This window comes from Borostomias antarcticus (assembly GCF_949987555.1).
Source record: "Borostomias antarcticus genome assembly, chromosome: 20".
In the NCBI taxonomy this organism is placed as follows: domain Eukaryota; kingdom Metazoa; phylum Chordata; class Actinopteri; order Stomiiformes; family Stomiidae; genus Borostomias; species Borostomias antarcticus.
Window position 1 is genome coordinate 7050714 of NC_140253.1, and position 72089 is coordinate 7122802.

The 72089-nt window shown below is 43.2% G+C and overlaps 5 protein-coding genes across 5 annotated transcripts in view; 3 read left to right on the forward strand and 2 right to left on the reverse strand.

Annotated features, from left to right (window-relative positions):
- LOC311322434 (putative E3 ubiquitin-protein ligase HERC3) overlaps positions 1–1018 on the reverse strand; it is a gene marked incomplete at both ends in the record, with an annotated part of 7101 nt that extends 6083 nt beyond the window's left edge. Inside the window, 4 exons of the mRNA XM_084454499.1 lie at positions 1–139; positions 245–321; positions 552–645; positions 793–1018. The exon at positions 1–139 is cut by the window's left edge and continues 83 nt beyond it. Coding sequence (XP_084310625.1) covers positions 1–139; positions 245–321; positions 552–645; positions 793–1018 — 536 coding nt within the window. The remainder of the gene's footprint in view (positions 140–244; positions 322–551; positions 646–792) is intronic.
- A 22187-nt stretch (positions 1019–23205) lies between these two features.
- LOC311322436 (ecto-ADP-ribosyltransferase 5-like) lies at positions 23206–24117 on the forward strand (the record flags this gene model as incomplete). Its single annotated transcript, XM_084454501.1, has 2 exons — positions 23206–23262; positions 23428–24117. The coding sequence occupies 2 exons, from the start codon at positions 23206–23208 to the stop codon at positions 24115–24117; spliced, it is 747 nt and encodes a 248-aa protein (XP_084310627.1).
- Positions 24118–39632: 15515 nt separating this feature from the next.
- LOC311322437 (ecto-ADP-ribosyltransferase 5-like) lies at positions 39633–40307 on the forward strand (the record flags this gene model as incomplete). Its single annotated transcript, XM_084454502.1, has 1 exon — positions 39633–40307. One exon carries the CDS (start codon positions 39633–39635, stop codon positions 40305–40307), a length of 675 nt encoding a protein of 224 aa, XP_084310628.1.
- Positions 40308–47768: 7461 nt separating this feature from the next.
- On the forward strand, positions 47769–48443 carry LOC311322438 (ecto-ADP-ribosyltransferase 5-like; the record flags this gene model as incomplete). Its single annotated transcript, XM_084454503.1, has 1 exon — positions 47769–48443. The coding sequence occupies one exon, from the start codon at positions 47769–47771 to the stop codon at positions 48441–48443; it is 675 nt and encodes a 224-aa protein (XP_084310629.1).
- A 21559-nt stretch (positions 48444–70002) lies between these two features.
- Positions 70003–72089, reverse strand: part of LOC311322439 (neuromedin-K receptor-like) — a gene marked incomplete at both ends in the record, with an annotated part of 11437 nt that continues 9350 nt past the window's right edge. Inside the window, 2 exons of the mRNA XM_084454504.1 lie at positions 70003–70297; positions 71152–71348. Coding sequence (XP_084310630.1) covers positions 70003–70297; positions 71152–71348 — 492 coding nt within the window. The remainder of the gene's footprint in view (positions 70298–71151; positions 71349–72089) is intronic.

Below are 72089 nucleotides of genomic sequence, written 5' to 3' on the forward strand. Positions count from 1 at the left end.
CGGTCCCCCCCGGCGCTGACCTGGACCAGGGGGAGTCCCGTCAGAGATCGGAGGGGCTGGGGGGGCAGGGATCCGCCCTCGCCTGGCCCCCAGCCCAGCTGGCCGCATGTATTCATGCCCCAGGTAAACACCTGGCCGTCTGCATGGGACAGAGAGGTCAGTGACTGTGGGCACACAACGCTGGGTATATATAGGCCATTGTAATTCTGTATTTTGGGTTTTTCATTGCATGTTGGCTATTTACCTTGTGTCAGAGCAATTGAATGCTGATCCCCACATGCAACCTGCGTTACTTGTCTGTTGCATAGTTGCTCCAGAGGTCTGAGGGAACAGCAGAGCTGAGCAGATGACCCCACAGACGAATTGACTGATTAAGAAAGACTAATTCACCACAATTAACTGTAGTCTACCATAGGGAACCCCCCCCCTCTCTCTCTCTCTGTCTCTGTCTCTCTCTCTCTCACACGCACACACACACACACACACACACACACACACACACACACACACACACACACACACACACACAAACAAACACATTGTTCGCCCACCTGGGAACATTAGATGTGTCCAAATAGAGAACCTTGCCGTCCTCTGACAGTAGATGAGTGACGTCATCACGACAGCTGACGCCCTGAATCTTCTCTTTACAGTTCACACACTCTTTGCGTAAATACAAACTTAGTTTTAACGTTTTTCAGTGCAACAGAATACATACTTTAGAAATAGGTAGGCATAGTTAGAATGGTGAGAATCACTTGATAACAGTCACAAGAGGGTAAAGGTCCTTACTCAGTTTCCCTGTGGACCTTTTCCCATGTTGATCTTCTCGCATGCGAACGACCGACACCTTTCCATCGCTCCTGGCGAACGCCACCACGCTGTGACCCGCAGAGACGTAACGGACGCTGGATCTCAGGTTTGTGAAATTAATGACATTATCCGGGTCGGTCGTATCTGAACCATCCAGCTTCCTTAAACCGAAGCCATGATTGGTGTCTTCTCCCCATGAAAACATCCTGGAGGTATCTCGAGGTAAGAAACTCATATGCAGGCGCACTGTCTAATTCTGAAGGCAGCTCGATTCCATCAACACTTATATAGGCAAGTCTAGCAACGCAAGAAACGAAAGTGAACCTGGTATGTTTACTCAGAACAGAAACTCGGGTGATGATAAGATATACACTTGTTTTATAAACCACAATTGATGCTATTTGAAGACAAGCTAATTAAAGGTGTGACAGAAACCCATAGGCTAAACCGTAGTCTTTTACACAGCTTGGGGCACAGCGTTTACAGTCATGGGTTAGGCTACTGTAGATGGGTAGATTATAAAGTGCCGTCGGAAAATGAAAGTGAAACCTACAGTTATGGGGTTAGATCTGTTTCAATACTTGTCAATACACCACATGTTTCACAAATGTCTTTTTTATGATTCACAAATACATTATTGTTTCACAAATTTTTTTTGGTGATTCACAAATAAATTCTTGTTTCACAAATGTATTTTTGTGGTTCACAAATATATTTCAAACTCACAAACATGTGCACCGCTTGATAGATACACCTGTGTAGACACTAGATGGTCTGGGACTACATTTTCCAGTTCTTTCTCTTTCCTGCCTGGGCAGGGCTCTGGTTGGTAGAGCTCTGTGTGATTTGGTTGTTCATTAGTTTGATGTGAAGCTTCTCTTTTGTTACTCTTTTGGTTAAAGTTATGTTAGTTGGTTAACAGCCTTAGTTATTTTCTGTGATTTAACCCTTTTTATGTTTTTGCAAACAGGGGCAGATGACTAGTTGAGATACAGTTTACATCTCCACACACACACATGACTACCTTCTGTCTAACACTCCAGTTTAGAGTGAGCACCACCCACTTTACTTTGAGGTGCCTGTCAAGGGGGGGGGGGGTATTATTTTGGATTATGCTTTTTATTTGGTGCCACTGTTAGTCCTCTCTGTTCCCTGTGTTGCTATTTTGTTATTAAATTCATTATTGCCTAGTTTGGTTGTCCTGGTTTTGTGTGACTGCACCCTCATCTGTCCAACCCTGTTGCTTTATGTTGCGCTCTGCTACCTATATTTCGCAAACTCCAAGGAACTTGTGTTAACAGAGGTTGTGAATAGGGCACTAGTGACAGGCATTAGCCAACATTTCAGCTTGTGGTTTGTCTTCTAGATGAGATACTTGCAGATAAGACATTCACAAAAAAAGAGTATTTGCCTGTGTGTGTGTGTGTGTGTGTGTGTGTGTGATGGCTTCATGTTATTTGGACAGGGGAAACCGCTGGTATATATTTTAAGTTTACAAAATCCCTGAATTTACCATTAACTCAAAACCTATCCCTATGTATGACCTGCATGAGCTGTACACCTACCTAGGGATTACAGAACACGGGTCTCCCGCTTGGGAGGTGGACACAATGACAGTTGTGCCAATATGGACGTCCCCCTTGGAGGGACTGTCAGCGCTCCTTTGAGGAGAGAGTTTCACCAGCTTCTCCACATTTTACTCAGTTACACCTGCTACACACATCAAAGGACCTGAGCCTCCTAAGGAAGAACAGTCTGCTCTGTCCTTTCCTGTAGAGGGCCTCACTGTTGTCCAACCTGTCCAGTTTGTTATTCTGGTGTACTCCCAGGAACTTGGATGAATCCAACAACTCAATTTCATACCCCCGGATGGTAATAGGGGTTGGGGGCCTCTTGTTTCTTCTTAAGTCCAGCTCCTTTGTCTTGCTGATGTTGAGTTGGAGCTAGTTCTCCTCAGACCATTCAACGAATGTCCTGACTACATCCCTGTACTCCTCCTCATCGTCTGCCCTGATGCAGCCCACAATAGAGGAGTTGTCTGAGAACTTCTGGAGGTGGCACACACCAGAGTGGTGGCTGAAGTCGGAGGTGTATAAGGTGCTTGGGGGGTGTCCATGTTGCTTATCACCACATCGGACAGGCAGAAATGCAGGCGGACATACTGTGGCCTGCTGGTGAGGTAGTCCGTATATGGAGGAGACGCTGGTTCCTGAAAACATGTTGAGATTCCCAAAGCTTGTGCATCTATTGTTTGTTCAAAAATATCTTGTCAAATGTGAACACAAGTAAAGATATTAGTGTGTGTGGGTGTGTGTGCGCGTGTATGTGTGTGTAATGGAGAAGTGGTACAGTAGGAGGAGCCTCCTGAGAATATATACATATGTACACTGTAAGGCCTTAGTCTATTTGTTTTTCAAGAAGGACGAGAGACTACTCAACAAGCTCCTCAGTGTAATTCAGAAAGTGAGTATTGAAATTGTAAGAAATTATCAAGTGCATAATGTTCTGACTTATTTACTCATATGTACTTACAGTACATTATGTAGTCCTGAAATTAGATCTTTGGGGTGGGCAATTTTTAAACAAGGGACTGCAAGATACTTGGAAAAAGTTGGATAATCATCTTCTCTAAAATTGTGTTATACAAACTGACATGTCATATGTAAACACAAATACCGATTTTCAATAGTTTTTAATGCTTCAATGCTTGCTTCTTGGTGCAGAAACATACATATTGGTTTCAAAAGCACTGCATTTTCTTTTCCTTTTTTACTGAGTGAGGTCCCTCATAATTTTTTATTTCTTTTTGCAAACTCTGTTAATAGAAGTTCCAAGGAACTTGTAATATCAAGCTGTGAATTTGTATTAACAGAGATTGCAAAAGGGGCATGAAGTGACAGAGGCAGTGTATCAATCATTAGCCAACATTTAGGCCTGTGGTTTGACTTCAAGATATAGACTGACACATAAGAAATTCATTTTTGACCTCTTCACTTCACAAAGAGTATTTACCTGTGTGTCATGGCTTCATGAGATTTGAACAGATCTAAGATACTGTCAACAAACATGCAGTATTTTTAGAGTTAAACCCCCATTAATAACTGAGAGCTATACATGTAACACCATGAACATGTCTGATTTACATATTGGTCTGCTTATTTTTCCCTGCAGAGTCAAACATGGGGACATTGTCCTTCCTGTTTCCTTGTCTGCTCTTCCTGTGGGGTGTCGGAGGGGAAGTGGCTGAAAACTTCGACAAGTGCAGAAACTCTTTCTTCATGGAGACTCCGGTGTCTGGTCTGAACATTGCTCTCCCTACTCCAAAGGATACTACAGATGGTTTGGTGAACTATGAGCAATGTCTCTCTGCTTATAATGCTGCTTCTCCAGCACATATCTGTCAGAAATATTTGGATACATACTACTTTGCTACACTGTACGACCGAGGCAGGAGAATCCCACTCTACTCTGCCTACCTGGTGGACATCAAAGGGGAACCTCATAGAGAAGGAGACATAGTGAATTATGAGCCCCAGGTTTGCATTTATTTCCATAAATTACCCTCAAGATTGTGTGACGTGTCATACAGTCATGATCTCAAAAGTAGGTCAAAGTCTTAAGGCAAGAGAGGGACAATTCAGTGCTACTGATCTCATCTTGAATCCTTTGTCTGTTCCAGCTTGTGCATCCTACTCTGCCACCTAAACAGGCAGACAAGCTCACCTCTCTGACAGAGATAAAGAACTACAACAACATCCACGGCTGCAAGGAACAAGTCCCACAATACAGACAGACGTACAAGCTGGCCTGGAGTCAGGCATTGAAGGACAACTTCGGCAAGTATGACCGCGGTCACCTGAACCCAGCAGGACACCACGCCGCAGGGGACCCCTCCAAAGCCACCATGACGCACACAAACGTAGCGCCGCAAGACCCGAAAATGAACCAGGTGGTGTGGAAGGACTATGAGAATAAGATGAAGAACGTTTTAAGTGCTGGCTGTTCTAAGATGTATGCCATTGTTGGGGTGGTCCCAAGTGAGCAGTGGGTAGACCAGAACAAGCGTGTAAATGTGCCCAGTCACTACTGGAGTGCTTATTGTTGCACCGACAACAATAACAAGCCTGTCAAGTCTGGGGGTGCGATCTGTCCCAATTTAGACATTCAGGAGGACACCAAGGTCACAGAGTATGGCAGTGTTGCAGAACTTGAGAGTGAGCTTAGAAAGTTGCTTAACGTGGGTGGAGACTTTCTTATCTTTAACGGTTGTTTGCCAAAAAGGGAAGCAAGTGTGTTTGTGGATTTGGAGGGCTCAGAAGACTTGATGTGATTACTATTTTCATTTTTCTTTTATAGAAAGCGCATCTGCAATGATTCAACTGAACACACATCTTTGAAACAATATAATGAAAAAAAAGATCTTTCACCTTTTGTTTTGATTTAGCATGCAGAATATGTATCGATTGAATGTTTGAAAAATGTATTGGATATCAAAATGATGTCTATAAGATTGACATATCTTGCTGTAGCTTGACAATAATGTTATTGAATTGATGTGTTTGCTTACATCCTTGTACATGTATGTACCTTTTTAATCTATACCCTATTAAAGCTCGCTTTGCAAAGCAAATTGACACAGTGGTTGGGTGTGATTATTCAAGACTTCCTGGTTTCATAATTCCCATTGATGATGTGTCACATTTCAGTTTTGTATGCAGTTTTGTATGATGTCACATTTCAGTTCTCTAAGCTCATATCAGTTGCACATTGTAACTTGATAAGGACAATCAAAGAGCGCATACCTCCAGCTATTGATGCAGTATCATACAGTATCATTGAGCACTCTGAAACTACTCTGAGGAAGGTGCAAGATCTTGATCCGAGATGGGAGTCATCAAGCCACTGCTACTCCAACATGTGAAATGTACACTATAGTAGACTGTATAATTACACCATTAAATGCATCAGAGATATTTCCTATCAAATCAATCAATTTAATGTTCATATATTTTATTTCCATCCATCAAGTTTGTCTGTTGTTTCCTCCAAACCATCTTTGTTAAATAATATTTTACTGCTTCTGTTATTGATGCTATTACTATTCCGAAATGCTTTGAGGTATTGATCTTGAAGATTGATCTGGGAATTAGTCATTTAATATATGTGATTGGTGTGTATCCTCCCTCTGCAGATGCCAGTTCCATTGACAGACTAGCAGAAATATTCTCACAGAATTCTGATAAGGAGCTGATCATATTGGGTGACTTTAACCTAGACTGGCTAAGTAGTGCTTCAAACTGGACTCTCAGGTGGTTAGTGAGCCTACTAGGCCTAACCCTAGAAATTATTCAAGGTCAACCCTTAATGATTTAATGTTTTCCAATAAGAGTGAAAAGACCTCTGCTTGTGGGGTTTTTCCTCAGAGTATTAGTCACCATTGCCCTACGAAATCTAAAGTGAAGTTTACGACTAACGTTAACGACGTTGGCGTTGACCGCTTCTAGCTATCGAATGGCCGACTGGTGTAAGATGGATAGCCTAACGTTAGAGAGATAAATGTAGGCTATGGTTATGTTAATAAAGCTAACAATGATGTTGTAACATGCATGCAGCACTGCCGATCTGATCTGAACGATTGATTCATTATTACCATGGATCGGTATTGGGATTGATCAAGGGCGAATGTGAAATAGCAGCCACGAACTCAGCGGGTTATCCGAGATGCGGTAGCAGCGGCCAAAGCTCCTGCTGGCGGGGAGTGAAGCTCTTCAACTCGCCGGTCACTGGCTCCCTGGAGGAATTTAGCCTGGCTGCAATAACGTTATCGCGAACGGAATGAATACCATCTACTAGCAAACAAAACATGTTCAGTTATATTTAACCTGTTAAAACTAAGATGCCTGGATGAAAAAATAATTTCTCCAATGGATATATTTAACAAAAACAGGTTAATATGCAAGCCGGTTTTCATTGCTAAATCAAAGCGGGGAGAGCCGAGAGAGCCAGGAACGTGCGTCTACATTTCACATAAACGTGAACTTTTTCGTGGACGCGCGTCGGACAGAAAAGCTCAACTGCGCAAGTACAAAAGTCACTGGAAGACCAGAAAAGCACAACTGCGCAAGTACAAAAGTCACCGGAAGACCAGAAAAGCACAACTGCGCAAGTACAAAAGTCACCGGAAATAGCCAAAAGACTACAAATCTAGCCAAGATGGCGCGGTTCAATAGGCCTTCACTTTAGATTTCGAATCCTGGGGGCTTGCAGTAGGCCTACTGTATGTCCCAGCCATGAATGTATTCATTGAACATCCTAGCTCGTCCCAGCTCGTTTGCTTGGTTGACTACAGTGGACTGAGGCAGGCTGGCTCAGGCTGTTTCTATGGTTTCTATCCCCCTAGTCGTTGCTGCCCTCTGGTGGTCAGTCGGAAGCATTCATGAAAAATAATTAGCGGATCCGCTCCGTGATTCGGATCTGCTCCAAAATGTAATCGGTTCTAAGTTGGGCCATGCTACAGCTACACCACTCCAAGTTTCTTGTAAATCGGTCAGGTATTTTTTGCGTAATCCTGCTAAGGAATGAACCAACACAAGCCACCAAAAATAATAGGCCTACTTCTTTCCCTAAACTGTCGCTGGGCTGGAGGTAACATCTCCAGAAAGAACATTGTTTGACTAGAGTGTCCTCTAGTGGTCATTTTAGAGAAGTGCAGTCCACAGAATCGGAGATAATAGTAGCAGTAGGCCTAGGCTACTGTAAGTCCAGGGGCGAGTTACCCCACAAAATGTTGCAAAATGTTTATTGAAATGGAAATGGTGGTGCTTTGAACACCCTGTGTGTTATGCAAGCATTGCACCAATGGCAGCTGGAAATATATCTGGTTAAGCATATCAGTCTGCTGATTGGATTGGATTAGCTCAATACTTGAGCGATCAGTGAAATTATGGTCTCTACTGTATGTGTCAGGTTCATATCATCTATCCCTTCAGCTCATTCTGTGCTACCTGCTCTTGTTTGGTGAGGCACTTTGCCTGTATGCTGATCGCAGAACTCCTTTGCATTGATGTGATACTTCAAGCTTGAATTACTCCGATGGTACGCAAATTCCTTCTTGCAGAGAATGCATATGACTGGTCTTATCAACAGTTCCATCTGGGCCTTTTTATACGTACATTTTCCACTAAGAAATGTGGTAAGAACAAGTCGTTTTGTTCAAAATTATATGATCTGTGGCATGACAAAGTTGGCACTTTACTGCAAGGCCCATTCAAAATGTGCACACAGGTTGAGGGAGGGAGATGGAGGAGAGATAGAGGGAGAGAGATGGAGGAGAGATAGAGGGAGAGAGATGGAGGAGAGATAGAGGGGAGGGAGGGAGATGCAGGGGAGGTGGAGGGAGGGAGATAGATGAGAGGTTGATGGAAGGAGATGGAGGAGAGGGGGAAATGGAGGAGAGGTGGAGATGGAGGAGAGGGGGAGATGGAGGAGAGGGGGAGATGTTGGAGAGGGGGAGATGGTGGAGAGGGGGAGATGGAGGAGAGGGGGAGATGGTGGAGAGGGGGAGATGGTGGAGAGGGGGAGATGGAGGAGAGGCGGAGATGGTGGAGAGGGGGAGATGGAGGAGAGGGGGGAGATGGTGGAGAGGGGGAGATGGAGGAGAGGTGGAGATGGTGGAGAGGGGGAGATGGTGGAGAGGGGGAGATGGTGGAGAGGGGGAGATGGAGGAGAGGGGGAGATTGAGGACAGGGGGAGATTGAGGAGAGGGGGATGGAAGGAGATGGAGAAGAAGGGGAGGGAGAGAGATGGAGGATTGTCGGTTCTCTCCAGTCTCGGGGCCGCAGAAGGATGCAAACCACATGGAAACCAACTCCTGGACTTAATGCAAACCGTATTGCTGCTGTAAACATACACAGGGTCATTCAGGGAGTGAACAAACAAATCTGACCTCTCTGAAGTAAATTTCATTTATATACCACCTTTCACAGAGCAAAGGTCACAAAATGCTTTACAAATTATCAAAAAATAAAAACAATGCTAGAAACACAATAACACAAAAAGTTAGGATATAAAGACAGAAAAAGACACAGGAGGCTAGACAATGGCCAGTCTGATAAGATGAGTCTTTAGCTGTTTTAAAAGAGTCAACAGAGGCGACAGACCATAACTCCAATAATCTATATTTTAATTTGTAATGCACTTGAAAACGCAAGGTCCCCGGTTCGATCCCGGCTTCCGGAGTGTGCCGAAGTGTCCTTGAGCGATACACTGGACCCCAGGATCGCTCATGTGCGGCACGGTGGCGCAGTACCTTCAGTAGTACTGTTGCCTCACAGCAAGAAGGTCTTGGGCTTTTCTGTGTGCATGTTCTCCCAGTGTTCGCAAGAGTTTCCCCCATAAAGAACCCAATATGAAAAGCTGTCCATCCCTGGCGCACTTGGTTGGCCCCCGGGCGTGTCCCAAGAACACTGCCTACTGGCTGCCCTTGAGGGAAGGATATCCGGATGGGTTAAGAGCAGAGAGAAGTTTCATCGTTGGATACTCCAGTCATTCGTACTGTATGTGTGTGTAGGGGCGGACTGGGGAAATAATTCAGGTCTGGCAACGTAGCCCAGTCGGCCATTGTTCGGGATTCGTCCCGATGGCCAGTCCGCCATTGTGTGTGTTGCCAGTGTTGCCACCTCCCTGCATGTGGTCCGTGACCTTGTTTACTACAGAGGTCAGGGCGATGGGCCTGTTGTCATTGAGGCTTTAGCAGTCTTCTACCTAATACATGACACACACGCAGGCACAAACATGCACACACACACACACACACACACACACACACACACACACACACACACACACACACACACACACACACACACACACACACACACATATACAATTTTCCTCACCATGACAAGATTTAAAGGAAACATTTTTTTTCCATGTTTGCATCAACAAGGAATTTGATTATTAAGTTAATTGAAGCCAAGTGCCCTGCCACCCAACACACACGCACACAGAAACACACACATGCAATTTTCCTCACCATTACAAGAAATACGCTTTAGCATTTACCATTTAGAACAAAGGGTGGAGTAACAACAACACATGTACTGTAAACAGTGTTTGTATTCCTTTGGGTGGTGCAGCAGGCGTGTTTTTGTGAGAGACATTTACAGTTCATTTGAATGCTGGCCCTGTTTGTCTGTCAGGGAAATTCACTGGGAATTAAGCGTTTCTTTAAGTATTTTGCATGTCACTCCTCTAAATATCCACTGCACAGGTAAGAGTGTCAGTGACCCTGACCCAGGCCAAACCAGACCAGAGACCGCTGGGAGAGGAGACCAAAGAGAGACCGGAGAGAGATCGGTCCAGCGGATCAGGTAAATAGTCCACTAAGACTTGGTGTTGTTGTTTCTAATAGTGGAGACATGTAATCTGGATCAGAGTATTGTTTTAGTTTTAGAGTCTCCCTGACATACAGTGTGGATTATATGATTTTATTCCTGTCAGTTTATCACTGGCTGCTTGTCTTATACACCATGAAGGGAAGAGGGCTTCTCTTACTGCTTCTAACAGGTTAGTGAGTGAATAGACTTGTGTTTGTGTGTGTGTGTGTGTGTGTGTGTGTGTGGTCCCAACATAAAAGTGAAAAAGGCTTGCACACTAACAACAGATGAGGCATGTGTGTGTGTGTGTGTGTGTGTGTGTGTGTGCATGTGTGTGCATGTGTGTGCGATGTCTTGTGTACTTAATCTAGTATATGTATAAAACTGTTCGTTACATGTAAAAGCACTTTAAGTATTGCCATTTAATTCCGTTGCTCATGTTTAATGACAATAAAGCAAACCTGAACTTCCTCCTCCTGTTGACACAGCCCTCCTCTCAGGCTCTCCTGGTGTCCCTGGTGTGTACCGCTTCATCAACCACCTAAACACCTGGTCTGAGGCCCAGAGATACTGCAGAGAGAGATACACCGACCTGGCCACCGTACACAACATGGACGACATGAAGGAGCTCCACGGCAGCATAGACAGCGGCTGGCTAGAGGGAGTGTGGATAGGGTTGAGGAGGAAGAGGAAGGGGCTGTTTAAGTGGAAGTGGTCAGATGGTGGCGGTGAGGATGGAGGGGCAGAGTTTAGGAAATGGGCTAACGGAGAGGGTGATACGGTGGGATCAAGCTGTGCCTTCATGAAAGGCAATGGACTCTGGTACGCCACCAAATGTGAGGATGTTAAATTCGTCTCCTGCTATAAAGGTGAGGCTGAGTATTTTCTCAAGCTATTTGTATATTATTAGTATTAATTAGTATTAGTAATTCCAGTTTGTGCAACTTCCCCCTTGGGACTATACTACTTATACTACTAGTACTATTACTAATATTACAGGAGTTGGGGGTTGGGTGTTGAGTTTTAGAACTAAGTTGCAGTCAATTGTTTGCATGTGGCTAAATAGACATTAGAAATATGTTTGTAAGAGTTATGAGAACACATTTGATGGAGAGACGTAACCGTTATCTATATAACTTATATATTCTTATTCTTATGATATATATGTTTGTACTCTATTCTCTATTTCCCTGTAATTTCTAGTAAATCCAGGGACAAAACTGAAAGAATACATGGCGATAAGACAAAAGGTGACTTGGCCAGACGCCCAGAGAATTTGCAGGGAGCGCTTCACAGACCTGGCCAGCGTGCGGAGTGAGGCCGAGAGTGCCAGACTCCTCTCGATCAAACCACCAGGAACGTTCTGGATTGGCCTGTTAAGAGACGCCTGGAGCTGGTCGGACGGGAGCAGCTCCTCCTTCAGATCCTGGGGGGCAGTCAACCTGAGCGGCGTGGGGCGTATGTGTGTGGAACACTCCAGAACCAGAGTCTGGAAGAGTCAGCGTTGCCTACTGAGGTTACCTTTTGTATGCAACGGTGGTAAGTGCCCCGCCCCCCAACCACCACTGCTGGTGTGTGTTCGTGTTCATACGCTTCCTCTATTATCATTTCAGTTGGTTCATGTATGTGTGTTTCAATCTGTTTGAGCTCAGGGTGCAGAGATGTGGTGTAACTTAATACGCAACGGGAAATGGTGTATGTATCAATGTTGTATGCCATGTCTGTGTGTCTGTATGTCATCACAAAAGGTACATTGATGATGTATTTGTGCTGTAGATAGGAGGTATTGAACAAATGAAAGCTTTCCATACTTTTTAAAATTCCTGTTCTGACCACATGAGATTAACAATGTGATTTCATCATAGACCAATTAATTATCTGGACCTGTTGATCATAAGAGAGGATGACACACTATATAGATCTCTACAAAAAACCTACAGATTGGAACAATGTCTTAAGAGCTGATAGCTGTCATCAACTGCCTTTGAAAAACAGTTCACCATATAGCCAGTTTTGTAGGGTAAAACGCATATGCAAAAAAACATCAGATATGGAAAGAAATATGATAGAAATGAAAAATAGGTTCACCGCTCGAGGATACATTAATTCCCAGATTAACAAGGCTGGTGAAAAGATAGCGAATAGGTCCAGACCTGACCTCCTTCAGGGAAGAGATCAAAAAAAGAAACACTTGGTTCTTACTACAGCATAGCCTATTCAAAGTGCTCAGAACAAATAGAGGGCATCCTCCACAGGCACTAGCACATTTTAAACCTGATACTAACCTGCAACATATCTTTACAGACCCTCCTTTAGTGGTCTTCAGACGTGGCACCGATTTGAGAGATCGTCTGGTGCGGTCTGACCTGGTACCACCGCCGCCCCCTGCTGCCCAGACGCTATTGGCCCTCTTCCCTCCTGGTAATTGTGATGCTTGTGCACAGTGCAGTTGCACACAAAAGTGCCATTCATTTAGACACTCCCAGATGGCCAAAAAAATACTTGTTCTACAAAATGTATTATATACTTGATTTTTTTCGTCCCTGCTCACAATACTATGTAGGAAAGACATTTAAGAATTAAAAGTGAGGATAGCTGAACATCGCAGCACTATAAGATGTAAAAATCTGACCTGTCCATTTGCTGCTCACTTCATTGAGGCTAACCACACTGTCTCCTCACTCCGCTAGGTATTGAAAAAGTCAAACGACACAGGAGAGATGGTGAGTTGTGATTTTGAGAGACTTTTGTTGGGAAGAGAGGCCTATTGGATTAATTATGTTCAGACTTTAGCACTTAGCAGCCTTACTGTAGGCTTTGACCCTATGACATTTCACTAAATGTCATCAGCTTTCTAAATATCTGTATTATGTCTTTTGTACTCTGCAATAATATGGGTTGATTGTTTCTGTAATGTAATAATGACTCTTAGCAAAATGTAATTGTCATTGTAAAATGCGTAGCCTATATTCTTCTGTTCTGATCCTTAGTTGAATATGTAATCAAAAGCTCTGTAATATTTAGAATCAGATTAATATATTTCTATATGTAGCCTAATAAAAAGTTGTTAATATATGTTATATTATACGTTATGCTATTTTTGTAATTAAATTTCTCTACTGTCCTGATTCACATTTTAATTAGTTGTGCTGATCAGATTGATTCTGTATGATAATTGCTATTGATTGACACAGGTGCAACACATCACCTAATTGAATGTATGCTTTTAAAATACTTCAGGTGCAGAGCCCTTCTGTGAAAACCCAGAGGAAGGCAGCAGTAATAAAATATACCATAGCCATGGAGTGTGTGACCCTCTCTTGTTAAATGTGTCTGTAGCCCCCAGCATGCAGAGGCAGGTGGTGAGACTGACGCTGATGAGGGACTCTGGTGTGAACTTAGAGGATCCTGCCGTGAGGGAGGCCATCTTACAGCAGGTGAGTCTCGCCTTCCTCAAACTGTCCCACAGCTATTCTGCAAGAAGAGGGTTTCACACAGCTGTATAGATCAGAGCTGACTGCACAGTAGAATACACAATACAATCCACTAGATAATTACTTGCTTTGCCCACCACCTGTTTGTTCTCCCTTGCTGTCTGTCTCTCCTCTCCCTCCTTTCTCTCTTCCCTCTCCTCCCCCCTCCTGTCTCCTCTTCCTCCTGTCTGTCCTCCCTCTCTCCTGTCTCTCATCATCCTCTCCTGTCTCCCCTCATCCTCTCCTGTTTCTCCTCTTTCTCCTGTCTCTCCCCCCACCCCCCTTCTCTGCTCTGAGGGAACAGAGTGGGGGGGGGGGGGGGGATTGATATTTGTTGATATTTATATTTGTAGTGTTGCTATTTGTATACTATTGTATGTTCACTTCTTATTTGTCAATATTAATTATTTTCTGTACTGCCTTGCCAACATAGGATTTTCTTCTGTCATGTCAATAAGGCTTATTTGAATTTGAGAGAAAGAGAGAAAGAGAGAGAGAGAGAGAGAGAGAGAGAGAGAGAGACTCAGGATAACTGTCTCTGTTCCTCAGTTCAAGGTCAAGTTGCTGGAAGGGGGGATCTCTCAGGACGTGGGAGTGAGCTGGAGGACACACCCGGATGGAAAGGTCTTCCACAAGCAGACGGAGAGATTTGAGGAGAAGAGGAGGATGAAGAGAAAGACGGAGCTTTAGTTGTGAGAGCTGTCGTGTGAGTGTAGACTCTGTTTTACCTCCTCTAGGCCTCTCTATAGATACTGTTGATTGTAAGTTTTCAGTAATCTTTTTAACCTTTTGTTTGTTAGAGCTCAATTTATGATCATTATGAGAAGTGTGATTCTATACGGTATACGACAATTCCATTTATATCACAAGTTTTAAATGTATATCCATATAATTAGCATTGTTTTGGTACTCTGAGGGCTTATACTAGCAGTTAAAAAATAAGGAATCTGTACATAACTCCTCCCTATTTTAATAACGCATTTTGATTTGTGTTCATTTGCAACGTCATAAAATCACAGAAATGAATTTACCAATATTACCATAGAGAAACTTTCTTGATTTCAATATTCATATTCAGAACTATGGGTGCCAGTCATAGCCAAATCAAAACAGGCTGTATGTGGAAAAGACATAAAGGCAGACTAATCTATGGAATAAAAATACTTTCAGACTTCTAATGTAAAAAATAATCAATAATCAAATCAAAAATATAAATAATACTGTATGTGTTCTATAGACACTTAGGAACAACACAAAAATACCTTAAGTGTAAAGGTTATGGGACCTTTAAAGTACTGTATTTAGCATATATATTTATATATATATATAGTTTTGAAAGTATATTCTGAATATGATTGGCAGCAACTTCAAACCACTTCCATTCACCTTGAGACGTGAGAAGGTAATGCTTGGTGATCAGCGGTTTAAATGCTGCTAGGGGTGGGTGGGCTAGGTACCAAGCTGTGCCATGAACAAGGATTAGTCAAAATCATACAGCTCTCAGATCAGTCTCTCAGTAGGCACTGCTATGGCAGTGCTGATGGCACCAGTGTGGAAAATCGAGAATAGTCTTCCAGTACATCCCTGCATACAACTCTGACATCACTAGAGTTAGGACTGAAAACGGTCACTGAACACTAATCAACCAGTCTCAGGCAGCAGTACTGGGTCACCACATGTGAGAGGGCCTCTTCACAGAGTCCTGGCGGTGGTCTGAGCGGAGGATGTCACATCTTCGAAACAATATCATGACAAAATCAGTCTCTCAGGGCAGCCTTTTGTTTTAATTTAGATACAGAATATATTGACTGAATTGTTTGATGTATATGTATTGGATATCAAAATTATGTCTGTGCTTGCTTAAATCCCATTTGTCCTTGTACATTTATGTATCTCTTTAATACTCTATTTGGTTGCTGGGAGCAATAAAACGATATTGTTTGACTACATTGTCCTCTAGTGGTCATTTTAGAGATGAGCAGTCCACAGAATCGGAGATAATGTGGTAGCAGGAGTCGCCAGTATGGCCAGAGCACAAAACCTTTCAGATGTCACTACAGTAATATTGAGTAATATTAATTCATGCTTATTTTGATCATTAATGTTTATTTTCATTTGAATGCTGTGTGATTACTGGTCAGGTAGCTACAGCCAAATGCAGCCTGGTTGGACCAGGAAACTGAGGCTCTGGATTTTCTGGACGGTTTCCATGTCCCTGGTCCCATGCAGCCTTATTGACCGCTATTCATGAAAGAGCGACATTAATAGTGGGTCTTCCATATTTACAATATAAACACAGTGTATATTTGGACAGATTATCATTCTTCTATACTGTTCATCTAAAATCTTCTGCATTGGTTCATATATGTGTGATGAAAGACATCACAGAAGGTCTTCAAACTAAAAGAGACTAGTACTGTATGCCAGAATAATCTATTGTCTGAGGGTTATCATACTGTCTTCATATTGTATGAGTTGTATAAGTTTTAATTTTCACTTCCTTTTCAGACTTCCTTGTCACTGAATATATCACTGCCACATATGAGGGAATGAGGAAACGTTAGGTGATACTTCATGTGGCATTCGATTACATTTTTGAACACTGTGACCTACTTGCTGAAAGAGAGGAAGGAGAAAATGAGATTTAAACCCTGCCTACAGCTACACGGACAGTAGGTCAAGAACGTGCTAATGAGCTGAACAGTTCTTCAATCGGTTTGACCTGACTATCCCCCCCAAACACACACACACACACACCCCTGCGAGTTCAAAGGGCAGCTCAATGACCCCGGCCCCATCTACCCCTACCCCCACCACTCCACTCATCACAAAGGGCCAGGTAAGGGCAGGGCTTAGAAAGCTACGAAATCAACAAGGCACCAGGTCCGGACAACATCAGCCCCAGGGTGTTTAAGGAATGTGCAGGACAGCTAGTGGGACTGTACGCTGAGAAGCCTGTTTTCCAAAACTAAAAGAAGCACTTTTTAGTGACTAACCCCCACTCTGGGTCTCCCTGATTATGATACACCTTTTCATCTGTTCTCATCTGAAATTGATGGTTTTACGGCAGCTGCGTTGACCCAGAATGCACCCACATTCGCCCACTTTCCCCGGTCAGTCGGTCGGTAGGAAGGTTGGTAGTCAGGCAGGCTGGCACCACAGGACAACAACTGCAAATGCAACAAATGCACCCACATTCGCCCACTTTCCCTGGTCAGTCAGTCGGTCAGTTGATTGGTAGGCTGGTAGTCAGGCGGTCGGTAGGCAGGCAGGCAGACAGGCACCAGAGGGTAAACTTCTTCTTCGTTTGGGTTGGTTGTTATTGTCCTGATGAGGCGGGTGTGAGCGCTGCAACAACAGACCGATGTGCAATATTCACTGGTCGAGTAGACCAGGGCTAGGGCCAGGGGTGGACTGGGACACGAATTCAGCCCGGGTCATTCAGGCGCACCGGCCCACAAACCGGCCCACACACTGGCCTACACGTTTCTCCCTATAATCCTCTTTATGTTTGTACACACTACACAAACACACTGACTATAAAATAAATGCAAAAATGAATTGGCCACAAATGGTTGTGTGCTTGTTATTTAACTTAAAATAAGAGCATAGGACTCTATCCTAATGCATCTAATTTTTTCCACAGTATAATTGTCTGTTCTGCCCAGCCCTGCTCAAGTGTTACATAAGCCCAATTTATACCTCCATGGCTCACAGCCATGAACCAAGAAGGTATAAATTTGGCACTAGGCCCTATAGTCAACTTACTACTACAACAACAAATTCCACTTAATACAGATTTTCCTCTGACTAAAATGTAATGCATAATAGGCTCTGCCTTCACATTGCACATGTCATATTTCTGGTCTGTTTCATCCTCCTCATCACAACTGGAGTCAGTCTGTCCCTCAGCATTATATTTGTTGTCATTGGGACTGGCAGCACCACCTAATGTTAATTGCATGCATCCACAGGAAAAAAGCAAGAACAAATAAAATTATTTTATTTTAATAGGCTGCAGGTTTAAATTGTAATGACAGAATGCAATACCTAGTTAAATGGATAAATGGTAAATGGACTGCACTTATATAGCGCTTTTCCACCTTAGCGGCACTCAAAGCGCTTTACAATGGCCTCTCATTCACCCATTCACACACACATTCACACTCCAATTGTGGTAGCTGCCATGCAAGGTGCTAACCTGCTCATTGGGAGCAATTTGGGGTTAGGTGTCTTGCTCAAGGACACTTCGACATGTGTACAGTCGGAGCTGGGATTCGAACCACCGATCACTGAATGACCGGCTCTACCAACTGAGCTACAGCCGCCCCTTGTTGGCCTCTTGAACCGGACACCTAGATTTTATTTAACGTTAACGTTACTGCACCTTCTATAGCACTGTTGGCTCCGGCTCCATCTCCGTCGTTAGCAACAGCAGCCTCTGCCATTCGACCAACGCCAAACAGGTAGATTATTTTGGAGCACTTTGCTGCCTCTTCTTGTAATGATTTTTTTAAAAATTATCTGAGTCTTTTCAGCACCACCCTTTATTATTACTATTTTTTTTTACCTTTATCCATGTTCTCTTTGTCTTTCTCAGTAGCTAATGTTCAAGCTCGCCTGATCTGCCATGAGTAATGACATAATGACTGCGGCTGAGCCAATCAGATTTCAAGAAAAACAAGGACCTCTTCCATATTGGAAGAGGCCGCTCTTATTTCCTCTTTCAAGCTTCAAAACATCAGATTGACACCTACGTTCCCTCTGAATATCTCACAGCCACCAGGCCGGCCCACACCGGCCCACACACACACATTGTCCCGAACGTCCCGATGGCCAGTCCGCCATTCGCTAGGGCTGCCGTACGCAGTGTTTTTGCGCCGGCACTTGAGCCTGATCGGACCAGTCGCCAGTTGCATCAACGCCACACGAGCATTCTTCTTGCGCAGTGACTCGAGTTGTCCGCAGAACGTGAGCGTCCAATGTCACGCCAAGATAGGTTGGTTCGGCGCTATATGGCAGGAGTGTACCGTCAGTGTGCACTAGGAGCTCACGTTTGGCTTCCTTGTTGTTAAGGTGGAAGGCCGCCGACACCGTCTTTGCCTCGCTGAGCTTCAATCTCCATTTTCGGAGGTATGCCGCTAGTGTCTGCATGTCCTGGCTCAGTGTCTCCTCCACGGCCCGCCAGTCTCCAGCTGAATACACCAGCGCAAGGTCGTCTGCATAGGCATACTTCCTGGAGACTGTGGTCGGCAGGTCGTAGGTGTAGTTGTTATAAAGGAGGGGGGCCAGGACAGATCCCTGGGGGATGCCATTCTTAAGGTGTTGCAACCTGCTTCGCTGTCCACTACCGGTGGTGAGGGTGAAGCTGCGGTTTCGGACAAGCTCCATGATCATGCTGACCATGTGCCTGTCCGGCAGCAGGCGGAACAGCTTGCAGGTGAGGCCGCGGTGCCATACAGTGTCGTAGGCAGCCGTCAGGTCTATAAAGACGGTTCCGGCCTTCTTTTTAGACGAAAAGCTGTCTTTGATGTCTTGAGTCATCAAAGTGACTTGATCTACAGTCGATCTCCCGCGTCGGAACCCGGCCTGCTCCTGTGGGAGCAGTGGGTCGATGGTTGGTTCGACGCGGGCCTAGATGAGACGCTCGAGGATCTTGAAGGGGATACATAACAGAGAGATGGGACGCTAACTCTTTGGGTCCCCCTCAGGCTTGTTCGGCTTAGGGATTGCGACAACTAGGTCTCTTCTCCAGATTTTGGGGATCTTGAGTTGGCACAAGCAGGAAGAGAGGAATACTCTTAACCAGGACTTAAAGGCAGGCGCAGCATGGAGTATAAGCTCTGGGCAGATAAAATCAGGCCCCGGAGCTTTCCCTGGCTTTACATGCTGGAGGGCAGCAGCAAACTCCTCCGGTGTGAATTCACTGGAGATGTTACCGCCGCTAGTAGTTGTGGCCTTCCAGAGGTCAGACACTTCTTTTACCACGAGACGTGACGATTCGCGGTCTTTGCCCTGGTATGTCCCACTTTTCACAAATTGTGATGCGATTTTGTTTGCAGAGATGAGGCAGTGACGGGAGGAGTGTCTGGACCTACCAGTGAGGCTGTTAAGGATGCTCCATGCCTTGCGGCTGGAGTGTGAAAAGTCGATGGAGTTAATGGCCTCTTCCCAGCGCTCTTATCTCCTTCGGCTGAGTCTAGACAGCAGGTCTGAGGCAAGCCTGTCTGACTCAGCTCCTGGGGGGGCCCGAAGGAAGGCACAGTAGAGACTCTCACCCTCCACATCCCAACACGGTTTGTAGCTATTGCGACGTCCGCGTGAGATGGATTTTTTGGCCGCTTTAGAGGGTAAACATTAGAGGGTAAACTAATGTTACAGCAGTAAGGACAACAACTGCTTTAATACTGCTGCCCCAGCATATAGCCGCTAAGATGATGGCACTTCCTACAGTCTGGTACTGGTTCAGTAGAACATGTTCCGCATTGTTCTGCATCGATCAAAGAGCTTCCTCAGGAAGAAGTGTCAGCTCTGTCCCTTTGTTTAGCCCCCACAATACTGTCGATATACTATGACAAGTTTTAATTTTCACTTCCTTTCCAGACTTTGTCACTGAATAGATATTAATGCTCACTGTCACATACAATATGAGGGAATGTGGGAACATTAGATGAATCTTCATGTGACTTTCAATAATAGTTTTCAACACTGGGACCTACATTCACTCATACTGAATCATGGACACTGATTATGATAACTCTGAAAACAAACTCAATACAATTTTTGCACTCCTATTGAGAGGTACATAGAACACGCCACCTGCACTAGACTCATGAAATTGGAAGCTGCTTTAATGTCATGAGACATCGATATTACTGGCTGTAACTCTACCAACCCAGCTACCCTCCTTCCTATAATTGTTTTATGGTTGTAGATTCTTCTTCTCAGCACCGTCCTGACCTCATGGGTGGACCAAACGTGATCTTATTCTTCACACCGACGGCTCTGCATATCTGACAAAATATGCTCAAACATGCAATGTTTGCCAAGAGTGACAGTTCACCCCTAGATTCCTTGCAGTCCGAGTTGGGGTCACCACTGTATCGTCAAAGGTGATGGCCAGGTCAAGGTGCGGGCAGCCCTTCCCTGGGAGGAACAGCAGCTCAGTCTTGTCCAGGTTGTGCATGAGGTGGTGTGTCGCCATCTTATCTGAAATGTCAGTCAAGCACACAGCAATGCGGGCCACTTCTGTGTCAGAGGGGGGATATGGCCAGATCAGTTGGGTGTCACCAGCATAACAATAGTAGGAGAAGCCATGTGAGTGAATGACAGGGCCCAGAGATCTTGTGTAGGGGGAAAAAGAAGAGGACCCAGAACTGAATCTTGTGTTCCCCTGTAGTCAGTCCACTTGGTTCTGACACTGACCCTGTCGATGTGACCTGGTAGGAAAGACCCGTCAGGTAGGATGCAAACAGGGAGAGTGTTTTTGATAGAGAGAGGATGGTTTCTTTGGGTGGGGGGTGACTCTGGCAGTCTTGAGAGCAGAGGGAAAGCATCCTGATACAAGAGAAGTGTTGATGAGGTGTTCTACCAGACTGTTGTAGCCAACACTATTCTTTGCCATTGCTTGCCGGGGAGGCAGCATCATGTCTGGGGAGTCAAACAAGACGAACAAGATGGTAAGGAGGGCCGGCTCTGTTGTGGGGCAACAACTGGACAGCCTGGAGCCTGTGGTGGAGAGGATGAGGGACAAACTGAAGTCCATCCTGGACAACCCCTCCCAACCCTCTCAGGTCGTCTGGCACAGGCCTGCTTTCTGTCCCCAGAGTTAAAACAAAACATGGAGAAGCAGCGTTCAGTTTTTATGCTCCACATATCTGGAACAAACTTCCAGAAAACTGCAGGTCTGCTTTACTTTAGTTTATTTATTTAAAATAGGGACATCATATATTAATAAACATTTAAATAAAAACATACATAAATGTAAATATGCCAGATACAGTCTACAGAATTTTTATCTGTAGACCCTTGTCAGGTTGATGGCAGAATAAAAAAATCACAATACTGTACAGTACATAATTCACAATACACAATTACAAACACACAGTACATAAAACATAGCAGAGTAGTCCACCGATGCTATGCAGCTACCTGCTGTAACTCTCAGTTCTTTTAAATCAAGACTGAAGACTTTTCTTTTTGCCGCTGCTTTTTATTAAATCAAATAATTATTCATTCATACACTGCATTGTAACCTTTATTCCTGTATTTTATTTTTCCTGCATTTTGCTTTAAATGTCATTTTTTTGCATTTTGTTTTATATGACCTTTTATGTGTTGCACTTTGTCTTGATGCTTTTTAATGTCTCATGTAAAGCACTTTGAATTGCCTTGCTGAAATGTGCTATACACATAAACTTGCCTTGCCTTGCCTTCACCTCTCGCTGGTACAGAACACCATTGAAGATGGAGACCAAAAAAGGTTTAGTTCTTCTCCATTGAGTTTGAGAAATATTACATCAATCAAATTTGTATTGTTGAACTTTGGCCACTTTGGCACAACACTGGTTTGCTATCCTTGCAATAAATTCACTGCAGCACTGATATTATGTAATTTCACAATTATTTATTCTACTCATTACACAGCATTCACAAGAACACTTTTCTATCAGCACTTTGAGCAAGCTAATATGGCAATGAAAACATTTTGTATTGTTGCAATAAACTCCTTGCCAAAGGATCACATCTGCAGGTCCTCAGAAAAAGAGGTCCTATCAAACATGAATACGATACTGTGGTGTGTGAGGATCATCTGATTAAAAACAAAATTATGACTTCCCCAGAAACAGATACACTGAAATTGAAAACCTTTTGCATATATTTGCCTTAAAGATGTAAAATCACGTGTTGTATTTTTTAGTGGGTAGAGGAGGAGGGGCTACAGTGGGTAGGAGGAGGAGCTACAGTGGAGGAGGAGCTACAGTACCTGTCTAGATAAGAGGAGAGAGGGATTCACTGACACTGTTCATCTCAACATTTCTCTTTCACCTTTGGGACACAGGTAGGCATGGATAGGAACAGAGGATGGGTATAACAGAGAAATATATTCTTATATAAACTAATGGATATCGTAAAAGATATACATCAATGTTTCTTCTGTTCTTTAGATTAACATTGAGTCGTATAACGCTGCTGTCATCACTGCTTTTCAGAATGTTGAAAAGAACATTCCAATTTTTTGAACATAAAATGACATATGATGAGCTGTTTAGAATACGTTTAATAGGTCCCAGGGCTGGGAGATGAGATGTACAGTACAGAGGTTGTAAAGGGTAGCCCCATCTTTCAACTGATGTAAAAAATAAAAATTACCAAAATGGAGAAAATAAGTTTCCGCCCAACAGCGACAATATTTTGCATCAATTCATATGGAGACAGGAGCATGAAGTCAATGAATTAATGTAAATGTCAATGAATTAATGTAAACTATGGCATTGTTCATACTTCACAATATTTTATGTTTAAGGTTTTGCCGAGTCGACATGGAGATGGAGGTGGTGCTGAAGAGAGGTGTTCTCCTGTGCTTGATCAGCATCGGTGTAAGTAGGGCACTAGAGCATAGACCTGCTCAAGATAGTTGCACTGTGTGATTTACTAACACAGTAGCCTGGTAGTTTGAGTTCATAACGTATTTAACCTTCATTAAAAGAAAAAATTAATTATATTCTCTACATCCCTTTAGTTTTTTCTATTTTACTTTCCAGTTCTGTACTGCAAGCACTCACATGACCATGGAGTTGGACTCTGTTGATGACCAGTACATCGGCTGTAGAGAGGAAATGCTACAGAAGGTTCTTGAACCCGGAGGTCTGTTGGAAACAGAACTCAGGGCAGATCGTGATTACTTGGAGGCGTGGAAAAACGGAAGGACCTGTAGGAAACAAGTTCCCAGGGCTGGAGAGGCTCAGAACATAGCACTGGCGGTCTTTACCAGCGACTTTAACTTCTATGATAAGTTCAGCTTTGCCACGAAGGTATTGGGGACCAACGCTGACATCTACAAAAGCGAATTCCCTTATAAGTCTCTTCACTTCCTTTTAACAGATGTGTTCAAGCTGCTGAACCGAACTGAGAACTGCTTCGAAGGCCTTAGTGGGGCGCATGCAAATTTTGCCTCAACTGAGATTAATAGTACGGTCCGTTTGGGCTACTACATCTGGGCTAGCCCTTTCATGGACAGGTTCTGCACCACAGAATACCGGGTTCGGTCCTGTCACGCTGCAGACGTGAGGGCCTACTCCTGTCTCGGTGATATACAAGCTGTCATTCCACCGTACGAGATGTTTAACGTGACCAACATAGAGGTGATCGAGGATAACTACGCCAAGGTCATCGTTTCTCTATCGTCGATCGGGACATATCATAACCTTGATTGCTCCTACTTGCAGAAGTAAGTCAGCAGTACGATTTGAACGTAGAGTATACTTTTTTTTATCCACAGACACACAGTATACCCACTTCTTATCCACCACTGATGTACAAACTAGGGCTGTCAAACGCTTAAAAAATGTATCTAATTAATTACATGATCTGTAATCAATGAATCGTGATTAATCGCAAATTGATCGCATATCCATTTTTGCTGTCAAAAGCCCCCAAATGAAGATATTTCAATTCAAAGACATTACATTATTGTGGTTTTGTGATTGTGATTAGACCTACTGACCGACGTCCAGATCCCTGTTCACAGCAACGTATTCGTCCCGCGCCAGTAGCCTACTTCCATTCTTGTCGTCTTTTCTGCATCATACAGCTGGTGGATTTTTCTAACTACAGTGCCTCTTGGAGGCGGCTTGTAAGTTGCAGAGGAAGAGGAAGCAATCTGATACGCCTCCATTAAGCCCTTGTCCTCTACCATTGAAATTGGCCTACAGTCCACAGCAATCCACTTTGCAACTGAGTTTGTCAATTTTTCAGAGGTAGACTTGCTCATTCGGAGCCTGCTCTCAGTGAGTGTGGGTTGGCGAAGCCCGCTAGTAGGCTCCTGGGGCTGACAGCTGTTAAAGATACACCGAAAGGGACGTTGGAGAACATCTTGCTTCCGTACTTTGACGTATTTACGGCTGAAACGGGCTGCAAGGGCGGGACATTTAGATGAATTTCAAAGATGCTTTTGTGTGACATACTGTACGACGTAGCCTACAGGGTCATTCAGGTCCAAATTAAGTTTGTTGCTTCAATAATGGTAAATCAGGCAATGATGCGGCAACTGTGCCACCAATAGCTGTATGAAATCAATTACTGTGATTAGTTTGCATTCATTTTTATTAATGTGTTAATGTTTGCATAATTAATTAATCAATCAATCTAATTAACGCGTTAAATTGGCAGCCCTAGTAAAAACAACAATTTCAGAATTATTGCTGTAATAGCCTAGCATACCCACCTATTCAGTCACCACTACACCACTAGGGGAGCCTGGATATGTTCCCCGGCGGTGTGTACAGCAATAAACCACTAGTTTAACATGGCCGCTGATAGTAAACGGCTGCGCTTCGCTGCACTGTCTCGTCCAGTCTGAACCCACCGTAAAGGGTTAATTATGATTGCTCCAATCCGTATCAGAACTAGTTACACATAAACATATGGCTATTTAATCCAACTCAGAGGGAATCATGTCCATGTGTTTGAAATAAAGTGGGAAAATTATAATCATTTAAAGTTGATGCTTTTAATGATTTCCTCACTTTTCTCTTTCCCAGGTCAGCCCAAGGTGTAACCCCAGGAACCTCAGTAGATGGAACCTTATCCTGGCCAGAGAAAATAGCCGCGATAGTGGTTCCTGTGGTTGTTCTGGGAATCTTAATTGTGTCTCTTTCTGTGTACCTTTATATCCGTAGACCTCAGTGTCTCTTTAATCCAGTTTTTTTGTAATTTTTTTTGTGTCATATAATGTGTTAGGATGATATAACTAACATTGCATTTTTTATTTGTATTTTGCACTGTTCATTTGTCCTGTCTTTGCACTGTCCCGTCTTGTCTCTGCACCCTGTCTAATGTTGTAGCCAATAAACTCTGATAGGCCTATAGTCACCTATCATTCAGGTTAAATATATTATTTTTATTTTTATTAATGTTATTTTTCACTGGAGGTAGCAGTGTGTACAGCACTAAATTGCTGCATACCCTATTTAATTATTGACACTTTAAATACTGTAGGCTAAGGCTAACTGCCATTCCGGATTAAACCTGAGGTTACAAATCTTGGTGTTGGTGTTAGAGTTTAGAATCGAGTGTCACTGAAGCAGATGACAAACTAAGGTCCTGAATCCCTGTGGTCACAAGACTGATTCTGTGGCCACGGAGACTTCATGTTTCCCAGATGTCCTGGATTTTCTTCCAATCTGTTGGATGAGGTCATTGTATGTTTTGTATGTTTTATGTAAATTTGCGTGCTGATCCTCTGTAATTTACCCTCCTGATTAATTCAGTAATGAGCTGTGTTCACCTTGATTGAAGTTGATCTTGAGTATGAATAAAACTGGGAGAATGGACACTTATTCAGGAATCTGGGACCCATTTCTAACACAGCTCAGGGTAAATATATATGCTATGCTATACTCTGGAAAATCAATAAATATATTGAAAAAAATAATAATTTATATATATGCTAATATATGACATGTTCATTTCTTAAAAACCTAGCCTACAGTGCACCTTGTTCCTTGTTCCACTGGCGGGATGGGTGAGGGGGGGGGGGGCAGTTTCCTTCCGAATTAGGTATTCACCTTTTTATTTTAATTTTAATTTTATTATTATTTTATTTTATTATTATTAGTTTAAATTTCCATTCATGTACATTATGGTAGAAAATAGTTTCCTTCCGAATTAGGTATTCACCTTTTTATTTTTTATTATTATTTTATTATTTTATTTTATTATTATAAGTTTGAATTTGCATCTATGTACATGACTGCAGTGTGTTTATGCTTATGTTATAGGCTATTTGTGTGCGTGTGTCTGTGTATGGGTGACTTATTGCTTCTATTTTGATGCCACCTTTTGTTGGCCTTTGAATTGGGCCTTGTTTAATATCTCCTATCTACTTATTTTATTGATTTTGTGTTCTTCTTGTGAATACCCATTTGTGACACTGTGACATTGAAGTTTCTGTTGGATGTCTATGAATGAATTAATAAAAATCATAATTGAAGAGTATGAATAAAACTTTTTCAATGAAAACTGTTTCAATAGAAAAACTGTGGTCAAAAACCCAGTATTAAGGCTACTTGTCTTTCTCAAAAGCACAAAACCTAGTACTGTAACACACACACCTGTCTCCCATATTCCCATCATGAGGAAAAAACATTGTTGATGGCCTGTAGAGGGCAATCAGTCATAATGAATATCTTCGCATGAGAGTACCCTTAGGGATTCTACACTGGTGATTATCATGTATGATACAAATTCCAATGGGTACACCTTTAACAACTGTAAAGGTGGCTGGCTTTGTAAAGTGATTGAGGGGAGAGATAGAGTGATGTTATTACTATTAATGAAAACACTACATGTTGTCTACATGTTACCTCTGTGACATGCATGCTCTTTTGACCTTTCATTTAATTTCTATCTAACTGACTTGGTCAACTGACTACCATCTCTGAATTATGTCATCATACATGATACTTCAAAACTCCATTAGGTTTTTTAGCTGGAACCAGCAGCTCTATAGCTCACTCTTTCAGTTGATTGGTTGGTCGATCGGTTGGTCCACAAAACTTTTACTGGATAACGATGGTTACGCGTCGTAACCCTGGTTCTATGAGTGGAGCGGAGCCCCACAGGGCTAGCTCCTATTGGCTTGTGAAACCTAGCCAGCTACAATTGACTGAAGAAAAAAAAAACTACACGCTCCTGTGTCCAAACAGGTCCAGTGCACCGATTGCACCATAGCAAGCCCGTCTGAGCCTCTCCCAGCACAAAAGGGACAGGAGCAGACTGCCACTCACCAGACGGTCCAGCCTTGGAACAACATGTCTAATGCTGACTCCCGCTGGCGGCTGTGCCCAACACAGACGACGCCACAGAGACAAATGACATGGATAAAAGATAATAATGGACAAAAGGAACAGTGACGACCAAGTTGCCGCTCCCACAAATGTCCTCCTCAGACACACCCTTGAACAGGGCAACCGATGTGGCCACGCCCGTCATAGAGTGTGCCCGATCAGCCCCAGGCAGAGGGTGACCCGCAGTCTCATAAGATTGGAGATGCCCTCACAAATCCACTGGGAGAGACGGTGTTTGGATAGCGGCGAACCAACCTTCCCCGGGCCGTGACAAACCAACAACTGTGGGTAGTTCGGACCGCAGCAGTGCGCTGAACATAACAAGTCAGCAATATAAGCGGGCCTCTTTCGCACTCGCATGAGGCGGAGGATAGAAGGCTCCCAGCTCCAAATCCTGTGCACTGAACGCGCGCCGGACTGCTTTCGTAACGAAAGATGGATCCGTGTGCAAAACAGCGTTGTTCCCATCAACCATGATGAGAAAAACTGTCAGCGCTCTCAGATCACTGACCCGTTTGCCTGATCAAAGCGAGGAGCAATGCAGTCTTGATAGAGAGCCACTTGAGGGAAACCTGCTCCATTAGTTCAAACAGGGCTCCACTGTGGCCGAAAACGGTAAATGCTCTTGTGGTAGCAACATAGAACTGCAGGTTCTGGGACCACTGCCTCTTGTGGTAGCAACATAGAACTGCAGGTCAACAATGGGACCGGGCACATAGGGAGTAAGCCAGGAAGGGAACCAGGGAGTGACAACTACTGGACATTTGCTATCCTAGGTGCGCTGTCTTACAGCCACGCAAAAAAAAGAGTGTCGAAAAACATACCTCCATGTTCATTATGACATCTAAGAGAGACTTCGCATTTATAATTTGGAGCTGAGAAATGCACGGCAGTCTTTATTTTCTGACATCATCACCAAAAACAATAATAATGCATGTGCTCTATTTGCCACTGTCGAAAGGCTAACAAACCCTCCTGTGTCACTAGCCTCTGAACTTCATTCCACCAGGGCCTGCAATGAATTTGCCTCTTCACTGATAAAAATCTGAAAATTAGAAAAGCAGTCAGTGCCTCCATATCAGGTACAGGATATGTGTTGTCCCAGTGTCCACTTAAAATCAATACCATGACACAATTTTATCCGATCAACCATAAAACAGTGGAGGACATTATACAATATCTAAAATCCTCCTCCTGTTGCCTTGATATTCTGCCTACAGGCTTTTTCAAAACTGCATGGCCGCTGATTTACTCCAAATTGTAAACCCATCTCTTTTTCAGGTGTATTCCCACAAACCTTGAAAACTGCAGTCGTCAATCCACTCTTAAAAAATAATAATCTAGACACCTCAAAAATGAACAATTATACGCCCATATCAAACCTCCGGTTTTTAAGTAAAATCATTGAAAAGCAGTTTTTCAACGGCTGAACAACTTCCTGGCACTAAATAATTACTTTGATGTCTTCCAGTCAGGATTTCGACCACACCACAGCACCGAGACTGCTCTTGTTAAGGTATTCAAGGACATCCATTTAAACACAGACAATGGCAGAATTTCAGTCTCAGTATTATTGGATCTCAGCGCTGCATTCGACACAGTTGACCACAACATATTACTAGGCCGACTGGAAAACTGGCTGGAATTTCTGGCACAGTGCTAGACTGGTTTGAATCCTACTTGAAGGACAGGGACTACTTTGTGTCTATAGGCAATTATGAAGTCTCCGACGTAACTTCAGGCGAGGCACGAACGTCACGGCCGGGGTAGTCGGCAGAGGTTAATCAGTCACGCATGACGCCAGCACCAGCTGACTGTCAGCTGTCATAGCATTGGTTCAGCTCACTAGAGCGCATGTATTTAATCTGTCAAAACATTGACAGTCATTGTTCGCGCTTGCCATTACTGCTGGTTGTGCATTGCATGCTCGCCCCACCTCCTCCCCTGCTCCTCCTGCGTATGTCGATGTCATCTCTGTTGTCATCGTTGCTCTCTGTCCGAGGTTATGCTTGTCAGGTATTCCACTATGCGTCGGCTAGTGAATAATGCAGCTCATTTTCTTGTATATAGACCACGTCTGTCTGGACAGAGTAGGGTGCTAGGACATTTTCGCACAAGGCTTTGGCTTTTGTTTTTCCACAGGTCCCTCCTTTTGCTATTGCTGAGTCATTGTAGATCTCTCGATCAACTTTTATTCCACAGTCTACACTCCTGTATGACTGGTGATGTTTGACTACATGATAAACTTCACAAAGTTCTGCATCGGAAATTTTGTCATCTTGAGGCGATGAAGCTTCACGAAAAAACAATCTAAGTGAAGAGGCACTTGTGCTTTCTGCTGGTCGGTGCTAGCATGTCTGTCGATGGCGCCTTTCCCTTTGCTGCTAACGTCCACATTGCAACGACACAGCATGCAAAAATGAAGTCTCCGACGCAACTTCAGGCGAGGCACGGACGTCAACGCCGGGCTAGTCTGCAGAGGCTAATCAGTCACACCCCGTAATGACGCAACCTACCAGCTGACTGTCAGCTGTCATAGCATTGGTCCAGCACGCTAGAGTGCAAGTTATTTAAGCTGTCAAAACATGTTATTGTTCACTCTTGCCATTACTGCTGATCGCTTGCTATCTGCATGCTTGCTTGCTGCCGCGTGCTCGCTGCTTCCGCGTCTCTGCTCTTGCATTTCGTGCTTATGCTTGTGTTTGGTGCGTTGCTCACCCTGCTGCCCGCGATGTCCGTGGTTTGGGGGGTCCGTTTAGTGGCATCGTGGAGCGGCCAGATTCCGAGGCCGAGTCCCTCCGGGACGTGGGTTCCTCCACAGGCGTCCGCCGGAGCCACTGACTAGCCGGTAAGGCTTCGCAATTTCCCGGCGTGGTGGCCTCTGCCCACTATCCTGCAGGTTCTCTTCCATTATAGCATCACGCAGGTATTAGCACGTCCCTTCGTAACACCATTGTGCCATAATTTTAATTGTGGTTGCGTTGTGGTTCAGTTGCGTTGCGTTGCTCGTGTAGCTTGCGTTGGGAGCTGAGAAAAGTTCATCTTTTGAAGCATTACCGCAGCCGCCAGCCACTGGGTTTCATTCATGAGCTACTGATGTCACAGCAAATGCTAGCTGAATGATTCTCGCGTTTCAATGATGTTGCAGCCAGTGGGAAATCCAGCAGAACCTGCTGCTCTGCTCGCTAGCCACCATGATTTGTGAGTGCCACCACACAGCTGGCTTAGCCATTTGATAATATTTAATGCTAGCTAGGTCACGTTAGCTGAATGGCTGTCAGCTGTGTCCAAACCTAGTTTTTGAAAGCAACAACGATGATGCACCTTTAGCAGTTGTTGCAGTTTATTAGCTTTCCAAATAGTTTTGGGTCAGTGGCATTAGGCTACCGATATGATGACTTTAGGGCAACGTAAAGTAAAATTGTACGTTGTAATCAAATGTATACAAACGATTATGCTCCACAATCTGCTATGTGTATATAATGATGCAAATATGTGGATGGCTAGAGATAGCTAGTGCTAGTGAATCGGTATGTTCTGGGGAGGCTGATCACTTGTATTAAACTCTGTGGGAAGTGCGAAATGGGTTTGCGTGGTCACGACGAGTCAGCGAACTCACTGAACCCAGGCATTTTTCGGTGCATTTTTGAGACGATGTGTGAGGGGGACTAATGTGGACAGTGCGCCTTCACTGTAGTAGACTATTTGGCTGTGATATAAGTGGAGTACTAATAGGTTATGCGTAGTGCCCAGGTCTGATGGGTGCACACTTGTTGCTTTCAGAACCCTGGACCGGGCATGGGCTCTCTTATGGGTCTAATTAGCCTACTCTGCGTGTGTTAATGTGTCGTTAACTTTGTGTGTTGTAGCCTCTGCTCTGATGTACCTACCGTAGACTAATTGTCTACCTTTATTTCTTGTGATGGTGACATAATATAAAACTGCCCCTCCAGAAATGCCATGCTAAAATCGCCACTGTGCCTGTTAACATTTAGGTTTTATCAGCATTTATAGTCCATCGTATTGAGTCCAGATGGCTGCGGCCTCCGTCGGTTAAAAGTATCGTTGCAGGTGTTTCACATGCCCTGCCTGGACCCTTCTAATGGCTCACTACTGGGGAACCCATCCATCCAGCTCCTCATTAACGGCATTACGAGAGATTTCCCACAAGGCAATAACAAACGTCTTCCCTTCACTCCTTCACTTGTTCATAAGTTAATTGCACGGTTGAGGCATGGGTGTTTTGACAATTACTTAGATATAATGTTGGAATCTGTTATTCTCACAGCTTTTTATGGGTTCCTCAGGGTCGGTGAATATTCTACACGCACATTATCATTTGACCCATCACATGACCTCACGAGGGCAGATATCACGGTTCATGCGCTTTATTTTATCATGCACCTGAAGCACTCAAAGGCAGACAAAGCCGGTGATGGCGTGGATGTTTATATATCAGGAAATAACACCATGTTTTGTCCTCTGTTCTCCATGAGCTCCTACCTGACGGGCAGACCCCAGGCCGGTGGGGAGGAGCCCCTCTTCCTGACGGGAGAGAGAAAGCCCGTATTTGGGCGGCCTGTGCACCCGACCTGTGCTTTGGATCTGCTCCAAAATTTAATGATTTCTAAGTTGGACCATGCTACACCCTTCCACCGAGTTTCGTGAAAATAGGTCCAATAGTTTTTGCATAATCCTGCTAACAAACACACGCACACACACATGCACGCCACTGAAAACATTACCTCTCGCCCTGCACTGTCACTGGGGCGGAGGTAACAAATGAACAATTTAACAGCTTTTTTTTTTATTAAAAAAAAAAAATACAACAGCAATGTTACAATTGGAAAAAACTGTTCCAAAAGAAGCTGGCATGTCATGTTTTGTACAGACGTTTACTTTATTAGGCAGTCTACAGTATGTTATGTTTAACCAGCTCATTAGCCTGTTGGTTAGCGTGTCTGCCCTGAGATTGAGTTTCGGGCTTCGTATTCCATTACACTAAATAAATAGTCCTAATATGTGTGAACCATATACATAGCCAATACAACTGATCTTGATCTTAATTGACTACCATCTTATTTAATCAAATCAGACAGTCATACGTGATACTTCAAAAGTCCATGACTATTCAAATTGGTGTTACACATGCAGAAATGGCAGGGAGTATCTGTACATATTATGCATGTGTGTCCATGTGTGTGCTGTGGCAGCCTCCCTGCCATGAGTGAGCATGAGGCTGCCTGTGACGACCGTCCCCCGAGACGCGCAGACTCCTCTCCAGAGTTCAGCACCATAGACAGCACAACCAGGTCGGGACCCTTTCCACAGTTCAGCCCCCCACGGAGAGCGCAACCAGGACATGGCCCTTTCCAGACTTCAGCACCACGGACAGCGCAGCCAGGTCGTGGCCGGAGTGTATCGTCCCCACGGCAACCCTGCCGCCCGAGCCGAGACTCCAGAAAACCCCAGCGAGGAGACCGAAGCAAAGTTGTTGTTTTGTAATTGTTGCGAGCATGAACTTATTTTTCTTCTGTCCACGTCACAGGTCTGAGACACGAACTGTGACCCAGGGTCCCCACAGCCTGGCTGAGGGAGCCCCTGGAGACCGGAGTGACTGACCCATATTTCTGTTCCACATTTTTCCTTTCTTACCCTTGCCTGAACAAATGTGCCAGGGCACTTGTACTGCTCACCGTTTGGACCTTATTTCTGTACTCCACCCTGCTCCCCCTCCCGGTGTCCCACAGTACGTGCTAAGTCAAATCAAATCAAATCAAACTTTATTTGTATAGAGCATTTCATACACAGAGGCAACACAATGCGCTTTACAGAGAGCAATGGGGGGTGGGCACAGGTCCCATCCCTACATATTCCAGAGGGAAGCAAAAAAACAGTTTCACCTGGGGGCCAGAAAAGTGAGCTGTAAAAAAAATGGACTTTCTATGGACTTTCCCTTTCACATAACTGGTCATTCAACTGAAAACAGTGAGTTGAAAGTAGCTTCATGCGTCACTGATTCGAAGGAAGAGATATTCCAAGGTATCAATGGAATAAACCTGTGTGTGCATACTTTGGACTTTCCCTTGAAGAAACAAAGCTGTCAAACCAGAAACTAAAAAGCTTTCCCTTTCACATAACTGGTCATTCAACTGAAAACAGTGAATTGAAAGTAGCTTCATGCGTCACTGATTAGGAGGAAGAGATATTCCAAGGTATCAATGGAATAAAACCGTGTGTGCACTTTACCTTGAAGAAACAAAGCTGTCATACCAGAAACTAAAAAAGAAAATCTTATCACACCTTACATAACTTGAAGATACCAAGAAACCTGAGTTAAAGATAAAGGTTGAAAGCTTCAGCATCACAGGAGGAAGAGTTTCGGTACATGGAAATGTTAATTTAATCAGATCTGTAGATAGGATCGAAGAAGATTATCTGGATTATTTATGTTTAGAATTCAAATCTAGATGAAGTTACAGTAAGATCTACACAACTGTTCACAAGCTCCCTTCAAATAGGGTTCTTTTTGGACTAACTGCTATCATGATAGTTTGTAAATGATTTATTTTTTTAGCAATACTACGATACTACAGTAAGGTGAATAATGTTTTATGAATGCAATGTTCAAAGTTTGTCATGTATCACAATCTGTTGCTTATTACAGATGGGTGTGAAGGACAAGAATCTTGACATATAGGTAAGAACTCAGTAAAATGGTTGTCTTGTGTTTTACTTCTTTTAGTGTATTAAGTGATTTTGAAACCAACATACATATTCATAAATTCCCATTTCAGTGTGTAGCGTTAAGTGTGTCAACTTTGTATGCATGTGTGAAATTGGAAAATAAAGTGTGTAGATACATATGTAGATAATGTGTGTAGATACATATGTAGATACAGTGGAAACTACCTGGAAACTACAGCTGTTTATTAATTGTGCCATGCTTGTAGGGGTGTTTGCAAATACTTTTCATTGCTTCATTCAGAAACTGGGCTAGCTGACAAGAGCCACACCAGATAAACCAGTTACACTGTATGAGTGTTTTCACAGAAAAGCCAGCCACGGACAGCCAAGGAAATGAGCTTGACCTCGGGGTGTGGTGAGGAGACGCTGGCAGGGGGTCACAGAGCCAGGGGGTTTGCTGGAGACAGAGCTCCGAGACGACCCGGTGCTCACAAGTTTACGCACTACTCTGTCGCCATGTATCACTCTCTTTTGCACTGTGCAAACGAATTGTCAATTATTTTCTGTGTTTTGTTCTACACATCAAAGGACATGGGCATCCTCAGGAAGTAGAATCACCTCGGCCCCTTGGTTTAGCCCCAACAATAATGTCTTGTTATACCATGGCCTGGGTTAATAATATTTTCTGATTGGCCAGCAGGTAGGTGCGTTAAAATAGTATAATGCACACGTAGTTCGTCTGAAGTTTAATCACCGATCTAAATTAATAGCACTGTCAAGGTATAAATATAGCAACATAAGAGTGCCAGCTTTGACAGCAACCCAAATGAGCTAATCCCATAGCCTGCTGTCCCATTGCTAGCTAGCCATGAACAAAGTGTTGGATACTGCATATTTGCTGTGCAACATATCCATTGTCCAGTTGTGCAAACCTTGCCCCAGAGACACTAGCGTTAAGTCTAATATTATAGACTTTGACAGTGATAGAGTATGCTATGCGCTAATCGCCATGGATAAGAGTTAGAGATTTGCGAACAATGAGATGTCTGGCAAGCAAGTCAGCCGTTTCATAAAAAAAACATACAGTCACATTTCACTGTTTGTTAACCATAGGCAAAGTTATTGACAGAAAGGCTTGCTAGCATAAAGTTAGCTTTCTGGGTCATTGTAACTTGCATCACAGGTGGTTGTCAAGCAGTTTCAGCACAGCGCAGAGGGACTATATGAAAATCAGCAGTGAGCAATAAGGGATAATCAACGAGTAGGTGTGCGTTATACTGTTTTAAGGCACGACATGGAGGCGAAGAACCACCCGATGCGTAGCGCTTGATAATTACTACTTTTTAGTAGTAAAAATATTATTGTTGTTATTATTATGTATTGGCAAATGCTTGTACTTCATATTGTTGGCAAATGGCCATGGTATAAGCGGGATAATCAACTCATAGCTGTGCGTTATACGGTCTAAAGGCTCCGCTGTGCGTCAGGTGGTTCTTCGCGTCCACGTCGTGCCTTAAAACCGTATAACGCACACCTATGAGTTGATTATACCTACAGTATATACTATGACAAGTTTTAATGTTCATTTACTTTGACTTCCTTGTCACTGAATAGATATTCCTGCTCACTGTCAAATATGAGGGAATATTAAATCTTTTTTTTTTTGGGGGGGGGGGGGGGGCATTTGTGCTTTATTATATAGGACAGTGTAGACTGACAGGAAAGGTGGGAGAGAGAGAGAGGGGAGGACATGCAGCACAGGGCTCAGGCCGGATTCAAACCTGGACCGCTGCGCTAAGGACTAGCCTTCATGTGGTAGACGCCTTAACCGGTGAGCCACCGGGGCACCCTGGGGAATGTTAAATCTTAATGTGAGCTTCAATATTTGTCAACACTTGGACCTTACACTCATACACTGTACCTTTAAACCCTGATTAATGCACCATAACCGTAAAAGGATACTCGACACAACTTACTCAGAATGTACATCTGTCACATAATTATAATGTGCATCATGTTCCAGGTGAAACCTCCACCCTGGGAACAAAGTCCTTCTTATTCAGGCCGGACACGGTACTGTTTCACAACATGATTTTGTTTAGTTCTTCTCCATTGAGTTTGAGAAATATCAATCAATATTGTATTGTTGAACTTTGCCCAATGTGACCCTGTTTAACTACCCTTGCAATAAATATGAACATTAAATGCAGTGCAGCATTGGAATTATGTAACTTCACAATGATTTATTCCGCTTATTACACAGCATTCGCAAGAACACTTCTATCAGTACTTTGTATGTAAGCCAGCTAGTATTGCCATGAAAATATTTTATGCTATTTATGCTATTGCTATTTATGCTATTGCTGCAAGTCAGTGCACAACAGGGTCACAGTTCATGTGTTTGTCTCTTGTTAAGAAGGAAATTGAGCTGGCTTCAGTCATTCAGCTGTATTGTAATCTGACATCTGGCAAATCAAACCGCGGGAGGAGTCTGTCATGAGAGAGTTGCTTTGCCTGTGAAACTGGGCAAAATTTATTCTGAGTCATTTTCAATTGATGTGATATTTTGCCCAATGGCAGAAGTGTAACAATGAAAATTCAGGTTCTCGATACACTCAAATGGAACACCTTATACATATTTATGAAAAATAATGTGTTGTGGGTAGAGGGGGAGGACAGTACCTGAATACAGTACCTGAATTCCCTGTCTAGATAAGAGGAGAGAGGGATTCACTGACTCACTGTTCATCTCAACGTTTCTCTTTCACCTTTGGGACTCAGGTAGGCATGGATAGGAACAGAGGATGGGCATAACATTAGAGAAATATATTCTTATATAAACTATATGGATATAAATCATACAGTATAATCTAAAGAACAGATCTCCCCTGTTCTTTAGATTAAAATTTTGTTGTATATTTTGCATCAATTAATCTGGACACAGGAGATTGAAGTCAATGAGTTAATGTAAGCCTAAACTATGGCATTGTACATGCCCTTTGTGTTATTTTATGTTCAAGGTTTTGCTGAGTTGACATGTTTCAAACAGACTTGGAAGTGGTGCTTATCCTCTGCTTGATCAGCATCAGGGTAAGTAGGGCAAAAACTGCTGAAGATAGTGGTTGTACTGTGTGATTTACTAACACAGTAGCAGTTGGAGTTCATAACTCCTTTTAGCCTATTAAAAGCTCTGTCCATAAATTAATTGGTGGTAATTTGGTCCTCAACTAGGCATTTTCATTTTTCAGTTTTTTACAGATTATGAAAGTGCAGATTGTAAGCTTTCAAATGAGGTCTCATACATTGAAATCGGAACATATTTGAAGAAGATATGCTTATTTGAATGCTAGTACTGCCAAATCAACTTAGCTGAGAAATCTCCCTCCAAAGTTCTCCAACATTTTCACACCTCTGACTGCCAGGTAATGGGCGTGAACAATAGCCTGGTAACCGCACCCCCAGCCACTCCCCCACTGGACGATCTGTCATTATCTGTCAGAGTGGCTGTCAACTTGGGGTATTACCTGAGAGTGGCTGCCAAGTGAGGTGCTCTCTCACTGATGACCCCACACTCTTTGAGTCACTATTAATCTTGTGTTGTGAATGCAGTTAAGAACAATATAAGATAAAGTTCAAATTTAAGGTTCTTTATTGTCACATACATGATATAAAGTACAAGCATAAGTAGTTAAGTGTACAAAAAAAGGCAACAGTCTAAGTGTTAAAGTGTACAGTCAGTTGTCTGTTTTATAGACAAGGTGCATAGTGTTCATTGTGATCAAGTGTACAACAAAGTAATAACAGTCCCCAGCTCAATACTCAAGGTAATAACAACAGTACTCGGCTCAGTATTCAATATTCTAACAATGCAGTCTGTGCAAGTGTGGGCAAGTCTGTGCAAGAGAACAAGCAACGCTTCAGTATACAAACAGGAAAACAGGAAAGGCTCTGGCCTTTCTCCTGCAGTGCTGTCCGTCCTGATGATCTGCAGTGAATCTACAAGCGGACAGTCTTGTTCTGAGCTGCTGTGGAGTTTGGCGGGGGACATGTGACGTCTCGTCCCTCATCAGAACAGAACTCTCTGATCTTGTCAAAGAGATACGTCTGTCTGGCCATGTCCAGTCCGGGTGGGGCTTGCACAGGAAGACCTTCTCTGGGGGGCAGGACATCAGGCTTGCGCAGCAGCTGAAACTCAACTGCCGGTGCATCACGGTGTTCTCTGGCCACAACCATGCCAGGTTTCTCAGCATCAAAACTGCAATAGAATAGAAGGAAGAAAGTACATTAAACTATTGCCCACAGTACTGGTACTCCATATAGATAAAATAGTACCAGAATGTGTTGATTAAATAGACTAGCTGGCTAGTTTAGGAACAAAGGGCTAGCTCAGCTAACTAGCATGTTAGCTAACGTTAGCCAGCTAGCCTTTGTTAGTTAGTGCTAGTGCCTTTGTTAAGCTAGCTAGACTTAGTCACTTGTTTAGAAAGGAGCTTCTGCTAAACGACTAACGTTAATGTAATGTAAACAGCACAGATAGTATAAAGATCAGCTTACCCCAAAGCAAAGCAGAATGCTTGGCGGTGGTGTGAATCTGGTACGTCGTTCGACGTTTCGCTTGGTAGCAACATGGTAGCAATAAGTTGATACAGTCATTTCTGTATCACAGGTCATCAAGAATAAACTCCGTATACGAACGAGTCCTGCTCTGCTGGAGTTTTAGCTGCTCTTAAAACTCTTTCCATGCCCTGGATGCCTTCCCCGTCTTCTCTTTAGCAAAAGCTGTAGCATCCATGGTTGAACTTGGGACTGAATGTAAACAAAGCCGGCGTGTTGGGGAAGGGTGGGGGGCGGAGAATCCGGAAGCAATAGCCAATGAAACCAAATCATGCTAATCGATCTGCCCGCACCCAAGCCCGGCTCGAAATCAGCTAAAAACGAGCTTAGTTTGCAGACTAATATACGTATTTCGTGAACCTAAAACTGTTGTCTGTTATAGTAAGTGGGTTCTTCACAACTTCAACTTTGGTAATACACAAAAAAACAAAAAACGAAAAAAAACGTTTTTTGATTTATTTTGCCCTCTAGCGCATTTCGGGGTTTGCCGAGTTGCGGACCAAATCACCAGCCGCTGTCACATATGTTTATATTTACACATTTTCATTGCTAATTTTTTTTTTTTTTTACAGTTCTGTACTTCAAACACTCACATGACCATGGAGTGGGACTCTGTTGATGACCAGTACATCGGTTGTAGAGAGAAAATGCTACAGAAGGTTCTTGGACGTGGAGGTCTGTTGGAAACAGAACTCATGGCAGATCGTGATTACTTGGAAGCGTGGACAAATGGAATGACCTGTAGGAAACCAGTTCCCGGGGCTGGACCCATGCAGAACATAGCACTGGCGGTCTTTACCAGCGACTGTAACTTCTACGATAAGTTCAACACTGCCACGAGGCTACTGGGGACCAACGTTGACATCTACAAAAGCAACTTCCCTTATAAGTCTCTTCACTTCCTTTTGACGGATGTGTTCAGACTGCTGAACAAAACTGAAAACTGCTATGAGGGCATTAGCGGATCACATTCCAATTTTTCCTCAACAGAGGTTAAGAGTACGGTCCGTTTAGGCCACTACATCTGGGGTAGCCCTTTCATGGACAGGTTCTGCACCACAGAATACCGGGTTCGGTCCTGTCTGGCTGTTGACGTGTCTGCCTACTCCTGTCTCGGCGATATAGATGTTGTCATTCCACCGTACGAGATGTTTAACGTGACCAACGTGGAGGTGATCGATGATCATGACCCCATGGTCATCAGGAGGGTCATTGTTACTCTATCATCGATCGGGACACGTCATAACCACGATTGCTCCTACTTGAAGAAGTAAGTCAGCAGTATGGGCAGAACACAAAGATTAAGAAAGTAGAGAGGTCTGCACACTGTTTCCAAAGCTCCCCAGTGATTTATTTAAAGCACAATGTTTCGGCCAGCATGGCCTTCTTCAGGTGCAACACCAAACTTGTGAAAGGGGTGGGGTATATACTGTATACAGGTGGAATGGGTTGAGCCCATGTGGGTTCAAAGCATGTACAGTAGTATTCAACAGTTCGTTACTCTGTTACAGTTATACATACATAAAAATAGATATTGTGCACAGTAAATTGTAGCCTATGCTGATAATGTGTCAAAATATTGGGTAGAGTATTGGGTAGGGCATAGATATAATGCAGTTCACGTTGTAACAAAAACTTCTTGTGGTCTCGTGGGCTTTGGAAACAGTGTGCAGACCTCTCTTCTTTCTTCAGTTTATAGTTTTTGGTCTAGCACCTGTCACTTCTCTCTTGGATGTGTGTGTATTTTCCATCACCATCAGAACTCATTGTACACTATCGGAATTACAAACTTAGAATAACCAGACTCTGATAGTTTTTCACTGCTGTAGTTTTCGTGTTTGGAAATACATAGATGGAAGTGAATGAGCCGTAGTGAGCCATCAGCTCATTCGCTTCCATGTATTTCCAAATACAAAAACTATAGTGGTGAAAAACAATTTATTTGGGTCCTTGGGGGGGGGGGGGGGGGACAAATAATCTGGGGTGTAGGGTCGAACCATGGATGAACATGCATTTTACCTAGCCACCAGAGGGCGCTGCGCAGTATTGAAATGGCTATATCTTGGTGGGATCGCGGTTTGGACTGGCAGAAAGGTCTCGAAATAACGAATGTAGCAAGACCAAACATGTCTGGATCACACGCAAATGCGCACGCACATAGCCAAAGCAAGGCACGGGATTGAAACTTGGGCTCAGGAGCCAAAATGTCAGTTGTAGTTGTAGAGACCACGACGGCTCCACGGGCACTGTGCACTAGTAGACTAGCGCCATGCTCAGACTGGATGTGAGAGCGTTGTGAAGCGTCAATACTCACGTGAGTCGGCTGTTCACATCAGAAGTGCATTTCTCAGTGCTGGTACCAAGCAATGCTGCTTCTCTGCACTTGAATCGCACGCGTTCACTCACGACTTGCGAAAAAATAGACCAAACGAAAAAATAGACCAGACGCAAAACTATCCGCTGCAGAACGCGAGCCGGCCATGGAGCTCCACAATGCGACTCGGCCGGTGTAAACAGTCACGTTGTTTAACATGGGCGCTGATAGGAAACGGCTGCGCTTCGCTGCACTTTCGCGTCCAGTCTGAACCCACCGTAAAGGGTTAATTATGATTGCTCCAATCCGTATCAGAACTAGTTACACATAAACATATGGCTATTTAATCCAACTCAGAGGGAATCATGTTCATGTGTTTGAAATAAAGTGGGAAAATTATAATCATTTAAAGTTGATGCTTTTAATGATTTCCTCACTTTTCTCTTTCCCAGGTCAGCCCAAGGTGTAACCCCAGGAGCTGGAACCTCAGTAGATGGAACCTTATCCTGGCCAGAGAAAATAGCCGTGATAGTGGTTCCTGTGGTTGTTCTGGGAATCTTAATTGTGTCTCTTTCTGTGTACCTTTATATCCGTAGACCTCAGTGTCTCTTTAATCCAGACTCAAGATCTGTTACATCTGAAGGCAGCTCCACAGCATAAAACGATCACAACCTTTAATGTGATCTTTGTATTTTATAATTTTTTGTGTCATATAATGTGTTACGATGATATAACTAACATTGCATTTTTTATTTGTATTTTGCACTGTTCATTTGTCCTGTCTTTGCACTGTCCCGTCTTGTCTCTGCACCCTGTCTAATGTTGTAGCCAATAAACTGATTATAACTCTGATAGGCCTATAGTCACCTATCATTCAGGTAAAATATATATTTTTTATTTTTATTATGTGTTATTTTTCACTGGAGGTAGCAGTGTGTACAGCACTAAATTGCTGCATACCCTATTTAATTATTGACACTTTAAATACTGTAGGCTAAGACTAACTGCCATTTACCATTTACAAATCTTGGTGTTATCCTAGATTCAGATCTAAGCTTCGAGTCCCATATTAACAAGGTGACGAAGACCTAATTTTTCCACTTAAGAAACATAGCTTAAGTACGACCATTTCTAAATCAAACAGATGCAGACAAATTGATTCATGCTTTTATTTCAAGCTGACTTGATTCATTCATTCATTCAAAAGGTTTATTTGGACAGGATAATGTGCACGTACATAAAATGTTCAAGAACATTAAAATGGGTACACCAGATTTAGCTCAGAGCTACATTCCATCTGTAGTCCTATATGAAAACAAATAACAATAAAATCAACTAACTGACAACACATGACACGATAAAAAGGCAAGAATACAAATTGTCTATCTCTCTCTCTCTCTCTCTCTCTCTCTCTCTCTCTCTCTCTCTCTCTCTCTCTCTATCTATCTATCTATCTATCTATCTATCTATCTATCTATCTATCTATCTATCTATCTATCTATCTATCTATATCTATCTATCTATCTATCTATCTATCTATGCAGCCAACCATCCATCCATTTATCCACCCATCTTGTGTGTGTGTGTGTGTGTGGCGAGCCACCTAGTGGGGACAAACTTGATTGCTCAAGAGCCAATTCTTCAAGGTATGACAAAAGTTGTCATATCTGATGGAATTTTTTTATGTTATTAGGAAGCCTGTTCCATTCTTTAATAGCCTTGAATGAAAAGGCAGATTGGGCGAAAACAGACTTTCTTAGTGGGACCTTGCAGATACCACTAGATACAGATCTTAGAGCTCTAGAGCTTTGATCAGAGCAGGACTGTACATATTTTTTCAAAGGGGTTGGTGGGGGGGGGGCAGCATTATTAATTATTTAATGTACTAGTCGAGTATATGAAAAAATAATTAAGTTATCAAAATTTAAAAATCGATTTAGGAAGAATGACACAGTGGTGGTACCGTCTGGGTTTCCTGTCAAGTATCTTGAGGGCCGGTCCATACAGGGATCTGATCCGGTTTACAGTGGTTTGGTTAGCTTGGGTCCAACATGGCATACAGTATCTCATATAGGACAGGATCATAGCATCAAAATACATTTTGGCGGCTTCAGTGGTAAGGGAGTTTCTAATGTGTTGGAAGGTCATAATGTTGAGCTTTAAAACCTGAGAAATTTTCTTGATGTGTTTCTTAAAACTCAGTTTAGAATCGAGTGTCACACCCAGATATTTGAAATCCTCAACATTTATCATTTGCCCCTTCACAGAGACACATGGATGGAAACAGCATTTACCTTGTTTACTAAAATACATAGACACAGTTTTATCAATATTCAACGTGAGGCGTGATTGTTCGAGCCACTCTATCCACTGTCTCAGTCAGTTTGGCAGCAACCTCGGCAGAATTTCTCCCATGTGCAAGCAGAACAGTGTCGTCAGCATACATAATGATGTCCACTCCGGCACAGACAGAGGGGAGGTCATTTATGTAAATTGAAAACAGGAGAGGGCCGAGAATCGAACCTTGGGGCACCCCTATACTGCAGGCCTGCGGAGGCGAAATTTTGTTTTTAACTCTGACGCATTGGAAGTGATCATACAGATAAGATTGTAATGAAGTGAGGGTTCCAATGGAGAGTTTGTAGTTGGACAGTTTAGAGAGGAAAACAGAATGGCTCACAGCATCAAACGCCTTGTGCAGATCTAAAAATATAGCTCCTACTATTCCCCCTTTGTCAAGCCTTTCTCTAACTACCTCCAGGAAGTAACAACAGGCTGTTTCCGTGGAATGGTTGGCACGGAAACCAAATTGCATCGGATGTAATAGACCTTCCTTGTCGAGATGGGATTTCAACTGGTCTGCAACCACTTTTTCGAGTAGTTTAGAGACAGCTGGGAGGATGCTAATGGACCTGTAGTTAGTTATTTCCTGTCGGTTCCCTGCTTTAAATACAGGAGATACAATGGCGGACTTCAGGGTCGATGGAAACACACCTTCATCAAGGGAGAGATTAATGATACGTGTGAGAGGTAGGGCTAGATTACTGCTTCACTGGCCTCCCCCCAAAAAACACAGAGACTTCAGCTCATTCAAAACTCTGCAGCTCAACTCAGACAACTGACTAAGAGCAGAGAGCACATTAGCTTCCGGGAACATTTAGAGTTGATTTGAAGGTCCTCCTCCTTACAAAGCCCTTAATGGGCAAGGACCAAGCATTGCTAATTCTCTTGTCAACTACTTGACTTTAAGAACACGGCGATCATCCACTGCTGGTTTATTAGAAGTTCCCAGCAACAGCTGGAAGAAGACTGGGAGTGCAGCCTTTGTCAATTATGCCCCAAAGCTATGGAACACGATACCTATAGATATCAGGGAAGCCAGCTCGCTAAAAGAAAGCTAAAAATGTATCTCTTCACTTAAGCTTTTAACTAGATCCTTTTGCACTTGCGTGCTATTGCCTTAAAAAAAAAGTGTATCTCCCCAGTACAGTATTTTATTAAATTGCATTAATCAAATAATTTATGATAAAACAATTAATTGGAATATGTTAAATATTCTAATAACAAGTCAGACTGGGTCACACCTAACCAAGGTTTTACCAAGATTTAGTAATCTGGAGACATATTGACAGGTATTATGTTAAATGTTCTACTGGTACAGTAGAACATGTTGAGCATTGTTCTGCATCCGTCAAAGGACCTGAGCCTCCACAGGAAGTACATTCGGCTCCGTTACTTTGTTTAGCCCCAACAATGCAGTCTTGATATACTATGACAAGTTTTAATTTTCACTGATTTTGTGTTGTGGTCCTGCCCCTTTCCGCCCTGCTCCCGGCCTGGACCCTCGCCCCTGGACTCTCAGCCCCGTCTCCCCTTGTCTCGCCCCTGCCCCTCCTCCCAACAACTCTGTGCTCCAGCGCCTCTGCGTGTGCCCTGCGCAAGGAGGGGCTTCAGTGAAATAAGCTCATGGCACGGCTCCGCGACACACCTGACTTGCGGAGTCGTGCCTGCCTGCCGCAGCCCTCCCACCCTGCACTCCCGGTCACTCCCCCCGAATCTTTGTCCCACCATGTCACCTTCTGATGTTTTGCCTGCACTTTGTCACCATTAACTGTTTTGCCTCCTTGTTTCGTGTTTGTTGTCCTGTCTTCTCTGTGTTTAGTTTGTTTCCTACCATCACTAGTTTCCCCCCTTAGCCCTACTCCTTTAGCTCCTAACCTAGTGCCCACAGCTCTCCCTGTGTTTTCTCTAGTTCCCCTATAGTTCCATCAGAGTCCCAGGTATCCCTCCAGTTTCCCAGCCCCAGACATAGACTCTGTCCCAGTCCTCCCTCCTATTCCCTGTCATAAGCCCAGTCCCCATTCTCTCTCCTGTTACCAGTTCTTGCCCAGTCTGAATTTCCAGTCCCAGCCTCGCTCCCCGTTCCCTTCCTAGTTTCCTCTGCCCTTGTGTTGGTGTCTTGTTTGGAACCCCTCTGCGTTGTCTGATTGTTGTCTTGTCTTTGTCTGGTGATTGCATGCACCTGTGTCTCGTGTCTTGTCGCTCACCTGCACGTTCCTTGACTGTCCTCCCTGTGTATTTAAGCCCTCATGTTTCCTTTGTCCTTATCGGCCCATTGTCATAGTGTGTTCCTGTGCAGTGTTCCTCATGTGCTTCTCGTGTTCCTTGTGTGCTCTTTAATCGTTAGATCAAAAGCTCTGAACCAGTGCTGTCTGTCTCTGTCCACATTTTGGGTCCTACCTTACTGACTAAACCTAACACTTTGTCACTGAATAGATATCCATGCCCACTGTCAAATATGAGGGAATATAAAATCATAATGTGACCTTCAATCAAATCTTTCAATCTTTCAAACCTTACACTGGGACCTTACGGTAATGTACCATAACCGTAAAAGGATACTCAATACAATTTACTCAGAATGTATGTTACATAATCTTAACGTGCATCTGTTAGACTGCATCTATTGTGTTCCAGGTGAAACCTCCGCCCTCTTATTCAGGTCACGGTATCACTTCACAGCATGTTTTCATGCATAAACACAAATGTCCACGTCCATTGTCTCACTTTTCTCCAGACCTGCACTGCTGGCTGATTCCTCCACACACTTTCTGAGTGACAGAGCTGATTGTTCCACAGCGTAAAACCCCTGCAACTGAACTGGAGCTGTAACAGAGTACAGCAAAACGTTATGCTTCACCACTCGCTTGTACAGAACACCATTGAAGATGGTGACCAAAAAAGATTTCTCAAACGCCATTGTCATAATCAAATTTGTATTGCTGAACTTTGCCCATTTTGACACCCGTTTGCTCTCCTTGCAATACATATTATGAAAATATGTAAAAAACATTCACAAGTACATTTTTCTATCAGTACTTTGTGTGTAAGCCAACTAGTATTGCCATGCAAATATTTTGTATTGCTGCAATAAACTCACAGTTCAAGTGGGTCACAGTTCAAATGTCTGTCTCTTGTTAAGAAGGACATTCAGCTGGCTTCAGTCTTTCAGCTTTACTGTATTGTAATCTGAGATCTGGCGAATCCGACCGTGGGAGGGGTCAGTCATGAGAGAGTTGCTTTGCCTGTGGAGCTGGGCGGAATTTATTCTGGAGTTCTTTTCACTGCATGTGATATTTATATTTGCCCAATGGCAAATGTATCGTAACAATGAAAAAACAATGCTGGTCCTCAGAAAAATAAATCCCATAAAACAAGAAATGATACTTTGGCGTGTGAGTGGTGAGGATCATCTAAATAAAAACAAAACCGTGACATCCTCAGAACCTGATACACTGAGATGAAACATCTTTTGCCAGTATCTGTCTCAAACATCCCTGCTATCCCCGGTAGAGGAGGAGGAGCTACCTGAATAGCCTGTCTAGATAAGAGGAGAGAGGGATTCACTGACTCACTGTTCATCTCAACATTTTTCTTTCACCTTTGGGACTCAGGTAGGCATGGATAGGAACAGAGGATGGGCGTAACATTAGAGAAATGTTTCTTGTTTTCAATTCTCTTCTATTCTATTATCATATATTATCCATCCTGCTTTATTTTCATCTTTTTGTACCACTTACTAATAAACAATGTTTTTATTTATTGTTTCTTATTTGTTCATATGAACATGTGCTATATAAATAAAATTGTCTTTACTCATGTTTAAGGTTTTGCGGAGTCGTCATGTTTCAAACAGACGTGGAGGTGGTGCTGAAGAGAGGCGTTCTCCTCTGCTTGATCAACATAGGGGTAAGTAGGGCACTGGAGTATACAGAACTGCAGAAAAGAGTTATTGTTAGGCTAACCCTGCCTATTAAGAGCTCGGTCCATAAATGAATATCTTTATATTTACACCAGATTTTACCAGATCACTTTTTTATACTTTACTTTCAAGTTCTGTATGGCAAACACTCACATGACCATGGAGTGGGACTCTGTTGATGACCAGTACATCGGCTGTAGAGAGGAAATGCTACAGAAGGTTCTTGAACCCGGAGGTCTGTTGGAAACAGAACTCAGGGAAGATCGTGATTACTTGGAAGCGTGGAGTAACGGAAGGACCTGTAGGAAACAAGTTCCCGGCGCTGGAGAGGAGCAGAACATAGCACTGGCGGTCTTTACCAGCGACTTTAACTTCTACGATAAGTTCAGCTTTGCCACGAGGCTACTGGGGACCAACGTTGACCTCTACAAAAGCCACTTCCCTTATAAGTCTCTTCACTTCCTTTTGACGGATGTGTTCAGACTGCTGAACAAAACTAAGAACTGCTACGAGGGCATTAGCGGATCACATTCCAATTTTGCCTCGACTGAGATTAATAGTACGGTCCGTATGGGCTACTACATCTGGGGTAGCCCTTTCATGGACAGGTTCTGCACCACAGAATACCGGATTCGGTCCTGTCTAGCTGTAGACGTGAGTGACTACGCCTGTTACGATGATATAGATGTTGTTATTCCACCATACGAGATGTTCAATGTGACCAAAGTGGAGGTGATCAAGGATAACTATGCCAAGGTCATCGGGAAGGTCATCGTTTCTCTATCGTCAATCGGGATACTACATAACCATGATTGCTCCTACTTGAAGAAGTAAGTCACCAGTACAACTTGGGGGTAAATACGGAGGTAGACAATATACCCACTTCTTTATCCACAGACACACAGTATATCCACTTCTTATCCACCACTGATTTAAAATCGGATCAATTTCAGAATATTTCCTGTTACAGCCTATCATCAGTCACCACTACACTGGCTCTACTCACCGATGTTAGTTAGAGTCGCGATCTCTCCCTCAAGAACCATACATTTCTCAATTCACTTTTTTCACTGTCTGCTCTTCATTATGTACAGTATAAATAATATTATTTTGTTAATCGCTGAAGTGAAGACAGTTTTCGAACAATGAAAGCCTCATCTCTGAGGTGCCCTGACTTTCAGCTCCTCACCTTTTAAAAAAAAATTTTTTTATTACTTCAAGGTGTAATATTCTCTTCATGATTTTCTGTTAGACTTAGGAACATTTCGCAAAAAAACATTTGCGAGATTTCGCAAAACTTTTGCGAGATCTCGCAAAACTTACTCATCAATATTTACCCAGCAGGGACAGGGGGAGGGAGACTGGGAGGGACACAGGGAGAGAGGGGGAGAGAGTCAGAGACAGGGGGAGGGAGACAGGGAGAGGGAGAGGGGGAGAGAGAAGAGAGGGAGAGAGGGGGAAGGGAGACAGGGAGAGGGGAGGAGGGAGACAGAGAGAGAGAGGGAGAGAGACAGGGAGGCAGGGGGAGGGAGACAGGGAGAGAATGAGACAGGGAGATAGAGAGAGAGGGGGTGAGACAGGAAGAGAAGGAGAAAGGGGGAGGGAGACAGGGAGAAAAGGAGACAGGGGGAGAGGGACAGGGAGGCACGGGAGGGGGACAGGGAGAGAAGGAGACAGGGGGAGGGAGGCAGGGGAGGGAGATGGGGAGGCAGGGGAGAGAGATAGGGAGACTTACTGTTTGTTTTTCAACCTTGAATTTTTTTTTTTTTTCCCCATAACCCCCCCCCCCCCATGTCACCTTAGGGGCTCCATAGCTAAGTGATAAATTAACTAAATGTTGAACAAAAAAACATTAAACTAAAAAAATATAAATACTGTATATAAATGAATCACATATCTCAACTATCCACAACCCGCTACAATTTTAATTTTTGTGGTCTGTACAGGACACCAACAGCACACTCTACAGGGACCTGTGTTCTGCCACCTACCTGGGGTTTGCTGGTGTTGCCGGTGCTGTCCCTCCATCTCCCCTAGGCCAACACGGAGGTCCTGGAACATTGCTGGATGCCATCCAGCCTTCGAAGCAGATGACAAACTGAGGTCCTGAATCCCTGTGGTCACAAAGACTGATTTTGTGACCACGAAGACTCTTTCGTTTCCCAGATGTCCTGGATTCTTTTCCAATCTGTAGATAGGATGAGGACTTAAATTATGTAAAAATGTAAAGATTTCTTTTGTATGTTTTACATATTTTTTGAATGCTGATCCTCTGTGATTTACCCACCTAATGTATCCAGTAATCCCAAAGTGATTGAAGTTGAGTAGCCTATGAATAAAACTGTTTTGAAAACGTGTTTCAATAGAAAATCGTGTCAATAGAAAAACAGTATTCATGTAACTCGCCTTTCTCAAAAGTGTGGTAACAGCTGTCTCCCATAAAGCTTTTTCAGTGGCCTGTAGAGGGCGATCAGTCATAATGAATATCTTAGCATGAGAGTACTCTTAGGCATTCTACACTGGTGATAATCGTGTATGATACAAATTCCAATGGGTACACCAGGGTTTCCTGTGGAATTGATCTCTTGGTGTGGTGGTGCCAAGCTCAAGACCGCCAAAATAGGGAGGATTTCTATACCAAAGCGGGGGGAGGGGGACCGTTTCAGAGAGTTTTATTTTTTTTATTTAATAAAAATTAATGTTTCATGCCCATTGATGCTTAACTGAATGCTCATACAGTCTAAACCATCAGACTGTCTGTGTGTGAATGTGTGTGTGAATGAGGCCACTGTAAAGCGCTTTTTCCGTTAAGGTAGAAAGGCGCTGAAGTGCAGTCCATTTGATTTGATGATTTCAGCATGTTTCTCCAGGATGTGTGACCTCATCCTGGCCAGTGAAAATAACAGTGATAGTGGTTCCTCTGGGGATCCTGGTTGTGTCTCTTTCTGTGTACGTCTGTCTCTGTGAATCTCAGTGTCTCTTTAAAGATCCGAACTCAACAACCGACATGTCTGAAGTCAGCTGTACAGAAGACAGTCACAACCAGATTGCAAATGTTGTTAAATTTAGAAAATCTTTCCTGACAGCGTTTTATGTTTGCAAATTTTAGCTGTTCTCATTGATATACCGTACGTTTGTAAATACATACTGGTTATAATGTAAATACAGGTATAACACTAAAAACATGCCTGATGTACTGTATATGACGACATGTACAGTAGGTGGGTGTTACACATCCGTTGCGGAGGAGTTCCTTCCAGAGGAAAGTTTGGTGGGGCGCGTATCCAAGCAGAAGGAACAGTTGTCTGGAGCAGCCTTCATGGAATGATAATAATGGAAGCCCACTGGACGTTGACGTCGCTGAACACAGATTTTGCCGGACTAACTGATTCACTTTTTGAAGTATATATTCTGAGTTTGGGGATCTGTCCCCCTCGACCTCTTTTTTTGCACAGTTCTTTCATTGATGTACTTATATACAGATGTATATAAATAAATAACGTTTATGAAGTTTGACTACCATTAGCTAAGTAACTGTCATTCATATGTTTCAAAGTGTGTGTTGTAAACATCACCTACTGTATCACATTGTGACCTTGAGTTTAAAGGACAAGTTCACTATTTTGGATTTAAGGGCCTTTTCGTAGTCTGTTTTACATGAGCCTGACACATACCGTAGAGAATATAATTTCCCTGATCTCCTCATTATTGAGCTAACTATAGTTGTTCTGCAGGCGTGCACTCGGCTACGATGGAAGTGAATGAGGCCATCAAGATGTTGGAAGAAGTGTGAACCATTGCTGTTATAAAAGATTACAAATATACAGCATTACAAATAGTTGCTATCTATCTACTGTAGTGTTAGCGAGCGAATTAGTAAACTTCAAAATGAGGTCAGTATTTGTATCCTAATTCTGATCAGCTGCTTTTCAAGTGGCCCTCCTCCTCTCTACAATGAAGCCTAGTGCGGAAGTTTACAGTGAGAAAGGTATGAGGTAGTGAGGTCGGAAAAATTTCAAGTTTCAAATGGAACGTTTTAGTTTCAACATTCGATTCTGGATTGCGATACATTGTGAATCAGGAGAGCATACCGAAATCGATAAGATTACACCCTGTGATTCCCGTCTCGGAAAAGCACATGAATCATGCTTTTTCCAACATCTGGACTGCCCCGTTGACTTCCATTGTAGCCGAGTGTGTGCCTGCAGAGCAAATGCTGTATATATACTGAGGCAATCAGGGAAATGATGGTCTCTACATGACAGGTTCATGTAAAACAGAAAAAGAAAATGTGAGTCTTCCTTTGAAAGTTACTGCAAGTGCTGTCTGTGAACACTGCAGCCCCATCAAACACAGTGCTCTGTGGTTCCAACAATAAACTCCCTGAGGAATGCGACACTGATTGATGCCCGAGGCATCTTCCCCAGGGCACCATGAACAAACTCTCAGCAGTGTTTCCTAATTCCTACCCCCTTCTGTGCCTAAACGTATGAAGCTACAGTACCATCAAAATCCACAAATTACCAGTGAAAGCCAGAGTTGAGGTTTCCAAAACTGCCACAGTGTGTCAACATCAGCAGGCAAATGCAAGAGAGAATAACAAGGGGAAGGAAAAGGAGTTGCTCCGCTGAGATAAGGGGTTTGGTTTCCTGCAATCAGGCTGGGGGGAGTCAGTGGAAGGGAAAATACGAAGAAACGCCCGTGAAGTCCAGCTGGACACTGATTTCCTTCACGGACAGCTCTTCTCATCTCTCGGGGTACAGTATGTGTTTTCACTATTGGTTTTCTTTCTTTGTGTTCAACTCCTGGCATAGTTGTGAAGAGCTCATGATATATAAGTGCCATTTACAGGTTATCAACATAGTATAGTCAGGGTCTTTGTTGATGCGTTGCCGCTTCCCTGTTTTTGGTTGGGGAAGAGGAAAGAAATGTGGGGGGAATTTCCATCATGAACAAAAGGGTTATGAAAAAAATGTGTGTGCGCGTGTGTGTATGCGTGTCTCTCCAAAAACAGCGTGGCGAAATTGCTGGCAAAATGAGAAACTTGGCCCTCGTGCTTCTGCTGACTTCAACACTTTCTCACAAGGTAAGAACGGCTCCGTATGAAATCCAAACAATGCAGAGGCTATAGTTTGCTAGTCACTAGCTCTGGGTTAAACAATATTTTTGGAACGTTTTCAAACTACAGGTGACTGGGGAGACTAAAACATTGGACAATGCCCCAAACGCAGTGGATGACTGCTATACCAATTGTCGGGATAAGATGCTCCAGGTTGTCGAGGGGGGTCTGTTGGGCACAGAGCTCAACGCCACGGCGGAATTCAACAAAGCCTGGAGTGCAAATACGTGTCAAAAAATAATACCAAGAGGGGCCAAAATCCACACAAACGCGTTGGAGGCTTTCGGACACAATGAGAAGCTCCGTACAGCGTTTAATGATGCAGTGCAGACCCTGGGCGGGAACACAAGTGTCTACAACAGCGACTTCCAGTTCAAGTCTTTGCACTTCCTGCTGATGGATTCCCTGCACCTCTTGAAGGCAGAAGAGTGCAAGACTGTGTACTACGGCTCTGAGCACAAGTATAAAGCTGACGTGGGGGCTGAGGTGCGATTCGGTAGGTTCATCACGGCCGAGCCTAAACTTACTGATGTGACTGAAGATGCTATTGATGGAACTGTTTTCAACATCACATCCTGCTCAGTAGTGAACTTGTATGACAACGCGTGTAGACCGGAAAATGTTGGCACATGGCTCATCTCCCCAGCAGAGAGGTTCACAGTGGAGAGCACTAAGGAAATAAAGACTCCAGACGGTGATAAGTACACCAAGATTAATTTGAGAAATTCAAAGACGAATGGCAGCCACGACTGTTACTACTTCCAAAGGTAAAGCTGGGCTCCCCACGGGTATATCATTTTAATGACATCATGCTTCAAGGGGTGTGGCATTTGGAGCGCTGACATTAAGTACTATGTAACTAATACCTGTGATGACAACAATGTAGTTAAATAGGAACTGCTCTGTACCTGTATGTATATATAGTGTTACGGTTTGGCGGCTTTGGGTTATTAAGTGGAACACAGTAACCTAAATACCAATCTCCCCTCCGTCTCTCTCTCTCTCTCTCTCTCTGTCTCTCTCTCTCTGTCTCTCTCTCACCAGGCATATGGCTAGCCCCTCAGCACCAGCTCCCACCGGACGCTCCTCTGATACCAAGCAGCTGGCCAGCAGCGTGTTTGTTCTGATGGCTCTGTCTCTCTCTGCATCCCTGAGCATCGGGTCTGACCACCTCTGAGTGAAAGTGAGAGAGTCAAGGAGAGAGAGAGAGAGAGAGAGAGAGAGAGGGAGAGAGAGAGACCTTCCATGTAAAATACTTTTCTCAATGTTTCGTCCAAGTTTCTGTCTTAGTTGAACCAAGTGATGGAGGACAATGTGAAGATCAACACTAACTTCTGAAAAAAGAACAATGGCCTTCATTCACAAATACTGTATCTTCTTAAAACTTCATAAGAACAGTCCTAAGAAAAGTATCGGTCAGATTCATGTGAACGTGTTCACAAACCCCAGAATTGATCGCAGCTGTGTTCTCCTAAATGATGAATGCCACTAATTTGTAAATTGAAAGCGCGTTCTCGCTCACCTGAATTAACATAGTGAAACGCCCCACCAGCCCCATATAAGGTCATGAAACTACAGACACTGTGTACACAGAACTCACAGACAGGGTAGGGTGACATACAGTATTCTAATAGGATATATTTTGAGGTATGTTTAGACTTATGCCTCGGTTTCTGTCTAGGTTCATGTTAACGTTATATTCAACTGTACATTAGTATATTATCCAGGTAGGCTTTAGTTAGGTATAGGTTCACATATTATAATTCACATTTATATTACATTGTTTAGTCAGGAACTTAGGAGCTGATAAGCAGCTGTGGAGAGGAGCAGCACCAAGAATTCCAATGTACCTGCAGCCTACTTGTTGCACATGTCCATACAATCTTGAACTTGAACATTGAAATCACGGCTTGTGCACAGAACATTTTCTTGTAGCCTACAGGATTTATGCATATTGTGGTATTAATGTTTATTCATTGTAATAATGTAGGCTATTTAGTGCTTGGTCTAAATTAGGTCTACCTGGTCTACCTGTATATGAGAGCTCAAACATAGACATCGCATAGGGGTAGTGCTTATTTATTTTAGAATCATGATGCCTCGTAAAATTATGACTATAATTGTGAAACATAATTGAAATGATACAAATATGATTGAATTTCAATCCTCTTAATAGGATTGAACGCAATCACCAATGATTTCTCACTAACATTCCCTTACAAACATGCCTGCACTCCAATGGCTCTTGAGTGTTTGTAGATTCTGTTCTTAGCTACTGTACGGACAAATCCCAGATGAGAAAACATTGATGAATGCCACAATTTTCAAAGGAAGTTTGTAAGTGGGTTTAAGAAGAAATGTGTGTTTAACTTCTTCGTAACTGCGTTCGTGAATGAGGGCCAATGTTTTTTACTTTCCGTTACGTGCCTTGTTCTACATTGTTGTTTTTTTGATGAATACATGTAACGCCTAACAGTATTTGAATAACTTTAGCATACTGTACAGTTCACATCACTTTTTAGACACATGATGGAGTACTTGTTGTTGTTACTAAATTGATGTGCAGTCTACTGTATGTGATGACAACTGTGGCAGAGTGTGATTGTGTGAGAAAGAATTATAGAGGGAGAAAGAGGGAGAGAAAGGGAGGGAGAGAGAGAGAGAGGTTGTGATACTTTGGTATTTCCTCAAAGGGAGGAAAATGGAAACTATGCAGTCTTCTTTCAACAGGATTAATCCCCCAACTTAATTTCTGCTTGTAAAGAAGGGAGTCAGGAGAATTCCTGGGCAATGTGATCATATGTTCCTCCTACATTGTTTTTAACAAGGTTTATTTCACATCTGCTCCAAATGATAGCTGTCCTTTCAAGTTGGTGCCATGTTTGAATAATTTGCATCATGTAGCTTTTCAACAACCTCTATTCTTATTTAAATTACAACTTTACAATACTTATATCCAAAAATAAAGAGGAAGTAGGTCTATAAGGACTATTATTGCCATTGTCTCACATCAGAAGGCATTGCTCATTTAGGACTACAATGTGGTAAGAATGACATCACTTGTGAGACGACGTCAAAGTACTTAAGGTGAGTTCAATTTGAAAACCTTGTGCCCTGTTTTGCTGCAGTTTTCGGGTTGAACGACAAGCTTCCGGAAAATGGTGTAAACGGGCTTTGAATAAGCTTTTTCTCGTTTGATGGGTCTGTCAGACGTGTTACCAAATCAGCAGCCTGATATATAAACCCTGCCCTATCTTCTCAGCTACACGCTTGTATAACACACAGGGTGTTCAACACACCACCATTTCCGTTTCAATAACCCTTTTGCAACCTTTTGTCGGGGCTGAACTCAGTCTTGTTTACTGTACTGTAACTTGGCTTATGGGTAGGGCCTTTCAGAAGAGATGCCTGAGAGATGGACCTCCCCCATTTCCTCAAATTTGATGATTTCTCAGCGCAATAAGATTTTGACAAAGGCTTGAAAAACAGGTAAAGCGCTTCTGCTGAGTCAAGCTTGTACAAGTAGAAGCTCTTCTTCTGAGTCATGCTTATACAAGTACTGTTTTCATAAGATTACAGTATCTTACCATAAGGGTGGGCCCACTAAATTTCCACAGCAATGTTTTAAAAAAAAAAATTTCTATGGATGTTTTTTGACCTCTTTATTCAAAAGGAAATTCATTTTGCAAAGACGTTTCATGTTTCAAATTTTAAGCCTGGAACCCAGCCTGGAGCCAAGCCAATCTATGCATACTGAAGAGCACACGTACTGTACACACATATGAATATGAATTATGAGCATCCACTGAATCTTTTGTAGCAAGCACAATGACTGCCAATACAATCTTGCAGCAGCAGACAAGCTAATCCAGCACACATTTGTGCAGAGAAAATTCACCAGAATGCAGGAACTGTTTGACTCCAAAAATGTCATGGGGGAGGACCGGGCACCACTTAATGCCCCCCCCCCCCATATTTACAGCATCCCCTCCCAGAAAATAGTTCCAACGTCCCTGCCCACAGGCTGCCTCATGGCCTGGTCGGGGACCTGCTCTGTCTGCGTCCGAAGCGCCGAGGGAGCGGTACGTTCAGCTGAACACACCATCAGAACACCTCTGGACAACAGCCCAAAACATCATGAGAGATGCTTCTACAACAATGGACTGTGGCAAAAACAAAATAGTGAGGAGTTTCTATCCTCAGGCCATATGGACTCTCAATACACACTCCTCATTCTAACAGACCTTCACGCGCACAATTATTTTTTTATTACTAATTTTCCCTGATATTTTTGCAGTGACTGAGCACCCTCCTTTCATTTTCCTGCATGTTTTACTCGGTATCTCTGTGAATGTGACAAATAAAGTATCTTGAACCAGACACACAGATGCACGCACACACGCATACACACACACACACACACACACACACACAAACACACACACACAAACACACACACACACACACAATTGCTGAATCACTTTTATTTGGCCTACTTGACCTACTGCTGAGCTAGCCTGGTGTCGCTAGCCTGATCTCGCGAGCTCACATTCGATTTCACTCTGCAGATCAGTCTGGACATCCAACTGTTCTAACGGAATCCGCATGAACAGAAATTTGTTTGTGCCAATCACAACCGTTTATCTAATATGGAGTGGGTTCAAATAAGATGACGGAACAGAAGAGCGCCGTAGAGGCATTTTTGCTGATTGGTTGTAGGTCTATCCAATTGCGTCCAGAGGCATTTGGATCTACGCCCGTTGGTAACGCCCCTTGGGAATCGGAAAACAACTTGAGTTTCCAGACCCTTTGCATTTTTGCAAATTGGGTCTGGCGAAGCCAGGCTACAGCTGAGTCACTCTCCCCTATAAATGAAGAGGTCACTGGGTAGTGACATATCAAGGGGAGATTTTTCCACCACAGTGTATGTGTGTGAGTTTCCTCTCTGAACAACCCCACTATGTGAAATATTATACTTACAGTAACAGAGCGTGACGACATCGCTGGCAAAATCAGAGAGTTGGCTCTCATACAGTAGCCTACTTACTCTTGATTTCTCACAAGGTATGAACATTTGCTGTCGTCTCCATATGAAATCCAGACAATATAGTTTGCTAGTCACTAGCTCTGGGTTAAGCAATATTTTGGAACGTTTTCGAACTACAGGTGACTGGGGAGATTAAAACATTTGACAAAGCCCCAAACGCAGACCTGTATCCCAAGTGTCGGGATAAGATGCTCCAGGTTGTCGAGGGGGGTCTGTTGGGCACAGAGCTCAACGCCACGGCGGAATTCAACAAAGCCTGGAGTGCAAGTGTCGAAGGATAATACCAGGAGGAGCCAAAATCCACACAAACGCGTTGGAGGCTTTCGGACACAATGAGAAGCTCCGTACAGTGTTTAATGATGCAGTGCAGACCCTGGGCGGGAACACAAGTGTCAGTGTACAACAGCGACTTCCAGTTCAAGTCTTGTCCCTTCCTGCTGATGGATTCCCTGACAGTGATAAGTACACCAAGATTAATTTGAGAAGTTCAAAGATGAACAGCAACCACGACTGTTACTACTTCACAAAAGGTTTCTTGTCTTTGAAATTGAGAGTTTAACATGTTTTTTGAATGATTTTTCAAGGTGCCCACCCACATCCATTGTATGACCAAAACGGTGGTAGAGCAATTATCAGACTTTCTCAAAAGTGCTAGTTTTGTCAACTTTTTTATCTGAACCATTGTATATGATCACAAGTAACCTTAAAACAGGGCTAAACATGCATTTTCCCTTTACTACTCCTTTAAGAGTTGATTTGCAATCTACTGTATGTGATGACACAAGAGGGGGAGAGGGAGAGAAAGAGAAAAGGGAGGGAGGGAGAGAGATAGCTTGTCATACTTTGGCATTTCCTCAAAGGGAAGAACATGCAAACTATGCAGTGAGAGGGATGCCTGTCTATTTTCTAGATGATTACTGTAATCGTCTAACTTCCAATCATTTCTGCTCTAGACTGTCAGGAGAATTCCTTGGCATTGTGATCATTACATTCTTTTTAAACAAGGTTTATTTCACATCTTTCGGCCCTCAATGATAGCCGTCTTCTCAAGTTGGTGTCACGTTTTAATAATTTGCATTATGTAGCTTTTCAACAGCCTCCCTATCCTTATTTAAAACCTTCTGTACTGCACTTGCTAACTTACGTACAGTACAATGGAATAAATGATTAATGACAATACTTATATATCCAAAAATAACGAGGAAGTAGCACTATTATTGTCATTGTCTCACACCAGAAGGCATTGCTCATTCAGGACTACATTGTGGTAAGAATGATATCACTTGTGAGATGATGTCAAAAGACTTGTTTACTATAACTTGGCTCATGGTAAGGGCCTTCAAGGGAGGAGCCGAGAGATGGACTTCCCCCACGTCCTGCTGGAATTTGTTACTTCTTGCAGAAGGTCAACATGGGCTGATGCCAGGACAGGCGTCCAAACCCTAGACCGCCATGAGGTGTGGGGCATACACACGCCCATACACCCTTGTACAAAAAGAGGCATGGTATTAGTACTGTATCAACACAGCAGAAGAACAAAATAACAATTCTTCGAAATGACCAACAAAAAACAGGAACACTTTATTCAATGCACACAGTTTCACAGTTGCCACCACAGTATGCAAATGACCTAGAGCTGATTATGTATTGTGATAGTATTTTAGACTTGTCTAGTCCAAAGATTTACCAAGATACGTTCAAAAGGTTGAGTCTGGTTTATTGAATGAAATCAAATACTTGCGCAAGGACTTCCTGAACAACGCAAACAAAGGTGGTTTGTCAGAGAAGTGAGGTCAGTCACTTCTGGCTGTGGCTTATGTACAGTCCAAAACAAAGGTACAGTGTTTCCAGGATGTGATTGGCTACTGCATTGTACATGAATGGCAGGCGTGGCCAAGAGTAAAGACATGTGACATGAGAAAACAAAGAAAAGCAAAAGGTCTGAATCAGGGCAGGAAAGACAAGGTGTGGCCTTTCTGACTTGGACAAAAGAGCGAGGCAGAGCTATGCAGAGTGTGTTTACAATCACAAAAGGGGGAAGAGTTGGTGTTTTACATTAGACTGAAACTGGGGTTTGCAAGGGACTTGGGGGGAGGTGATAAATTACAAAGACAAAGGCTAAGGTGTTTGGATGTAAATTCCTGGACAATCCCTCATTTGTGCCTGAACAGGCACACAAAAATAAAATCCAAACACAGTGTAAACAGTCAGCTATGCTATACATGTGGAAAGGAAATAATCTCTCCACTAGGTGGAAACTTTAATTATTTCCTCTCAACGTGCAAAATCACACACCAAAACCCCTTGCTTCAGAAATTTGACAGGAAACAAGATAAAAAAATTGACATGATTATATACTATTTATAGTCTAAGAGTGGACAACCATTCACCAAAAAACAAACTTGATTTAACAAGGCAAAAAAAAGATAAAATGGTTACCAGTGTAAGAGGGGCAAAAAACCTCTTGGTCAATTTAGAGGAAAAACCCAAAACTTATTTATCAACTCATGTTTCAACCATTGCAACTCTTGTAAACAAATATGATATTTTCCAGATTATTTTAAAGTTCATTCACTCTTGTGAATAATTGCATGTGATGTCCTATGGAACATAGATTCCATGTGTGCGTCGCTGAATGTTTAATGTAGGTTCCAGTGTGTGCGATCAGAGGTGCAGTCCGATTGCTCATCAGAGGAGAATGTCATCTGGGGAATGCAAGGCGTCTTCTCTTCTAGATCGCAACTTCGATGTCGCGTTGCTTGAAATCAGTTATGTTCAATGTTAGTGTGTGCAGGTGTGTGTGCGTGTGTGGTGCATCTTGTGAGGAGGTGACCAGCAAGGTCATTTTTCCTCCGATTCCTCGTCAGAGGAGAGGACAGTGTGATGGCACATGGTTTTGGCCTCTGAGCCCTCTGGTTCAGCTGCATTCTGATCTCCTGGTGTTTGTGATCCCTTGGTGGACCGTCCTCTGCTGCTTGGACCCGTCGGCAATGGCTTGCATGGGTCCACGAAGTCCTCTTCAGATCGCTGTCTGCGTGGTGAGTAGAAACTGGTACGGCCCGAGCCACCTCGGCGATTTCAGCTCCTTCGTCTGTGGTCGTGGACCAGGACCCAATCCCCAGGAGAGATGTGATGCAGGAACCCCTCCTTAGCCTCAGGAAATGGCGGTCCTCACTCTGTTGGAGACATCTGTTAACATCCTCCGCCACCCCTGTTTTGAAACATGATCTGGCCCGTGGGCTAGTTTGAAAGCATAATGAAAACATGAACGAGGTAGTACAGGTTTGTCATTAGGCCCTAGATACAGGTTAGTTTGGTGGTGGAAATGTGCACTTAGTCCTTCATTTCTTTTTCTCCGCAGGTGGAGCAGCTGCTTGTAGGTCAGAAATGTAGGCTCTTGAACTGAACCCGGTCCATCCCTGTACTGCTCCACGTAGGGTCGGCCCGGGTCGTGCTGCTGGAGGGCTCACCTTGGCGCTCCCGCCTCCAGCACAGGCTGATGAAGTGCTCCGTCTGTGGATCCACAGATGAGAGAGACAAACAGAGACAAAACAGAGCAAAAGAGAGTCCTCTGGTCTGGTCTCCCTGTTCCCTTCTTTGGTCAGGAACGGTTATTCAACAGTCTGTAGGAGATACTCAGAAACATGGTTAAGCGCAAGCTCCTGCTTTGGGGAAAAAATGTTGTTATTCTGTCAGGAAAACAACTTAAACAGGGTGACTGTTCAAGTGTCATTTAGAGCCAGTCTGCAGTAGCCTACAGTGACATCAGGGGCAGCGTTAGAATGACTTCAACACGCCCAGTCCCCAGTCATGATCAAGGCAATTGGGTTTGGCTCTAGCATTTCTCTCACGATTTTATGAAAATAAAATAACCATATTCTCGTCTCAACAAAACAACACCCCCTAAGGGTGAAAGCAAAAATTTCCTGAAGTCAGGATAAAAAAAATAGAGATGAGGCAAAGAAAATGACACTAAAATGTATTGGCTTCATTTACAATTAACTAATCAAAACACTCCATCAAAGCTTCATTTGTATAGCTAAAATTTGTATCTCTAAAACCCTCCCTCTTCTGCATTTGAGGACAGAGTATTTGGGCACTGCTCCTGTTTCATACTTATCTGTCGCTCACAGTGAGTTGGTGACATGGCGTTGGTCTGCATCTCACGAAACCCAGATCGCCCATCTGTAGGGAAACAGGCCAGTAATCTCCATCTCCACCTCCGGTCTGTGCCCGTCTCCTGGTTCGGCATTCGCCCATCACTCCCGGAACGACAGTTGTCTGTAAAAAACCACTCAGAAAAAAACACTCAGGCCCGATGAATGTGCCTTAAACTATAAACATGAGATATTTAACATACTCATTTAAAATATATATAAATTGGGTTATGAGATGCTGCATTCAGATTAAGATATTGGCAACCCTTATCTATTCCCCCCACTATTATGCACAAAGCTTATGTCTTAAGCTACATATCAGAAAGAGAGACAAAACAAACAGTTAAAACAGACAAACAGCAGGTCCCAAGCAGTCCCCAGGAAGGCATGATCCAGGCTTCTCAAAGACCTGCCGCCCAGGGTCCATAGCACCTGAAAATTAAGACTCAAAACACAGACTGGGTTCAATAGCAGAGGAGAAGGCCTAATGCCAGCTCCTCAAAAAACACATTATCATTATATGAATGAAAATTCATACAGTAGAAATGCATAAAACGAACAGCTTATGGCCATTCATTGACTATTGAAACAAAACTCCTGAATCAAACACCTATTCAACCCTGTCAGACTTTTGAGTTCGCTCTACATCTATTTTATCCTGTTTATTTCGCTTAAAAATTAAAACTCTCTATCTTGGCTAGTTTAAAATCACCCTTATGGGTTGTTCAAGGGAAGTCCAGCAGGTGGCGCTCGACTTCAAATTTGAGGCTCTTCCTTTTCATTCAGCTTGCGGTAACTGTGACACCGTTCAATCCAGTGGCCATACTGACCACAATGGAAGCATGAATCATCTCTATCTTCACTTCGATTATACCTTTTTCCTCGCCTAACCCTACCAGAACGCTTCCTATTGTTTCTCTGTCGCCACTGTGGTCGTTGTTGGTTCCACCTCGCACCAGCAGTCTGATTGTCCAGCTGTTGTAACTGAGCAGCTTGTAATCTGGCTGCACCTAGCTTCATTTCTTTCAACTCCCTCTCTTCAATGTGATCACGAAGACGCTCCGCATAGCGGAAATGATCAACAACTTCTTCGAGAGAAGTCGATTCCCAGGTGTGGCACATCAACCTAACTTGGTCGGACAAAGAGGAGAGAGAGTTATTCATCAATTGTTGTTTCAAAATCTTTTTATAATCGGCGTTCGCTTTGTCCATGCCACTGTGTGCGGCGAAAACTGATTCTAGTCGTTCCCAAAATTTCTCGAACTGTTGATCGGAGTTTTGTTTGCAATATGTGATACGGTCCCAATCCATCTTTTTAGGGAATCGAGTTTTGATTCTGTTCAACAGCGCAGTGTTTTGGTCAGAAAAATCGGCATGATTAAAAGGCAATGTAATGTCAAACGGATGTTTCACATCCACCCATTTTAGCCCAAGGCACTGTCTCATGATCATGGCGATTTCCTCTGCGTGAGGCTCATACATACGAACTAAACTGTTAAAAAGATTTTCAAACTCGTCAATGTCTTTGGTTGGATCGGGCAAGGTTTTAGCTATTTCACATAGTTCATCAGAGCGCCAGGGTCTATAAACCGTAATCTCTGGAGTCCAGGCCGCATAACCAGCTGCATAATTTATTTGTGAAGGGCGAGGAACAGGGTTTGGGCAGCGTATCAGAGGCGCGTGTATTTGCGGTCCCTCCAGACTATCTCTAGCCATTTGCAGTTGTTCCAAATTAACCTTAGCCTCAGATATAGCTCTAGCCAAATCTTCCTTATACCTCGTAGAAAGGGGCGAAATGAGAGAAGGGGCGTGGCTAATGGCGGGAGCATGAAAAGGGGAAAGAACAGCCTGGTTGGGTGTGAGCACGGAGCAACGAGTCGAGGGGGGATCTAATTTTAAATCAGAGTTATTCTGCTGGGGAAATGGCGGAGAGACTGTTTGCTGAATCTCCTTATCTTTCCTTCCTGACCCAAAAACCCGCTCTCGTGCTACTCTCTCCCAAATCTTAAAAACAGACCAGTCTACAGAATTAACAGGCTTTTCCCTTAACCTAGACATCTCAACCACCTGTAGCTGAGCCCGAATCTTAGCTAAAAATTTAACACTAAATGTCAGATATGGATGTAAGAAATCGAAAATGCTTTAGCACATAACGAAAATCTGCCAACAAACGCTCGCAGAATAATGCTTCAGCGCAACAATCTCCTCAGGCTAGCAGTAGAATCCTGTGACCTCCTCTAGCCCTATGTTATTAGCCGGGGTTACAGGGACACCTAGTGGTGATCCCAAAATGTTGCATGTATGACCCGGATGTGGTCTTTGGTTGTGCGCGGGGAAATTTAAAGAAACAAATCCCAAATAATCATGACGCAGCCTAAAAACCCCAAAACAGCAACGAAAAGAAACCTTATGGTTAACTCACGGCGGGAAAGAATACAATTTCGAAGAAACAAACATTAAGACACATTAAAATTCGCTTAGTACTCACCCAGTCAGGAATCTCTTTGTTCTCCCTCTGGCTCAAGGCGGATCACCGGGAGTTGTTTTCCTTATCTCCTAGGCAACCAGCTAGCTAGCCTACTGGGAATCTAGCAGAAATGTAACAGTCTAAAAAGGGTACAAAACAATACTTTACCTGGATCCATGGCGCGCGTAACAAACATACAATCAAGAGCCGAGGCTCAAAAATGCAATCAAAAAATCCCACTGAGCCGGCGAAAAATAGCGCTTAGACAAACATAAAGACAACACAACCCCGTTCGGGGACAAAAAACAGACACTCCGGAGGTTAGCTGGTAATCGCACTCACTGCGAACTTCAACCCATTTGGAAATCGCACTCACTGCGAACTTCAACTCATTTGGAAATCGCACTCACTGCGAACTTCAACCCTGTGGGAATCGCACTATCTGCGAACTTCACTCTGTGGAAATCGCACTATCTGCGAACTTCAATCCTGTGGAAATCGCACTATCTGCGAACTTCAACAGGTTCCCTTTTGTGCTAATTCTGGAACATCGAACTAAAGCAACCCAAAACGTTATCCTAGAAGTGCACTCTCACTTCTTAACTACAGCCGAGCCGACAAACAATCTAAACTGTAGTCTACATCAACTGTAAGGGAGCGAGTCCCTAACCCAAAATTACACCTCTTCTGAAGAGATCCCCCGGTAGCCTAAACAAGGACGAAGTCAAAACGACAATACGATATAAATATGTATATTGCTGTTCACATCTCCTTGGATAGTTACTTACTTAATACCCACGCTGGGGTTTCCTGTTTTCAACCAATCCAGACCAACACAACTGAACCAAATCAAGGCAAATACAACTCAGAACCACAAGAGGGTTCGTTTAAACGTACCTGTGAGCCTCAGGAATCCAGTGGCAGAACTGAGGAAATAATCTCGGCATGCGCTCTGGCGCAAGAGAGAAAATTGATTTTCCAAGCCCATATGGACCGACACGTCTGTCGATCAGTCCTATCCACTGGAATCCCGGCAACACGCAGGTAGTCCTCCCAGATCATCCGCGTCGCCAAACTGTGATAGTATTTTAGACTTGTCTAGTCCAAAGATTTACCAAGATACGTTCAAAAGGTTGAGTCTGGTTTATTGAATGAAATCAAATACTTGCGCAAGGACTTCCTGAACAACGCAAACAAAGGTGGTTTGTCAGAGAAGTGAGGTCAGTCACTTCTGGCTGTGGCTTATGTACAGTCCAAAACAAAGGTACAGTGTTTCCAGGATGTGATTGGCTACTGCATTGTACATGAATGGCAGGCGTGGCCAAGAGTAAAGACATGTGACATGAGAAAACAAAGAAAAGCAAAAGGTCTGAATCAGGGCAGGAAAGACAAGGTGTGGCCTTTCTGACTTGGACAAAAGAGCGAGGCAGAGCTATGCAGAGTGTGTTTACAATCACAAAAGGGGGAAGAGTTGGTGTTTTACATTAGACTGAAACTGGGGTTTGCAAGGGACTTGGGGGGAGGTGATAAATTACAAAGACAAAGGCTAAGGTGTTTGGATGTAAATTCCTGGACAGTATAAATATTGTGTAAATTATATGCACAATAAATGGATGGACAGCAACACAATAACTAGTTATTTTTGAATCCGGTCACTCTACTGTTCATTAACAGAAAACTAAATGTAATTATTATCATTTTAGTTCAGAACAATTAATACATTGTCTTTGAGACTTTGAGAAAGCCAAACAGCATTATACCACAAAGCCAGATTTAGCAGCTCATTACATACTGTACAGAATGTATAAGACACAAGTACAACGTAGCAGTACAGTACTAAGCCTTTTAACAATCTACATTTTGTAGGTCTTACATTTACAGTTGCTTTTCAAAATATCCTATAAAATGGAAATAAATTATGAAAAAAACAAAACACCCTGATAAAAACATGTCGGCATTTGTAAATAAATGTTTGGCTGCAGATATGCAGAGTGATCACTTCGAGACCCTGTACATTCAGTATGAGTGTGTGTGTGTGTGTGTGTTTATGGTGGAGATAGAGAGAGAGAGAGAGAGAGAGAGAGAGAGAGAGAGAGAGAGAGAGAGAGAATGAATGAATGAATGTGAGAGACTTGAGAGGACTGTGAGTTGGCAGAAGAGAGGAAGCAGCCTGGTTTATGTAAGGGCCTAGGTTCAGGCCCAGGAAATCAAACCAGGAATGCAGGTACAGAATGTTCTTTCTTTTTTTTCCACAGAAAGAAAACAAAGTGTGTAGAGCACTGTCATTTTTGTCCTTACACAATGGTGTGTGTATGAGCGCATGTGCTTCCTGATGTTTAAAGTGCAGAACATTGCTCTTAACTGCAGAGTTTCACAAGACAATAAAATCACCCAATGATATTCTCTATGTTACAGGCCATCTAGACAGTGCAAAATGTTAAAGTGACCTCTGCTCTCGCACAAGAAAAGTGAATTAAATTAAACTGATAGAAAAAGGCGCAAGCCTACACACCCCTATAGACAATAACAAACAGCAGGCAGCAAAAGTTTTTTCACGAGAAGCCGCCATTATTCAGTTCAGGAAATTGCAAATAGACGGACAACAAAGCATTTGTCTTGTCCTTGGTGCATCTCTGACTGAGGCCCCGTACCAGGTTACAGAGTCTGCAGAGTTGTCAATCTGTTCGTTAATACCAGCGGGTTGACCGCACGATAGAGGCTGACATTTTTTCGGTATTCCTGTGGGGAAGTCACAGGAATACCGTGAGGAGCTTCAGTGTTGCTGGGAGACTGATAAAACAGAGGCGTACCCGAGCGTTACAAGTACGATATTGTAACGCTGGGGTATGAACTGGGATTGTTATAAATTATGCTTACAGCGTGTTGACGTTACTCTACGTTCTACTGTTCGCTGGGGCTAACAATAAAACTAGACTCAGAGGATTACAGTCTCACTCTTGCTTTTCCTGTTAGTAAGAGGCGCTACAATATAAACTGTGAAAGTGCATTTCCACAGGTGTTCTTTACTGCCAAGTGCCATCTTAACTTACTGGACAAACGGTGTGACTGAATAAAAAACTGCAGAAGAACATGAAGTAATCTAAGAAAAGGTTGGGCAGAACATCAAATCAAAAGCCATTTTGACATCTTACCAGGGACTAAAGATCTAAACCAGCCTTTTGGCTGATAAAAAAAAACATTCTTAAAGACTCCTTCACCACTAAAATATTTAAGAGGGGGAAAAAACTGGAGTGAGAGTCATTCTTGTCATATTTCCGGGATTGGGACGGGATAGGATTATTATTTTTTACTCTGTCATGTGATTGGGACGGAAAGGATGCCTCTACCGCATGACCAGCTGATAAAAGGATTTATGACGGGGTTACATAACTCTGCATTCCTGAATGAGCTCTGACACATTCCTCAGAGAGCGTCTGCCAGCGTCTGTAGCCAGGTGTCAACATCAATATCCGGGAGGAGATTACAATATGCGGCTCGGAGGGGGGTGACCGAAAGAGTGAGATGTGATAAATGTGACCGGGACGGGCCAGAGGAGCTGTGTGTCGGACCTCTGCCCGGGTCGTGTAAAAAGTTCAACAGGAAGTAGCCTACTGAAAAGTGATAAGGCAGCGTCGTTCATTACATTCACATGTACTTCCAGCAAATAGATAACAAATTTGCTAATGTGTTCGTATCAACATCGGTTCCAATAAATATTAGTGCATACTTATACACAGTATCAAATACCACGGTGAAATACCAATGCTGCCAGAATAGGGATGAAAAGATTACAGATTTGTCTGTCATGGTTTGTCAGACTGACTACCTAATATCTTGTGTCAATAAAGTAAACTGAAGCTTTCAGTGTAACCTACTCTTGTAAAACACTACATGTTGTTCTGCTGCTGTAGGCTAGTCATAGTCATGCATATAGCGTTTAATTTCACTTTCATTTTTGTATTGAAAGAAGAGAGAGGCACACTATCAATGGAGAAAAAGTGTGAGTGTGTGTGTGTGAGAGAGAGAGATTGAGAAAGAATAATAATGATTTCAGTGTGTAAGCCTATCAGGACTTTATGAACATGTTAATATTTTAACAATTACCGTGATAATACTGATAACCGTGGTAATTTTGGTCACTATAATCTAGGGATGTGCGCAGCGACTATTTTCACTGACAACTATTTTCACTGACTAGACGGTGGTTTTGTAACCGATTACACGACTAGTCTAAAAACAGGATTTCCAAGTTTCTACAACAAGTGCTATTTAGAAAAATTGAGGATGTTTCTCAAACTCTGCAAGCTAAGATGCATGACTATTCTTGATGTTTCCCAACCACTCAGCGGCAGCCAATTTGCACGCGTTGCGCAGGGCTGTCACACACTCTCCTTTGTTTGACAGTGCAAAACAGTAGTTCAGCCTGTCCTTACAGCTTATTACTTAGCAAAGATATCAATGTGATTTATTTTGTTTAATTGAAGAAGAGAAGGCTAGCCTATAGCCTGTTATGTTTCAGTAGACTAGACTAAAACTAGATTTCACATAAAGACCGCGGATGTCATAGAGGGCAATAATTACGTTCGAAGGCAAATTTATTCAAACATCGGTCCACAGAGAATGATGCAAATAATAAAGTGAAAGAAATAATAGCCTACCGTGCAAAAAATAGCCTAGACGAATTGTACATTTATTAAAGTGTTACATATTATGTTTTATATGGACCTGCGTCTGCAATAAAGTTCCTCTATCTTTCTAACCAACATTCAGCAGAAGCCAATTTTCACTCGTTGCGCATCTCGGTTTGGCTATTTAAAACACAGGGTACTTTCTGACAGTTGGTTGGATGTATACTAGTATGTATAAACCTATGTTTTGCAAATGTAATGTTCTGCCTCCTTCAGAGTTCAACTCGGCAATTAGGCTGTGAAAGCGAGCGCGCCTCTTGGAATCTAGTCATAGCTCATTGTTGCACAGATTTCCGTCACGTCTTGACTTTCACAAACCAAATGATTAGGCTACATTAATTAATATGAGCACACTTTAGTGGCAATGTGCCGTGCACCCCTGATCATTGAATAGCATAAGTTAAATTACTATAATATTAAAGACCGCGGATGTCAGACGATAGGCTACGTATCGTCTGACATCCGCGGTCTTTAATATTATAGAGCCTATCGTCTGACATCCGCGATCTTTAATATTATAGTAATATTAGGCGCCAAATCCGGAGCTCCCATACAAAAGGAATGCAGCATAAACAATAGGGATTGCGCAGATGAATGAATGAGGTGACTAATTATTTGTCTTTTTATAAATATTTTTTAATTTTTATCTAATTCTATTATATTTTGTTTCATCGACTATTATTTCTTAAATGATTAGCAAAAGCTGCGCCGTTTAGTCGTTTAAACGACTAGTCACGCACATCCCTACTATAATCGTCATATGAAATGTTCATAGCGTTACATCCCTACGCCAGATGATACCAATACGACATATCACTGGAGGTTTCAGAAAGGTTGAATCCCAGCCATCCAAGGTGAAAGGTCGACCCCCGTCTCTAACCTCGGTGGAACATTCCAGAACCGGGCCGCTGATTCTCAGGAGAACTGCTTCTCCGCATCGTCAGGGTGGGCATGCAGGCCCGGGCTGGCAGCCAGCCGGTCAGCGCCACCGTCCCCGTCAGCCGCGTTGTTGTTGCCGCTGGCGGCCGAGCTCTTTTTCATCCTCGCGCCGCAGTGGCGGTCGTTGACGCTGGCCTCGGCCCGCGACAGCGTGCACATGCTGCTCTGGTTGCCGTGGCGCAAGCGCATGCCCCGCAGCTCCATCTCATCGTAGCGGGACACGCGCACGAACGGGCACCAGCGGAACACTCGCTTGAAGCCCGCTCGGAACCTGGACCGGCCCAATGGAGACATTGACGTGTTTGATGAGACAGGATATGTGCGGACTATCAGCTGAAACTCTCTGGAGATGCAGCATGCAGCACTTTGTTACAGTCAACATATGGGCTGTGTACTAGTTGGCGTGTGCGTGTGTGAGTGTGTTTGAGTGTGCTGCCTCGCAGGTGTGTGTTTGTATGTGTGTGTGTGTGTGTGTCCAAGGCATGATAGAGTTGTTGATTTATTAGTCAAGAACGGCATTCCATGTTCCATCTTCCGTCAAAATCTAGAAACACTCTTGTATCTCAATGTTCAAACTTCTCAACTACCATGTTCAAACGGTGCAATAGTGAATATGATGCCTTAATGTTACAGCTAACACACCAGTGTTGTTGATGTATGATGTAATTATTTTAGAAGCAGGATGTACGTTCGATCACAGTCTGGAAGAGGCAGTCTTTACCAAGGTTTTAAAATACCAACTGCTCAAATATGCAATTATACAGCTTGGGTACAATAGTAAATTGCTAATGTTTATATTTGAAAGTCTAATGTCCACAGACTAGTTGTAAGGGGCTTGCAGATAGGATGAATACCCAAGCCAAAAGCATTGGCAAATTTCTGTTTGATGCCTGTGGTGATTGGTAGTTGCCAAGCATGGAGGAGGTGCTGCTTCCTGTATACATAGACCGAGACGGGAGATTTATGTTGTTGAACTTCTCAAAGCGTGTGCATCTGTTATTATTCATGTTCAAGGATTTCTTGTCAAATGTGAACGCAAATAAAGATATTAAAACATTTGTGTGTGTGTGTGTGTGTGTAATGTGGGTGTGCGCAAGCGTGTACGTGTGTGAGTTGTTCCCCTACCTGCTGTTGAGGCAGCTGTAGATGATGGGGTTGTACATGGTGGAGCTCATGGCCAGCCACAGTACTGACAGGTAGACCTGCTGGATGGACTTCCACCTGTTCAGACCCTTGATGAGGCCCGTCACTATGAAGTAGATGTGGTATGGCAGCCAGCAGAGGGCAAAAGTCACCACCACAATGATCATCATCTTCACCACCTGCCACAGAAGGCAAGAGGCCATGAGTTGAGTATGTGTGTGTATGTCTGTCAGTGAGAGTCAGTGAATGTGTGTGTGGGTGAGAGAGAAAGAAAAGACAGGTTGGAGGGAGAGAGAGAGAGATAGAGAGAGAGAGAGAGACAGAGGGAGAGATAGGGAAAAGAGAGGCGGAAAATTATACATAGAAAAGGAGAAACAAGAGAATTAATTATGACTGCCTGTGAGGCTTTTAGGGAAGACCTTGAAAATGCTAGAGGTTAAAAAACGTCAAAGAGAATTAATGCAAGCAGCACAGCACTAAGTGTCCTTTTTGATCCTGTCTCTTAGATGAGGGTAGATTACAGCCACATCTGGGCCTTGTGTGGGATATAATACAGACACACACACACACACACTAGCTGGCGAAACTAGCAAACAACGTTTTACAAGCAATTCGTTTTACAAGCAACTAGCAAACAACACTACTAGCTAGCCAACTAGCTCACATTCTTACTGTCATTATTATTAGCTAGCATTAGCTACTGTTCTTATAGACCCTTTGCACCGCGCGTCATCAAATCGGAAGTCGGCCATGTTGGAGATACTGGGCTAAACAATGCAACCGAACCTGAACCGAACTCCGAACTGTTCCTGATTATCTCCTCAAAATGGTCAATTATTGTCATGTTTTGGGCTGTACTAATCGGTCGGACCGAGAAAACCATCTGGAGTACTTCAGATTTCCAAAAGTTATACAAAATC